The sequence below is a fragment of the Pelodiscus sinensis genome, chromosome 3, assembly GCF_052426305.1.
Source record: "Pelodiscus sinensis isolate ZL-2025 chromosome 3, ASM5242630v1, whole genome shotgun sequence".
Classification (NCBI taxonomy): domain Eukaryota; kingdom Metazoa; phylum Chordata; order Testudines; family Trionychidae; genus Pelodiscus; species Pelodiscus sinensis.
Window position 1 is genome coordinate 122,717,492 of NC_143054.1, and position 60,948 is coordinate 122,778,439.

At 42.8% G+C, this 60,948-nt stretch overlaps 2 protein-coding genes and 1 long non-coding RNA gene across 7 annotated transcripts; all 3 read left to right on the forward strand.

The window, feature by feature from the left end:
* The first annotated feature begins 7,616 nt into the window (after window positions 1-7,616).
* Window positions 7,617-18,218, forward strand: LOC106731946 (sulfotransferase 6B1-like). Its single transcript, XM_089777165.1, has 4 exons — window positions 7,617-7,652; window positions 8,769-8,858; window positions 13,959-14,115; window positions 18,088-18,218. The coding sequence occupies exons 1-4, from the start codon at window positions 7,617-7,619 to the stop codon at window positions 18,216-18,218; spliced, it is 414 nt and encodes a 137-aa protein (XP_089633291.1).
* Window positions 18,219-26,285: 8,067 nt separating this feature from the next.
* Window positions 26,286-36,194, forward strand: LOC102458608 (sulfotransferase 6B1-like). 2 transcript variants are annotated; one of them, XM_089777353.1, is made up of 7 exons: window positions 26,286-26,487; window positions 28,515-28,654; window positions 31,287-31,376; window positions 31,987-32,152; window positions 33,058-33,152; window positions 34,038-34,194; window positions 35,263-36,194. In XM_089777353.1, the coding sequence occupies exons 1-7, from the start codon at window positions 26,286-26,288 to the stop codon at window positions 35,391-35,393; spliced, it is 981 nt and encodes a 326-aa protein (XP_089633479.1). In that variant the 3' UTR covers window positions 35,394-36,194. The 2 variants fall into 2 exon arrangements, with proteins under 2 accessions (XP_089633479.1, XP_006122029.2); XM_006121967.5 differs by having other exon boundaries at window positions 31,987-32,113.
* Window positions 36,195-42,543: 6,349 nt separating this feature from the next.
* On the forward strand, window positions 42,544-51,678 carry LOC112545596 (uncharacterized). Of its 4 annotated transcripts, XR_012902772.2 has the most exons (6): window positions 42,544-42,782; window positions 43,975-44,120; window positions 48,724-48,834; window positions 49,562-49,641; window positions 49,996-50,068; window positions 51,398-51,678. It is a non-coding gene; the product is annotated as an uncharacterized LOC112545596 (long non-coding RNA). The 4 variants fall into 4 exon arrangements; XR_012902770.2 differs by having other exon boundaries at window positions 49,562-50,068; XR_012902771.2 differs by having other exon boundaries at window positions 49,996-51,678.
* Window positions 51,679-60,948: the final 9,270 nt, after the last annotated feature.

Here is a 60,948-nt window from a genome sequence, read left to right on the forward strand (position 1 = left end):
CTAGATTCCTTCTGTCGTGGACAAAGGAGCTGTGAGCAGGGCCCTGGGCAGGCTGAATGTGAGCTCACACTAAAGCTGCTGATTGTGTTTTAGAAGTGGGCATTTAAGCTTGTTCAGAGTTACCATTAGCCTTAAGAAAGCCATATATCTACCTCACCCGCATGATTGTTCTACACCAGTAAATTAAGTTGGCTTAATTATGCTGCAGTAGTATATCTGTGCATTGTACCATTTCAAGTGTAGAGGAGCCCTCAGATTTTATACTAAAGAATATCAGGATTTCATTATAAATCTGTTGCTCCTGGCACTTATCAGATGTAGGTTCAAGTGGGGGAAATGTAAGTTTCCTATCAATATTTTTTCTAATGTAGAAGTTTAATCTTGGCTGTTCTCGTATACTAAGCTTTTAATTACAGCTTGCACTTAGTTTTTTTGGTGATTAATCATCAGAAAGGACATATGGAAAATCCAGTTATCCATCGGAGTTTGTTGTCCATGCAGTGCTTCACATGCTGAATGATGAATGGAAAAATAATTAGAAATGGAGTTTATTCTCAAACAATCAAATGGTGTGAACTAGCAGGCACCTGCATGAAACTTCTAACAATGGATGGAAAGCTAGCAAGAGAAGGAAATTAAAACTCATGTCTTATAACCTATTGCACACTGCAGTCTGGAAAATATGGTTTAAAAATAAATGGTAAATGTTTGACGTGTGATTCAAAAGCAAGTGTTTGGGCTCAAACCAGGAGTAACTGGGTGAAATTAGATCACTTAGATTAGGCCACCTATAACACAGATAACATTTCACCCAGTTACTCCTGTTTTGAGACCAATAACTTGCTTTTGAATCATGCCTTTAAACCCCGTTTCACAAGGCATAAGGGATCGGTTGACAACGGCTTTCCCTGTCAACCGATCCGTGTCTTGACTGACGCGTTGTGTCAACAATCAGCTGAGCCAGCACAATGCGGCGGCCATTTTTATTTTAATGACGCGTAGGATATTTAAATCCCCACTTCATTGACTATGTCGGGTAGTCTAATTTATATGCCTCTGTCGGCAGAGGCATGTAGTCTAGACATACCCATAGCATCGATGGGTTTAGCAGAGCTGTTCACATGAATAAGTAAGTAGTAATGTGATTAGGACCCAGTCTGCAGTGGGAAGGTGTACAAGAAATATATAAACTCTTTTGGAGCCTCAAAATAGATGCAGCTCTAGTGAACAAAACAGTTCTTGTAACTAATTTAGTTAAATGTCCAACAGCTGAACCAGATTTTGTAAAATTCCCCTATGCTGTCAAGGCCTTGAATTCCACTTTTGGATGCTGCCCAAATTAATGACAGTTAATGACATGTCATTTATTCTGAGGTTTTTTATTTAAATGCACTTTTTGAATTTAAATGCAATCCAAGATCTACCTCAAACCCAAATACCCTTACCCCACCTCCTTCATGCCCCTTCTCTGAGGCTCCACCCCTGCTCACTCCATCCTCTCTCCCTCCCCCATTCTCACTCACTGCTACTCACTCTCCCCCCTTTCTGTCTCTATCAGATAGATGCAGCAAGGCGGAGGAGGGGGGGAAGAAGGATACTTCAAAGTGGCAGCGTGGCACGGAGCCCAGAGTCCCTGGCTCTGTGAAGTGTTGCTGCTTTGAAATGCCTCACAATGGCATTTCAAAGGGGCAGCACCACACAACTGACCCCAGGCTCCATGCGGCGCTGCTGGTTGAAATGCCGGGACAGCATCTAAAAGTGTCAGTGCCACATGGAGGTGACCTCGGACTCCAGATTCCCTAGCTGCCCCCAGGCTCCATGCAGCGCTGCTGATTGAAACACCGTGGTGGCGTTTCAAAGGGGCAGTGCCACATGGAGCCTGGGATCAGCTGTGTGGTGCTGCCCCTTTGAAACACGACAGCAGCGTTTGAAAGCGGAACTGCCGCATGGAGCCCAGGCTCCGTGTGACGCTGCCTCTCTGAAACGCTGCAGTGGTGGTGTTTCAAAGGGGCAGAGCCACCCTATCAACAAATCGAATAGTTGATGCAAAAATGCATTGACTCTCAATTAGTGATTTACATGATATTTAAGATCCTTAGTCTACATAGCACAGTTATTCCGCAGTTTGGACGCTCCACTGCTGCTATTTCAAAATAGCTCCTCCCCAGGGCCATTCTAAGTAATTACTATGGCCGTGTCTACATTGGCAAGATTTTGCACAAAAGCGGCCGTCAATTACGTAGCTGAAGTCAAAATAGCTTATATCAGCTTTTGGCACTGTCTACACAGCTGGAAGTCCAAGATTGCACAGGACCATAATGTATCTTATGCAATGGATAATGTCCTCTGGTCCTAAATGAAAGTTTCCATCTCAGGTGGTCTGGGAGGAATTTCCCTATTGTTCTCATTTTGTTCATCTCTCCCTATTTGGTTGCCCAGCTCAAATGCACCTGTTTTCACAAAAACTGGCTCTCTTTGTTAGCATGGATTCCTGCACAGTGTTACAATCTACTGAACATGGTGAAAAGGTCACTTATTATTGCCCATCTCAACTTGAAAAAAAAAAAGTCTTCCTTTGATAAATGAAGGTTACAGGAGTCAGAGTAAGAGTAAGAAGTCCTTAAGCTCAACATCATTTTGACATTATGTCAAAATAACTGCTTGCTGAGGAGACGCAGATTCTGTTATTTTGGAATAATATCAGTTATTCTGAAATATCGCTGCTGTGTAGACATAGCCAAAGTGCTCATCAAAGTGAGTATGGGTTTCACAAACAAATCCTCAACATGTACCATAATAATACTGGTCTCAATTAGAAGGCCGTATCCAGGGCTTAGAGTTGGCTTTGTCAACTAGATTTTCCGTGTCAGCTTTAATAAGTAAATAATGAAAGGAGCTTGAAGGTACATCTGAGAAGGGGCTATGTGCAGATACAGCAGTCTTTGAATGGCTGATTCCAGCACTTACCATTCACATCACAAAACCAAATTAAATTAATGGAGTTGCTCCAAGATAATAGTGCAGAATTTGGTCTGTGGTATGTATATTGGACATCAGAAAAATCCTCTACGAGATGTACAGAAGAAGGCTGAGTGCTCACAGAGGAACCCAAAAGGTAGACTCAAAAGGTAGAACTTGGTTAATGCAGGAAATTCTCTCTAATCAAGTGACAATGTTTAAAAAAAAAGCCATAGCTGGACACAGCCTGGGTTGAGAAAGACAAGACTGATGCTCATCTAACCCACACTAGATGTTCCTTTTCCTTCAAGGATGCCCAGCAAGTCTCTCCCATTCACCAAGTTTTCAAACAATTTCTAAAGTTCTAGAGCTGTTAAAAACACCAGGATTTAATATTAATTTAATATTATTTTCTTTACTCCAAAGGCTGGAGGGGAGGTTAGGTCTGTCTGTGGTTTATAGGTTGATTTCACAGTCTCTCAGCAGATGTCACAGAGCTTGCTTTGACAACCTGGTTGGCAAAAGAAAGTTTTTGCTGTTAGAAGGCTAAGAGCTTTTTACCATGTAAGCAACAAAATCAAACACATAGGCATGTTAAAGAACAAGGTGCTAGATATTAACTTTCTCTTCTGTAAATGGCTTATAAATTCTATTTTGTTTACTGTAAGTTGAACTTGCATTGCTTCTTCTCTGTCAGAGATTTTACAAGCTGACATTCTTGAAGAGAAAGAGATGTTCATTTCATGAGAAAACGTGACAAACCTGTACAACATTTTCAGGAATGATGGTCTTTCCTCTGGAAATACACCATTGAGGGCACAACCAGCTAAGAGCTCAGTCCTGTAAACACTGAAGCTTGGTTTAAACATGTGAATTGTCTTAGGGTACGTCTATACAGCAGCCTTATTTTGGAATAACAGAAGTTATTCCAAAATAACGTATTGCATGTCTACACAGCAAGCCCATTATTTAAAAATAAATTCAAAATAATGGCTTCTTACTCTGACTTCTGTAAACCTCATTGTATGAGGAGCAAGGGAAGTTGGAGGAAGAGTGCTCTATTTCAAAATAAGTGCTGTGTAGACATGCCAAATTTCAAAATATACTATTTCAACTTACGCCACACAATTAGCGTAGCTTACTTAGAGTTTAGCCCTGCTGAGTAGATGTACCCTTACTGACTCTACAGGAGCACTTGGATGTGAAGCATTATAGATATTTGAAAAGTTTTGCAGGGTCAGGAACCATTAATGATTAGAGAGCATTTTCTTCCTGCACTTCTAATCTCTCCCAAACCTTTGCATTATTCTTCTTTCTCCACTACCCAAGTAAGTATCATTACCTAACTTTATTTACTTTACACTGGTCCCACAATTGCCAGATAACTGCTTTTGCTGTTATATATGCCCTGGATTTTTTAATTTCCACTCCAGCTCTTCTGATGAAGTGGGTTTTTTTACCCACAAAAGCTCAGGCTCACTCCCTGGGTTTTTCCTTGCTTCCTGTTCTTTCCACTTATATCCTCCCAAATACATCATTAGCTCAGTGATTAACATTCAGCTGCTCATAAGCCTCCATCAGAAAGTGTTTAATTGCTCATAGATGAGCCTGCATCCCTTATGCCCTTGGTGCAACCCTAACCTCAGATTACTAATAGGAAAGCTAAATTAAGCCATACCTGACACCAGCTCCAGGGCTATCCCATAAAACACTTCTCCTTGAACTTATTACATTCAAATTTATAATTGTATGGGCATGTTTACACAGCAGGTCTAAACTCAAAATAAGTTATACAACCTGAATTACGCTAATTGCGTAGCTTAAATCAAAATAGCTTATTTCAACTTTTGGCGCTGTCTACACAGCAGTTCTTTCCAGATAGAGCCCTCTTCCCCTGACTTCCCTTACACCTCATACAATGCGGGTTACTGGAGTCGGAGTAAGAAGTTCTTCAGCTCGACATTATTTTTACATTATGATGAAATAACTGCTTGTGTATAGATGAAGACTATTTTATTCTGAAATAACACTGCTGTGTAGACACAGCCTATACGATCCTATAGTCAGTTTCTTCTATACCTCAGCCAATTCTAATTAATTTTGAAAATAAGATTCCAGGAGATACATTTTAAATTGGTTTCTAAAATCAGATATTACAGTGACAGCATTCCCTTATCTACTAAGGCTCCGGCACTGCCAACAGTTACACACTTAACTGAATAGTTCCACTGGAATCAATGGACCTACACACATGTTTGAAGGCAACTACATGAGCAAATGTTGCAACTGTACACAAAAAAATAGGGGAATTTAACTGGAAAGATTTGTTTCTTATAAAAAAAATGTTGCTACTAATGAAAAATGCTACAAAAGAGAAAAGAATTACTATAATATTTGTATTTATGATTTTGTTCTTAGTATTTACTTTTTTGTTTGGGATTGAAATTAGGCTTTCTGGATGGTAATTGCCAAGATCATTTTTATTTCTTTAGTTTTTGTTACAGTTTTGAATTTTTTTTTTGTTTTTTAATTCTTTTCATACTTTCCAATTTTCTGGAATTCATTTATGATCAAATTTGTCAGGTATTTTTCATTTGGAGACTATTTACCATTTGACATGAGCTGTTCTCAGCTCCTTAATATTTTTTAAAACATTTGTTTCAGGTACTAATTGGCTTATCCACATCTTGAGGGACTTGGTTACAAGAAGTACAAAGAAAAATGAAGAAATGAGTAACAGCATGAAACAGAATGAAGAAACTGATGAATTTACATATCTTGAATTTGGAGATCCAGGGAAGTTTCAGGTTGGAATGAAATAGCTAGTAGAAATTGTTAAAAATCTGCCATTTGATATATATAACAGTTAAAATATAATGTGTGTGGAGTACTCTGTTGGCAGGAAACAACTGAGGATAATTGTAATAAATGTTCTCTGGCTAGAATGAATTGAACCTGAACATTTTGCTACTAAATGTTAGGTGGCAAAAATGCCTGAGGAATGAGCGAATAAAAAATTCTGAAGAAAGTATAAATCAATTACATAAAGTACTTAAAAAAAGAAACGAAAAAATTACTCTGTGTGTGATGCCAGAGACAAAGGTTTCATACATAGTATACAGTAATTACTCATTTAACACATGCCCGCTTAACACATAAGAACATAAGCACATAAGAATGGCTGTACTGGGTCAGACCAAAGGTCCATCTAGCCCAGTATCCTGTCTACCGACAGTGGCCAGCACCAGGTGCCCCAGAGAGGGTGGACCAAAGACAATGATCAAGCGATTTGTCTCCTGCCATCCCTCTCCAGCCTCTGACAGACAGAGGCCAAGGATACCATTTTATCCCCTGGCTAAAATTTTCGCAATAGCACGATTTTATTTTTAGGGAACATTTTTCGAGTAACACGACAGTCCCCGAAATAACACGAAAATAATCAAGTGGCGGACTACTTTGCGCAGCGGTATAAGTTGGAGAAAACAGTGGTAATTCACATGAGCGGATGAATGCATGTGGTCACAGCGCTCCTCCGCTCACTCATGTGTTTATCTTTGTGTTTTAACAAACCGCAGAGACTTGTGTTGCTAGTTATCTTGTGTTGCTAGATATCTAATGCTGACATTGACGACCCAGCACCAACAAAAAATGGACTTTGCCATCACCACTTGAAACGCAACCCCCACCTTTTCCATTATTTTTAATGGGGAAATTGATCCCGCATAGCACATTTTCGCTTAGCATGAACATTTTCAGAAACGCATCTATAGTGTTAAATGAGGAATTACTGTATATTCTATTTCAGGGGTCAGCAACTTTTTCAAATCAAAGAGCCAAATTACATCAAAATTCAGAACAAGTGGTCAAATGAGGAGCCAGGATAAGAATGCCTAGTTGCATGACTGAAAATATACAACTTAATATTATTGATAATTGACATGATGATTACTAATAGTATAAATGAAATGTACTCACAGACTTCTGCTGCTGCTGGGGGGCAGTAGTCAGGGTTGGGGTGGATGAGGGGCTCAGGGCAGGGAGCTGGGGTATGTGAGAGGTGGCGGAGTCAGGGCAGGGTGCTAAGGTGGGAAGCAAAGTATGTGAGGGAGCCCTGGGACTGGATTACATTACCTGGCATGGGCTGGGCTGGGCTGCTGCACCCGGGCAGCAGTGACTGGACAAGGGGCCAGGCTGGGCTTGCCGCAGCCAAATCGTGTCCTCCCCTCCTACTCATGTTGCAGCGGGGGGGGGGGGGGGGGGCACCATCAGCTCTTCCTGTGGCCAGATAAGGGTGAGACTGTGGGGTCTGTCCCAGGTTTGGGGCTGGAGACAGGAGGCTGTGGCCAGATGGGTGCTGGGCCCCAATTATCTTACCCATTACAAAGATAGCTTCCCCAATTATCACCTCTAATATCATTATCTCATAGACATTTACCTCCCCCCTTCATGCCCCCTCTGTTCTAAAATCTGATTTGTCTATTTTATATGTGTTCACTTTTTTTGATTGTATCCCTTTGGTATATATGGTCATGTCAATTTTCTTCCACAATTTGATCTGAGGAAGTGGGTCTGGCCCACGAAAGCTCATCACCTAATAAATCGTCTTGTTAGTTTTTAAGTGCTGCATAGTCCTGTCTTTTGTTTCAGTATTCAGTAGGATGGTGTTTTCTGTCACCAGTTCTAAAGGCAGTCAGGTAGCTCTGTGTGAGGACTCTTGGGCCTGGTCTACACTAAAGGGGAAAGTCGACTCAAGATATGTAACTCCAGCTACGTTAATTACATAGCTGGAGTCAAAGTATCTTAAATCACATTTTGGAGCGGTCCACACAGCAAGAGATCTTTCTCCTCATGAGGAGCAGGACTACTGGCACCGATGGGAGCATCCCCTCAGTCTGACTTAGTGGGTCTTTACTTGACCTGCCAATTTGAACCCTGGAAGATCTACTGTGACAGCGCTGATCTTCTCAGTAGTGTAGACAAGCCCTTGATGTGCTAAAGCACTGTTGGATTTAAAGACCACATATCATTTCTTCATTCTGATAAAATCTAGTGCACCAAAACAGTAGCAGAATAGAAATCTCTGGAGGCAGTGACAGATCTATAGAAAGGATCTTTAACACCAATAGAAGACTGACTGGATGTGACTGCTTAGAAGCCAAGGGCCTGCTGCTATTCCCACTAGAATCATTACAAAACTCATATTGACTTCCATGGGTTAGATGTTCATTTGACAAAATCCACCTTCATCATCACAGCTGTAACAAGGGTGGGGCAAGTGGGGCACTCGCCCCAGGCGCAGTACATTTAGGGTCGCAAAATTAAAAATTAGAAAGTTAAAATATTAGTTCATTTATATCTTTACTATCATCTATTTGCAATCTCAATTAACATGTGCAATTAATAAAATTAATATAAAAAAATTAAGAATTTTATCATTTTGGGAGGCGGGGGTGGGAGGGGACGGGTGCAGTAGCTTGCCCCAGGTTCAGAAAACCTTCATTTCGGTTCTGTCCATCATCACTATAGATTCACTACGGAAAGTCTGTAGAGAGGGCAAGGACGGAAATATAATACTTTCTCATCAACAGAGGTGTCCCAAAGAATGCAGGTTTGTGCCCTGTTGGTGGGGCCATGGGAAAAGATATGCTGTTTCTATATGTCGTACTCTTGTTGAGTACATGGAAACCTTTAAACTCCTTGCCTGTTATCCTGGCTCTGTTCAGAACTAAAATTCCCTACACAAATATTTTAAAGATAATGTCACTGAATCCATTATTTCCCATTTTCTTTCCTTTTTTCTTTAATTAAAGAGGATAAAGAAATTACCTTCCAGAAGAGTTTTAGCAACACATGTTTTTCCTCATATGCTACCAACATCTATTTTCAAGAATAATGTCAAGGTGAGTGTTCATTTTAAATTGTAGGGTCACCATTACAGGTATTTGTGTGAAACAAAATGTTTAACAAATGTGGCTACTCTTTGCTTGCTAGTTATTTATGAACAGGCTCAACTGAATTTACTTTTTACAATTTTTTTGTTATTTGAAATATTTAGTAAATGCTTTCCACCTCTGAATAATTAAACTATCTGTTAAAATGTAGGAAAATGTTTTTCTCCCCTAGATATTGGTGCTGATTCGAAATCCAGAGGATATATTATGTTTACAATTTATGAAGAACTGAAAGAGGTGAGATTAATGTTATGTAAGGAGTGCTGTATCTCTCTCTTGTGTTTCAAGTAGTGTTTGTTACTAAAAGATTCAGACATTATCAGTCTTATCTGGATTAACTTTAAGGTGCCAAAGAAATGTACCAGTGAACAAAACAACTTTAGAATATCTCAGACTTAGATGGAGAATGTTCAAAGGCACAAGCACTTTGACTGTCAAACTGTTTTTTCTGCCTTTGAAAATCTCCCCTTGGATCTAGTAATACCCCAAGAACTTTTTATAGACTTGGTCTGTATTTTCAAATCTAAATATGCATTTAACAGGCTCAAGTGTTACATTTAAAATATATGCTCTAGTTCAGCCATGAGTTATTCGGCAAGAAATTACTGGGGAAAATTCCATGGCCTGTGCTTATGAAGGGAGTCAGACTATGTGATCACAATGGTCACCTTCTGGGCTTAAAATCGCTGAACAGTGAGTGTACAGAAAATAATTATTATTGGGAGTACAGCAGTTCTGAGGGCTTTTTTTTCCCCACTACAAGAACCCTGTTTCAGTAACTTTGACACTAACTGGCAAAACTCAGAATATGATCTATCTACAATTTAAGACCTTGATCCCACAAATACTCAGATGTGCGAGTTACTTTATAGACGTGGGAAGTCCTGGCTTAGAACACCTTGCTCATAAAGTGACTTGTGCGGTGAGGCTCCCCTTATGGGGAGTTAACTCCCAACTCCCACTCATTGCAGTGGTGTGGAGGCTTCTTCTATAGCCCTTGGGGGGAGGGCAGGATTCACCCAGAAACCACTCCAACACCAGTATAAGTAACAAAACACTTTCATCAAAGAGCCCCAATGCTTGTCAGCATCAGTTCTTCAGTCACTGCTCTGGGTGTTGTGTTAGGCTCTGGCTGGTGGTACAACACGGGGAAAGCTCACAAGTAGCCACACAGCCACACTGCTGCTGAGACCTGTCCTACAGCCTGGAGCTTAAGCTTTGGCTACATCTAGACTACAAAGAAAAGTTGGAAAAAGATATGCAAATTACGAACCGCAATTTGTGTATCTTTTCCCGCTTTTCTTTCGAAAGAGGCTTTTCTGAAAGTTGGCACGTCTACACGGCACCACATTTTGGAAAAACCTGCTCTTTCGAGCTATTCCTTCTTCCTCGTAAAACGAGGCTTACAGGGATGGTGAAGGAATGCATCTGCTTTTTCAGAAATGTTTCTGAAAAAAGCGGATGCATCCCTTAGATGCAGCATTGCTTTTCCAGGATACCTTCAGTATCCACATATTCACTCTGCTGACACCATTATTGGGCCTAACCAAGTGAGTTATAAGATCAAGAACACATATTCCTGCGCCTCCAGAAATATAATCTATGCTATCATGTGCCGAAAGTGTCCGTCTGCTATGTACATTGGACAAACGTCTCAGACACTTCGCCAAAGAATCAATGCCCACAAAACAGACATTAGACAGGATCACAAAGAAAAAACAGTTGCTTGCCATTTCAACCAGAAAGGACACTGTCTCAATGACCTACTCACCTGCATCCTACTTCAGAAGACATTCAAATCTGCACTTGAAAGAGAATCCTCTGAACTGGCATTCATGCTAAAATTCGACACTCTCCGCGGGGGCATGAACAAAGACTCCAGCTATCTTACCCATTACAAAGATAGCTTCCCTAATTATCACCTCTAACACTATTAACTCACAGACATCTACCATTCCCCACCTCTAATATTATTAACTCACAGGCATTCACCTTCCTTTCCCGCCCCCCCTGCATCCCCCTTCTGTTCTGAAATGTGATTTGTCCTTTTCATATGTGTTCACTTTTTAAATTGTATCCTTTGGTATATATGGCTGTGACTATTTTCTTCCACTATTTGATCTGAGGAAGTGGGTCTGGCCCACGAAAGCTCATCATCTAATAAACCATCTTGTTAGTCTTTAAAGTGCTACATAGTCCTGTATTTTGTTCCAGAAAAGCACTGCAGTCTAGATGTAGCCTTTGATTATACTGGCAGTTGAGCGGCATAGCTTTTGTCATCCACAGATGCTTACACCCCTCTCATCCAAAGATAAAAACTTTGCCACCACAAGAACTAGGTTAACATTTTTTTGTGGGTCCCAGTGCTCTCCTGCTGACAAAGCTAATGCTGCTTATAGGGGGGGTGTAGATTTTTTGTCAGCAAAAGTGTTGACTATCTCTACTTACACTGTCTGACTTTTAGCAACAGAGCCTTTTGCTAAAAGCTGTGTAGGGTACACAAAGCCTTGTTCTTCCGCCTGCTGTATACTCAGGAGCCCTTTCTCCCATATGAGTAGAACTGTCATCAGGAATTGAGGGTTGGATTTCCTTCCAAATATCGAGAGCTCTGTGAGGGTGGAGAGGCCAGCTTCTCCTGTTTGCTTATTTGCCCACACATTAGGGCTCTGGGGACGAGGCCCAGGTTCCCTGTAAGCTGTGAACCTGCATGGGCATGCAGAGGTTCAGAGGACCCCAAGCATTCAGGGAGTTCAGCTGATCGGCTGGAATGGGGGGAGGGGCACTCACCCTCTCAGAGGAGCAGAAGCAGCAGCAACTGCTGCTACTGCCACCTGCTATAAATGGAGACGCTAGCTCCAGCCTCTACTCCAGGTCTGGGCAAAAGATGATCTGTGGGATGAATCCCACCCTGCCCCACACCCGTTTGGCATTCAGGAAAGCTGGGTGCAGGGCCACGTGTGTGTTTGTGAACACTGAGAGCCTGGAGGGAGGGGGCGAGAGGCTTCTCATGCTACCCCTGCTCCCAGGAGCGCCCATTGGCCGGTTTCAAACAATTGCAGCTGCCTGTTTGCAGGACAGGCAGCATGTGAAGTGCCCCTCCCCCCCATATGCCCCAGGATCACACCATTCAGTTCAGAACAATAAACATGGTTCCTGCACCTCCTCAGAGCACGCTCAGGGGCTGGAAGGAAGGGACCCTGGCTAAGGAACCTGCTAGGCTGTTGGTTGGGAGCCAGATAAGATCTCCCAGCCAGAGTCTATCTCTGGCACCTCAGCTCCTCCCTCCCCCAGCCCCTACCTCATGTAACCCAATCCTTCTGTACCCCTGTTCCAGCCCCCATACACCTTCCCTGACACTGCATCCCCTCCTATACTCCTCCTCAGGTCACAACCCCCTCTCAGACCTTGGACACCAATCTGCTATCCCTGGTCACAGCCAAAATCCCTACACCCCCTCTGGCACTCCTACCCCAGGTCACAACTCCTTCCAGGCCCTGCACTCTCTTCTTACTCCAGTCCGTTGCCCCAGGTCACGATCCACTACTTCACCCAAACACCCTCCCAGATCCACTATAGCTGTTGGCCCCAGTGACTTCAGGGTAGATAGTTACTTCAGCAACAGGAGGTGTTTCCCCATTGCTGTAAGTTAATTCACCTCCCTGACAGGTAGTCGCTATGTCGACAGAGGAATGCTTCTGTCAATCTAGCACTGTCTACACTGGAGCTTAGGTCAGTTTAACTACATGATTTGGTTGTGAATTTTTTTTTTTACACACCTGAATGTTGTAGCTGGGTTGAATTAGCATTCTAGTGTAAACCAGCCCTAAGGCTTTACATGTTTCTAACAAACAAGGGCTAAAACTGTAAGTGATAAAGACAGTCCTTAGCATCTGTAAGTATCAGAGACATATAGCGTTTGATATTCAAAATACTGTTGTGCATTTATACACACGTATTAAAAGCAGCATGTGCACAGCAAATGAACTGTTAGAAAGTCACGTAAGTACATGTAAGGTACACTGAAATCATCACAGGTTTATCTCTTTTCAAAAATGTTTTGTTTTTTGTTTCCTTGCTTTTTGCCCTCCTTTTCCATGGGTTTAAACACTAACACCTGTATTGTAGCCAGGCTACAGAAAAAGAAATAGGCATCTGTTAAAAAATAAAAGCACAGAAGCTAAGTATTGAACTAGCACGGTGCCCCAACTCTGCTTTTTCTCCTAGAAGTGGTGCACTGTGAGTATGTATTCCACATAGGATAGGTTCTGCCTTCCCACAACAGTGCACTGTGTGAAAAACACACTCACAGTGCACTGTTGTGGGAAGGCAGAACTGATCCTAACACATCTTGGGATTCCCCCAGAGTTCTCGCACAGCCTCCTCAACTGCTGAATGGGCATCAAGAGTAGCTCTGTGAGCTCTCAGTGCTGAGGAATGCCAAAGTAGCGCAGCAGCCTGTCCCACTACCCCTTCAGCAACAGTCTGCCTGCTTCTGTATTCCTAGTGCAGGGCAAAACAGGAGCAGTCCAAATGGAGCCAAAGTATCTGACACTCAGCAGTCAGATACTTGGAGAGCTTTGATAGAGGAGAGGTGCATGCCTGCATGGCAGAAGAGATCACAAAACACTGAGCAGAGCCACAAGGACAGGCATTGTGGGATAGTGGCAGAAGCTAGTTCTGTTGACAAAACAAACAGCAGTGTCTTCACTTGATCTTTGTTGACAATAAAGGATGGGGGGAAGGAGCATGGGGAGAGTGGGTGATGGGGGCAGCAACACTCTGCCCCCAGAATGCCCACATTAAGCATGCTAGGGTGGTCAGGGCCAGGCTGGCGATTTGGGAAGGCAATGTCTTCCCCTGCCTAGCATATTGGCCACCCATATCCAGACTTATGAATTAGTCTGAAATCATCAGATGTAAAGCTTTATATAAAGCATTACTGTGGGTAAACAAAGCTTTCTGTCTCCAGTGTCAATTTGGCACAATAACAATGAAAAAATGTGTTTTTGATTAACAACTTGCACTGTGTAAACTTCTTCCTCTTTTCAGAACCTGATTTTGGGAGTGAAAAAAATAGCTACATTCTTTGGGTTCTCCATAACTGATGAAGAGATTCAAACTGTTGCTGAGAGGAGTAGTTTCCAGACTATGAAAGAGAATGCCCACAAAACCCATGGTGCATTTGGAAATATTCTTTTCCGCAAAGGTGAATTCCCAGTACAACTGACAATTCCTTGATGGCTGATCATTCTTAAATGTCTCTTTGCAGACACTGTATTAAAATGTTACTGGAGTAAATGTAGGTCATTGATGCAGTATTCAAAATACTAATTTAATTTCATCTTAACAACAGTAGAAAGATATTTCAGGTCAGCTCCTCTTAGAACCATAAAATGTTAGGGTTGGAAGAGACCTCAGGAGGTCATTGAGTCCAACCCCCTGCCCAAAGTAGGACCAACCCCATCTAAATCATCCCAGCCAGGGGTTTGTAAAGCTGGGACTTAAAAACCACTGGGGATAGTGATTCTACCACCTTCCTAGGTAACCCATTCCAGTGCTTCACCACCCTCCTAGTAAAATAGTTTTTCCTAATATCCAACTGTCACGTTACCGAATTTGAGGGAAGCAGCCAGATCACTGCTACACCCATAGGTGGGGGTGTTGGCCCCAAAAATGATATAAAAGGGGGCCATGTGAGGTGTTGAATAGAAGCTTACTGTCTGCTAATCCTATGTACGCTTTTCATGTGATTATATAATGTCTGTGTGTTAAGTTATAAGCATGTACTGTGTATGGATACTGAGTATTTCTCTGCATGTGGTTGAGCATTGGGCAGAGCCTGGCCTATGGACATGCTAATTAGCGAGGCTATGTGGGACAGTAGCACTCAAAGGGCCAAGGACACACCTCGGGAATGAGGACTGACACCTAAGGGCTGCTACCAGGGAACACAGGGATAGGCCGCTGGCCAGGTGACCTGCTACAGCCAAGAAGAGACCAGGAAGGAGGTATAAATATGCCATGTGGCTGACTCCATCTTGGTACTCAGCTCAGCACTTCATCCCAGAGGCAGCAGTGCAGGGATCAAAGAGCCGGAAAGAATTGTGGACCCATCCTGACCTAGGATGCGCAACAAGGACTTTTAAGCCAGCAGCTGTAACATCTCTGCTAGAGCCTGCATCAAGAACTGGGAGATTCGATGCATATAATGTATGATACTTTAGCAACCTTACTCTCATGCTTTTAACCTTTAGATGGTAGATTCTAAAGGATTGGCTTGGCGTGATTCGTGGGTAAGATCCAGAGTGTAAATTGACCGGGGATCTGTGGCTGGTTTCTTGGAACCAGACAGAACTTGTTCGGGGTAGGTGGGATTGGGTTCTAAGACCCCCCCCCCCCCACCGGTGTATGAGGCCCGGGGCCATCTGGAGCACGGATATTGCTGGGGTTTCAGAGGGGTTTTGCTTGTGAGGCTTCAGGCAGACTACTGAAGCGTTCTGTGGGACTGGTTTGTGGCCTGTTTGGAAAGGTCACCAGTCTGGGGGCTGTAAAAAGCCTCAAATTTGAGCAATTCACCCTGAGCGGACGCCCTCAGCTGTGCCCAGACTCGGCCCGGTCCGTCACACCAACCTCGACCTCCCCCATTATAACTTGAGACTATTGCTCCTCATCCTGCCATGTGTCACAACTAAGAACAAATAGCCTCTCTCCATACTCTTTGGAACCCCCTTTAGGTAGTTAAAGGCTGCTATCAAATCCCTCCTCACTCTTCTCTTCTGTAGACTAAATAAGCCCAAATCCCTTATCCTCTCCTCATAAGTCATGTGCTCTAGCCCCCAATCATGTTTGTTGGTCTCCTTTGGATCCTCTCCAATGCATAGACATCTTTTCTGTAACAAGGGGCCAAGAATTGGACGCAATACTCCAGATGTGGACTCACCAGTGCCGAATAAAGGGGAATAATCACTTCTCTAGATCTCCTGGCAATGCTCCTCCTAATGCACCCTAATATGCCATAAGCCTTCTTGTCTACAAGGACACACTATTGATTCACATCCAGCTTCTCATCCACTGTAATCCCCAGGTCTTTTTCTGCCAAACTGCTACTTAGCCAGTCGGTCCCCAGCCTGTAACACCACTTAGGATTCTTCTGTCCTTGTTGAATCTCATCAGATTTCTTTTGCCTGAATTCTCCAATTTGTCTAGGTCAATCCAGACCCTGTCCCAGCCCTCCAACAAATCTACCTCTCCCCCTAGCTTACTGTCATCTGCAAACTTGCTGAGGTGCAATCCATCCCCTCATCCAAGTCATTAATAAAGATATTGAACAAAACTGGCCCTAGAACCGACTGTTGGGCAGTCTGCTTGATACCAACTGCCAACTCTGCATAGTGGATTAGTCACACTACCCGTTGAGCCTGACAATATAGCCAGCTTTCTATCCACCTTACAGCCCATTTATCCAATACACATTTCCTTAACTTGCTGGCAAGAATACTGTGGGAAACTGTATCCTTGTTCCTCTCTTCAAAGCAAAACCTCTAAGTTTCCCAAACCTGACAGTCTTCAATTTGGGGGAGGAGCCACTTATTACATTTCCGTGTTCTTCCCAACAGATACTAGAGTCAGCTTTGATGTCACCTGTATTCAGCCATGTTCACAATCTACAGCTTCTAAGGATTTGACCCAGAGTACTTCCAAGATAGTTGATAGTTCTGTTCCTGCTCTGCTTTCTCATATCTTTTCTGTTACTGGAACATCCAGCCCTTCTGAATGGTCAGAATACGCAAGGAATCCCCAAATAACTTTGGATTAGTCTCACAGTGATGCTATTTCCCTTTTATCCTTTCATGCCAGATCATTAAAAGCAGGTAACTGGTTCACAGGTATGTTTCACATACTCTTAATTATCTGATTTCCTTAAGCAGAAGTGCGTGCACTTTCTATGGACTCTAGTCTGCCATTCCTACTCACGCTGCATAGTGCCTTAAAAAGCAGCGGCATTAATTTAAATGAGATTATTCAGGGAGAAAGACACTTCTTATAATGGTGTGACACTGGGGACTTTTATTTACTGCACACTATATTTAAAGAAACAACATGATGGCCACACCGAAAAGAAAATATTTTGTAGCTCATTAGCTTCCACATTTACTTTATTTAAAATGACAGTGGTTAAAGAAAAAGTTATCTGCAAGAAGGTAAATGTTCTTTTGAAGAACCTAGTCCAATGGCAGAACTAAAAGGAGGGCAAGGGGACAATTGGCCTTTAGGTGTATGTGTGGCATAGATGCTAACTCCATGGGTGCTCTGGGGCTGGAGCACCCATGGTAAATAAATAGTGGGTGCAAAGCACCCACCAGCCACCAATATTTGGAGAAGCCATCGATCAGTTGTTTGGTGGCTGGGGGATGACAGAGAGCAGCAAGTGGCAGAGCCTCAGGGGAGGGGCTGGAGCAGGGTGGGAAGAGGTGGAGTGAAGGTACAGGAGGAGATACAGAGTGGGGACAGGAAGAGATGGAGAAAGGGCAGAGCAGAGCTTTGGAGCAGAGTGGGGATGGAGCACCCCCAGGGAAAAAAATCTCAGTGGCTGGCCTGCCCAAGCATATTATGCAATTGACAAATTTTCACACAGGGCTAGAGAGGAAGCCAGCCCCTCACTCATCTGGCAGCAGTGGCTCCAGCACCACAGGGCTGGGCCTGGCTTGCTGCTCCAGGCATCGTAGCATGGCATAGAAGGTGATGTGAGGCTGCAACCACGTCTCACTGCCACTCACTGACATTTGGCCCTGCCGTGGGTGTTTGGGAGAAACTTGAATGCACTGTGGCTGTGGGTGACATATCAGTGGCCTGAGTGGAGAGCCACTCTCAGCTCCATGCTGTCATGTGATTGCCACGGGCTTGCTCTGCTGCGTATCATGAAAGAGCCATCACTCCATTTCACTGCAAAATGTGACTTCACCACGAGTCTGATCCAAGCCTCATTAAAGTCAGTGGAAAGGTTAGTACAGTCATCACAGTGCTTTCAATGAGGCTCTTAGTGGTTAACAATGTACACTCTAGCTAGTATAAACCATGGCTGAAAAGAAATGATTTTGAACAAAAGTTGAAACATTACAATCTTTGCTACCAGGCAGTGATCTAGACACTACAATTATATACATATGTTTGCTTGCAGGCAAGATTGGTGACTGGAAAAACCTTTTTAGTGAAGCTCAGGACCAAGAAATGGACAAAAAAATTGAAGAGCGGTTAGCAGGAACTAAACTGGGAACAAAGATCAAGTATGAGGTGTACTGCAAAGCATGAAAATGGGAGCTAGTTCAACGAAGCACAACATGATCAGCTTACTGGCATTTTTTGTAGCCTGAAGGAAAAGCCCATTTATTCCCTCTAGATTTTTTGTACAAATTTGTAAACAATTACATTCTAACTCTCCTTAGAAACTGATATTCTGTCAACCTTGAATTTTACAGCAAGCATGTTTACTGTACAGCTTACTGTCTTACTTTAACTAATGATATTGTAATGATCACATCTAATATAATGCAACAAAACTGCTGAAGTGTATTATCTGAAATTAAAAAGCAAGTTTTATCATATTGAACTTTTAGGTTTTAATAGTGCCACTAATTTTTGGTTAGTAGAAAGAAAGAAAGCCTGGAACATGGGGACTTGTACAAGACCTGAGGCTTGAACTAAAGGTAGCAAAAATCATGCTATGAGAAAGAGTCAGGAGCTATTACAAAGCAAATGCCTACTTATAATTCAGTTGGCTAGTACCTAAACTTGGCAAGAATATGGCTGGCACTGCTAAAACACAGGCATTCCTAAGTAGTTCTAGGAACTAGGTATTCATGTAAACACATTCTAGAAGAACTGTACAAGAACACAACAATACAAAGTTATGGTTTAAACACACTCTGTGAAGATGATACTGGCTCAAAGGGATGGAGAGAAGTGTTTTGAACAAGCCAGTGTCAGAGGGTAACAGGTAACTTGTTTATATTAGTGCATATAAGAGGAGTCACAGAAGGAATGTTTTTTTTTTCCAGCCTAGGGGGCAGTGGCAAGTCCCATCACTAAGTAAGTTAAGTCCATCGTCACAGACATACTTATGTGCTAGTGCAGTGGTTGCCAACCTTTGTTATACCGTGGACCGGCAAACCCATTCGCAAACTTTTGGTAGACCAGTAACATGTAATTTGCATATTCATTATGGTAATTAATGTCAAAAAGTCACATATTATTATTCATTGCATCTGTACACACACAATACATGTCATAATGGGTCAGAGTTTGCAGCTATCTACAGCGCTAAAAAAAAATTCACAGAAAGAATTCCCCTCTGGCTACTTGGAGGGGCAGCCTCTCTCCCAGGGGTGAGTGGTGCCTGCAGAGGGAGGGGCGCAGGGAGGGAGAATGTGGGGCACCGTATTTAGCAACTGAAATTTTGTCAGGGGCATAGGATCTAGAGCCCCAAGTGCTACCACCAGGCACCTCTGCCCTCCCCTCCTCCTGCCCCATTTTAACACACTTAAAAATGGCAAAGCCACCTGTGCTCATGCTTTACAAAACAGTTCACCCCTGGCCACAGATCAGGGCTGGAATATTTCAGCCTGACGGGTGCCTATTTTGGAAAGTTATGAGAAATTGAAAATATGAAATTAGAATGAAACCACAATAGCTTCCTTAGCTATAGTGAGCTCTACACACTTTCGGTTTAATCAGATGAAATCATATCCACAGCACCTAAAATATATACGCTCAGGTGGAGAATTACATCTTAATTCCCAGCTAAGAAAAGAGAGCACGGAAATAAAAGCAGGAGCCTAATACTCCACCACTTGCAATCTGAGAAAGAGTTTAATTGTAGAGCTTAAACAAACATTACATTCTATGGCTACATGACTGTATTCCAGGTGTTGTTTAGTTCAAGTATTTTATTTGCTTACTGTAAAAAAGGTATTGAGCCTGAACTGTATTTCCTGACCAAAGGTCTCTGAGGGTACATCTACACTACAGAGGAAGATTGAAGCTGCCGCTGTCAATCTTCCAGGGTTCGAATTAGAGGGTCTAGTAAAGACCCACTAATTTGAAATGAGAGGGGCACTCCGGTAGATGCTGGTAACCCTGCATTCACGAGGAGTAAGGGAAGTTAAAGAAAGAGTGTCCTTCCTTCGACTTCCTGCAGTGTAGACAGTACCAAAAGCTGAGTTAAGCTACGTTGACTTCAGCTACACAATTAATGTAGCTCATGTTGCGTATCTTAATTTGACTTTGTCCTGTACTGTAGACATGCCCTGACTGAGGTCATGTTTAAAAAAATAAACTTTTGTCTCAGTAGGGATGGTCACTATCCACTGATTCCTGTGATTATACTTACATTTAATATGAGAGCTCTTTGCCTAAGTAAGATTTTTATATTATTTTAATAACAGCATTTCAGGCAAACCAAATTAACCTAACACCAAAATTTATTTATGGAAAATTTATTGCAAAATTTGCCCAGTGTAACTTCCAGAAGTTCTTGCTTGAAAATTCCATTACTATCTGCTGGACATTTCTAAATTACCTGGTTGTCATTTCCATAGAAAATATCAATGGTTATCTACAGTCATCTAAAAATATGAGACAGTGGGCTTTTGAATTAATTCACTCTTTCTAGACTGCACACTAGCTTATTTTGAAAGGTGTTATCGAATACAGCAGTAGATTCATAGAGCCAAATTCTCTGCTAGTGTCAATTGACAGTATTAATTTAGGCTTCTAGCCGTCATCTCTGTTTGGTCAGGGAGCCATTTCTATTTCCCTCTAGACTGGAAATTTATGCTGCAGTAGTCCTGCGATTCACTGTGATTATTTTTTAGGGACACCTGACCAGACAGCCTTCACTAAGCAAAATACATTTATTTTAGGACAAAAGGATTGCAGAAAAAAAATATCATAAAACAAGGAAAGATCTAACTATACTAATCTTACCAGAGACCTCCCCTCCCCACCATACCATCTTTCTTAAGGATATGTTGGTAGATTCCAGTCCTTTAGTTGCTTCAACAGATTTGTCCTCTTGGTTAAAAGTTTATGTTAATTTGTTAGATCAAACAAGTCCCTCAATCTTCTTAAACTGACATTTTATACCATTTTGGGGCCTTTAAATAAATGGAGATGCCTATCTGCTAGAACTGGAAGGGACCTTGAAAGGTCATTGAGTCCAGTCCCCTGCCTTCACAGCAGGACCAAGTACCATCCCTGACAGATTTTGCTCCAGATCCCTAAATGGCCTCCTCAAAGATTGAACTCACAACTTGGGGTTTTGCAGGCCAATGCTCAAACCACTGAGCTATCCCTCCTCTCCCCCCACTTCCCTGAAACAGGCAAAATCAGTCAAAGCCCTTTTCCCTAGGTTGTAAAGCTTCCAAGGCAGGATATCTGCTTAAAGAGGATAGGGAGTAGGGATGGTAAAATTAGATTAATCAACTAATCGAATAGTTGATGGAATTTCTATCGACTATTTGATTAGTAGATAAGGGCACGTCCACTTTGAAATGTAGCAAGAGCTCGCCTGGCTTTTGCTACATTTCAAAGGAGGAAGTGCCACGTGGCTTCTGCCTTTGAAATGCACAAAAGCCCTAGTAGGGGCTCTTGTGTATTTCAAAGACTGAAATTCTGCATGGAGCCTGGAGCCAGTGGGGGACTCAGAGTCCCCCGCTGGTCCCAGGCTCCATGGCGCTTCTACTTTGAAATGTACAAGAGCTCCACAGGAACTCTTGTGCATTTCAAAGACTGAAACACTGCATGGATCCTGAGGCCAGCAGGGGACTCTGAGTCCCTCGCTGGTCCCAGGCTCCTTGCGGCGCTTCTGCTTTGAAATGTACAAGATCCCCAGTGGGGACTCTTGTACAAAGGTAGAACACTGCTGCTGTGCCCCTGCTCCCTCCCACAGAGTTGGAGTTGGGGGGGACTGGCTTTTAAGCCATCTCCCCCAGCACCTCTTCCTCTTCCTCCCGCACTTGCTGCCTCTTTCTGATAGAGGCAGGAAGGGGGGGAAGCAAGTAGTTGACTAGTGCTTATCGGATAGTCTACTAGTCAGTTAATCACTTACATCCCTAATAGGGAGTTTGCATAAATCACCCCATAGTGATTCCAGGTTCCATGGAAAATCCACTCAGCATCTCAGGAACACACACATATCTAATGCTAGTAGGTGAGGCCTGTCATTAATCAGGCAAAGTCATTTTCCGTAGATTACATTTATAGGAAAGTTCAAGAAATTAAATAGATGTAATAAAAATTTCTATTAATGTGCTAGAAAAAGGGAAGTAAATGAAGTAATCCTACTAAGTAAACCTTCTAAGTTGTAAATAAGTAGGATTTCAACTTTAAACATTCTTCATTTTATTGAATAATTACCATATGTGGTAAATTTGAATGAGAAACTCATAAAGCTTCCATTACTTTTTCATAACTAATCTGAATTATTTTGTGATTTGTAAGAGTAAAAATTTTCTTTGCACTAAAATGACAGTTCAATAAGCAACTTGATTTTAATTTTGTTAGCAATTTTTTTAATGAATTTTAATCATAATAGTCATGACTTTTTTCTAATGGAAAAACAAAAATAATATTTAAACCTTTCACCCAGTATATTCTGGTGTAAAAAGTAGTGCATTCAGCTAATTTAAGCAACAGGATTGTGTATGCAAAATTTGGTATCTGTAGGTAATCCTGAAGTATGATTTTATGTTGCGTAAACAAATCCACAAAGAAACAAACTCTTCAAAATATATAATAGATGTATTGATGGAAAGGTTTATGAATAGTCTACATGCCCATAGCATCTGGCTCATCTCAATACAATAGTCTTTGAAGCTTTCACATTACCAGAATCTGGCTCTACAAAAATGCAGATCGCATTTACAAAGTTGATACAATAGTTTCAATGCTAAGCCAGTGTTCATCTTCTGTCTCAATGGCAGCTTCATTGCAGCCAAATGACCTGCACTGGGAGAGAATTTGGCTGATACTGTTTAGCTATTTTAGGATTGCCACAAACTCTGAAACCTTTATGAGACTTCTAGAACATTATTACTCACTTATTTCCATGGCCCAATGCTGCTCTTAATGCTGTTCATTTTCCTGTTCTCTCATGGGCCCTCAGAATTTTGACTTACTCTGTACAGGATGAATCCTAGCCCCAGTGAAGACAATGACAAAGCTCCCATTGACTTCAGTTCTTCTAGGATTTCACTCACAATTTTCATGATTTTAGCTTATGGAAGTTAGTCCCTCCTGAATTGGGCCCATTATTAATTATATTTTAATAATTAATTATTACTGATGTTATAATAGTGACGAGATTGGGCCTTTATTCTTTTAAGAGCTATACAGACAAACAATAAAAGCCACTCTCTGTTCCAAAGAGTTGCACTTTAGAGATATAGCTACACTTTAAAGGCTGTGGATAGGCTAGTATGCCCAAGAGTGCTTGAATCCAGCTAATAGGAATAACAGTAGAAGCGAAAAGAAGCACAGCGTGCAAGCTTCAGAAAAGGATCATGAGTTGAACACATTCCCAGGGTCCATGCTGGGCTTGAACTACATACACTGAAGCCTGCTCTTCAGTGTTTTTAATTGTTCTTACTTGGGCCAGCTGGATTCAAGCTAGCTCAAGTAGCCTAGCCCATGAACACTTTCCTCTGTGCAGATATTTCACTAGGAGGGTGAAGAAGCACTGGAATGGGTTACCTAGGGAGGTGGTGGAATCTCCATCCCTACAGGTTTTTAAGTCCAGGCTTGACAAAGCCCTGGCTGGGATGCTTTAGTTAGGGTTGGTCCTGCTTTGGGCAGATGGTTGGACTCTATGACCTCCTGAGGTCTCTTCCAGCCCTAGAGTTCTATGATTCTATGATTTTGTATATCCTTAATTTAAGACCAGATGGAACTGATGATTGAAAAAAAAGAAGAGTAGGATTGTGGAGGGTGGGGGGAGACAATACCATGTAGTTGTGTTAGTCTGTATCGGCAGAAACAATGACGAGTCCTGTGGCACCATAAAGACAAACAGATTTATTTGGTTGTAAGCTTTTGTGAGTAAAAACCATTTTGTCAGATGCACCTGATGAAGTGGCTTTTACCCACAACCGAATATCATGACAATAATTTTAACTTATTTTTTTCTTAGACTAGCTGTGTGCACAATTTGTAGGTAGGTATTGAGGATATAGTTGGGAGGCAGGTTGTTTGTTTGTTGTTAACAGAGACAAATACAGAGATCAGAAGCAGTAGTCAGTTCACTGTTAGCCTAGCTATTATCAGTTGTCAGTGTGCTATAGGTATCATGGCTGAAGCCCACTAACTTACCCTGCAAAGATCCATTTTCAGGGAGCAGCCCAGATAAGGCATTGTTCTCCTAGGCCTTTTGGAGGTAGAGTGATGGATTTCATTACACTGGATATTGCCAAGTGCGCTAAACTTTGTAATTCTCCACTTTTTGTAAACACCTTTTTATAAGCTTAAACAAGATTATAGTCCGCTGCCAACCTCCCCTGTTGACATTTGGTACATTCAGAAAGCCCTGTGAATCTGCACATTTATATAATCTATATAACTTATTGTGCTCTCTCCCAATCTCTCAGCAAAGGTTTAATAGTGGAATGCTGTACTGAGCGCTCATATTACTGAGACTTTATCAAGCCTTTTGTCAATACCCCGAATTCTCCTTCAAATCTCTTTTTGTAGCTGGCTTTCTACCACTAATCTCCATTCTGGCATGACCTACTCATATTGTTGTGACTGATCATAGAAATCCATCCATAAGAAAATGTCCAAAGGCTCCCTTCTGCAGACATACCTTCAGGAGTGAAATCCTTTAAGATTTCCCTCATAGATCCCACAGGGTAGAGTTTGAAATGAAACGGGCTGTGATTCCAACACTAAAGCCCACACCTTAATATGTTCTCAGTTCTTTTTTGAAGAATTTAAGGAAGCCCTGTGCAGACAGGAGAAGAGTTTAAGGAGGGAGTCAGAAGTCTTTAAATAAGGGAGTGCGATTGTGGGAATGGGATTTAGTGAATGAGAAGAGTGGGATTTATTGCTCAGGGGAATACAATATGAGAAAGGCTGAGACCATAAATATTCCCAAGGGCAGAGATTTTAGCCTCATCGGAGTCAATGGGAGTTTTGCCTTTGAGTTCATTGAAGCCAGGATTTCATCCCTTGCCACACACACTAAAAGGTTTATATGAATACAAACATGACAATTAATAAATCATTATGCATTAAAGAAAAAATCACCCAACCACCAGACAAGACTTGAGAAAATGTTTGTACAAGAGTCCCCACTGGGGATTTGTACCCTGAAGGCCACCAAATGGAGGTTCTGGTGACTCACCCTAGCAGGAGAATTCTGCAGCCTTATCCAGGCTATATCTAGACTGCAGGCTTCTTTTGGAAGAAGCTTTTCCAGAAGAGGTCTTCTGGAAAAATTTATTCCAAAAGAGAGCACGCACACAGAAAAAGTGCACTGAAAAAGCGATCTGCTTTTTCGAAAGATTGTGTCCAGATTTATTGAACACTATCTTGCATTTAAGTTGTGATTACTACAAACAGAGTGGCCACCAGGGCACCTGTGCTTTTTCCTGGAGGCCTCTTCTTTCGAAAGAACTCCCTCTTCCCCATTCACACATGCCTTTTTCTGAAAGAGCTCTTTCGAAAAAATGCTTCTTCCTCATAGAAAGAGGTTTAGTGCTGTCAGAAAAACTCCTGCGTTCTTTCAACTTTCTGTCGAAAGAACGCAATTTTGCAGTGTGGACATAAGTGTATTTTTTCCAGAAAAAATGGTGTTTTTCTGGAAAAAATCTGCAGCGTAGACATCCCTGCAGAGACCACTTCTCTTTCCCATTCTCAGCAACTCAGCTCTCAAGGCTCAAGAATGATGTGACTGTGAAATGGAAAACCCCATTGTAACAAATATATAAAAGGGCAGGGTCACCATGGGAACCCTGGTATTGGGCACTGTACAATCTAAACAGGAAGCTGGCAGCTCTGTAATTTTCTGCATGGCATGAATGTATTACATACACGTGCGCTATGCACTCATTCTACACCAGTTTTTTACATGTGATGTTTTGAAATTATATAAGAGTTTGGCATAAGAAGCAATTTAATTCCCTTGTTTCCCTCTTTTGGCCTGTCCAACTCCTATTGATGTCAATGACAGGACTGTAAAGGACTCCAATAGGATCTAGATCAGGCTTTTTGTCTGGGGCTGTATTTCCCTGAATAGGGAGGAGTGAAGCATTGTTCACTTGATCCATAAAAGGTAGTCTGTGCCCATCTCTGTCTGCATCAAGCTTTACATCAAGAGAGAGAAGAATGTCGAACCATAGGAAAAAATTCATTGAACTGGTGGATAAGGCAATGGCTGCTGGTGATACAATGAACGAGGAGGATCTGCTTTTTTCTTACAAGGGGATTCTCTATCCCACCACTGTGTGCAGTCCTGAAATATTCAAGGCTCTTGAATCCTTTGAAGCCAGGCAGGAGGATGTGATCCTAACAGGATATCCTAAATCAGGTGAATATATTTTGTTTGCTAAGGAAATATAAGGTGTAATATGAATATATTATAAATAATCAGGCTGTAGTTAAAACAGTGAGAGAATTGTTTCCATTTATAAATAACAACTTTGGTTATGATGATATGGCAATGAGAACAATTCATATGAACAAGAGAAGAAAAATTACTTACCTCATATTCCTTTCCAAAGGAATGCCATTGCTAGTGGCTTTTTCAATATTATGGTAAATGCACAGGTCAGGAAAATCAAAGTGATGTTTTTCACAGTAAACATAACTCACTTTTGTGGTGCCTATAGAGTGAACTTGTTAGATTTGCAACATTTACAAATAAGTATTTTTGCATAAATTTTAACATTTGGTTTCCTCATCTGCAATATTCTTTAGGGTTTTTTCTTGCACCTTCCTATTTACAAAATTGCAGTCTCCTGAAGCTTCTTGAAAAATTGAAATGTTAGGATTGTGAAATCATGCAAAGTGAATAATTCTCCATGAATTCTAGTAATTTTTTCCGTACATTGATTTCATTCACTTCTAGTCGGGTGATAAAACTGAAAATTATTTTCTATGAAAATTTAAAGGCAGGATTTATTGCCAGAAGAAGTCACTGATGTGAAAAGCTTATGAAGATTTAAAAAGGATAGTACATTTACATGGAAGACAAGAATATGTGGTTATCATAAGTATGATAATATTTTTGGAAAGTATTTTCAATTTAATGATTCATGGCTTAAGCCAATCTCTAAGGGTATGTGTACATAGCAACATTATTTCAAAATAACTAGCCTTATTTCAAAATAATGTATTCTGTGTCTACACAGGAGGCAATTATTTCAAAATAATGTCAAATTACTGTCAAGCTGGAGTACTTCTTACTCCGACTCCTATAACCCTCATTGTACAAGGAATAAGGGAAGTTGGATGAAGAGTGCTCTATTTCGAAATAAGTGATGTGTAGATGCTCCGAATTTCAAAATAAGCTATGTAACTGACATAGCTCAATTTGCATAGCTTATTCCGCGTTAAGCCCTGCCTGTAGATGGACACTAAGTATTAGATGAGAATAGCACTCATAGACATCAATTCCATGGGTGCTTCAGGGTTGGAGCACCCATGAAGAAAAATTAGTAAGTACTCAGCACCCATCAGCAGCCCCCCACCATCAGCTCCCCTCTTCCCTCAATGCTTTTTGCCCACCAGTGGGCCCCAGAGATCAGCATCTTCCTCTCCTTCCCCATGCCTCCTCCCCACCATGATCAGCTATTTTGTGGCATTCAGGAGGTTGAGGGGGAGACAGATGAGGATGCAGTGTGCTCAAGTGAGGGGGCAGAACTGGGTGGGAAGGGGCAGGGTTAGGGAGGGATCTTAAGGAAAAGGGTTAAGTGGGGGTGGGGCCTTGGGGAGAGCTGGGGGTTGGGCAGCCTCCCCCCCCCCCCCCCCCAGCACTTTTGAAAGTCTTTTAAGGGAGTTGTGTGACTATGAGAGAATGTACTAAAACTGCTCCCTGTTGACTTTCCAACCCACCATCTGAAGGCTTGTATATACTTAAAAACTAACACCACAGATATTAGCTACTCTGATGGGAGGGGATTCTCCCACTGTAGATAATCCACATCCCCAAGAGGAGGCAGCTAGACTGACAGAAAAATTTGCCAATTGACCTAGCACGGGCTAAATGGGGAGTTACACTGATTTAAGTAAACTGCTTAGGGATATGGATTTTTCACTCCTCTGGTCAATTTAGATAATCCAGCCTAAATTTCTACTGTAGATCAGGTCTCAGAAATTTTATATTTAGACCATATTTTGTGGTGCAGGTCAATATCAGTGAGTATACCCATGTTCATCACAGTAAGAAAAAAGAAACATTTCCTTTATTAGAAAAGATTTTAATTTATTTAGCTATTTCAACCTCATTGATTTTTTCTTATCTATTAGTTAATAAACTGTACAAATCTCTCCAGTTGCTGTATATGTATTCAAACCAAGAAACTATTTTTAAAATTCAATTCTGTGTATTTTAAGGTACCAATTGGGTTGGCCAGATCTTAACTGATTTGGTAAGAACATCTGCAGAGAATAACAAAGATGAAACAAATAGCCTGAAAGATGAGGAACTAGAAGAATTTCCTTACCTTGAAGTTGGAGATATAGAGAAATATCAGGTGAGGAGTGAGGACCTGATTCTCAAAGGTATTTAGGTGTCTAACTCCCATTGAAATTAATAGGTGTTATGCACCAATATACCTTTGAGACTCTGGGCCAGAATATTTTCTGAAATTGCTCAGATGTACTTTTTCACGTATCATTGTTGACATCATGGTATGTGAAATACCTATCCAAATAAAGACCTCTGGACAACTATGGCAAATGCTGTGACTAGGATAAATCCTGCACGTGCCATCCAATTCAGGGGGAAAGGCTGGTAAATGGGCATCCCGAAAGAGCTGAGGAGAACACATATTAATAACAATTACATGAGACATTTACAAAAACTCAATCATATTATTCCAAATGGAGTATAAGAAAGAGTTCCATGCAACATCAATTACAAAGACCATGGAATAGAATGCAGGACCTGGGGTGAGCCCCACAAAGATTCTTAGGTGCAATCCACAAAACTGCATGGCTGCCACCTAATCCTGTAGGTGCCCAAACTCAAACATCCCCTAAGTTTTTGCAGTAACAGTTCACTAGGCATTCAGTCATGTGCACGGCTGCTTCCCTAGGCATCCAAATGTCGTCTTCCCCACTAAGCTCTTGTGCGGTCCACAAACTGGAGAAGATACCTAGCGGGTGTGCTGAGTCCAAGCTGGAAGGTGTTCTCAAGAAGCCACCTTGATCTGCCCAAAATGAGTGGAGAAGGAGAGACCTGCCTCCCTTATATTCCTTAGTCCTGCAGAATGTGGAAGACCAATGGTTCAAGTCCACCCACTACCTGATGAGGAGAAAGGATCTGAACAGAAATTGGCCACCTTTCGGGTGACTGCTCTGATCACTGGACTATGGGCTTTTCTTATGTGGGCCTCCTTTAATCTCTCAGGGTACGTCTACGCTACCCCCCTAGTTCAAACTAGGGAGACTAATGAGGGCGACCGAAATTGCAAATGAAGTGCAGGATTTAAATATCCCGCCCTTCATTAGCATGTTCCCGGGCGGTCGCCATTTTGGAAACTGACTAGCCTGAAATAACTGCCCGTGTCTACACGTGGCAGTGAAATGGGAGTTCGAAGTAAACCCCTAACTCGAATTAGCTGTTACTCCTCGTGGAATGAGTTTTAACAGCTAATTCGAGTTAAGGGGTTTACTTCGAACTCCCGTTTCACTGCCGCGTGTAGACACGGACAGTTATTCCGGACTAGTCAGTTTCCAAAATGGCGACCGCCCGGGAACATGCTAATGAAGCACGGGATATTTAAATCCTGTGCTTCATTTGCAATTTCGGTCGCCCTCATTAGTCTCCCTAGTTTGAACTAGGGGACTAGTGTAGACATACCCTCATAGAAGTTGTTCCACTTTAATTAAATAATTTCACTACTTAAGTATTAAGTAGGTGAGAAAAAGGAAGTCATTCTACAGTCCACTGATTAGCACACTCATATGAACGGAGGGTGATCCTTGTTCAAACCCAAAGGCACCATTTCAGGAGGGCAGTGGGGCCGGAGGGGAGGGGAGCAGCTGCGTGTACTGGGACACTGCTTGATTTTCTTCCCATTCCCCTGATTATCAGGGAACAAGGAGAAAATACATGGATTCTATGAATTATTCCTCTACTCCCTCCCTTCACCAGCCAGGAGTGAGAGACATGCACAGAAGCCATATACTTTCCCTTCACTTCCTGATAGTCAGGGGAATGGGAAGAAAAGCAAGCAGCATCCTGGTACACATGGATGTTGCCTCCCCACCTTTTTAAAAGGACACCCTTGTTCGCTTCGTCAGCCACAGGAGAGAGTTGAACTGGGAGGTCTCATATATCCTCAGTGAGTACCCTCATCACGGGACTAAAGACTGAAAGGGAGGCGTTCCTTCTCCTCCTTGTTTCAATCTTGACACCCTTCTACACCGCAGTTGTTTTAATGTACATCTAGGCAGTTTCTGGTCACACCTACCAGATCAAGCCCAGCATACTGTCAAACTGTCTGGAACATCACAAGAGCATGAGTCCCAACCTCTGGACAAATTAAGACTGAAGGCACAAAATCCCAGTCTGGCTGTAAACTCTATACTTAGAGTGTGTCCAGACTGCACCGTTTTTCTGGAATAACGGCATGGATTTGTCAAAAACAAATTGTGTCAAATCAACCTAATAGTTTTCTTTGATAAGGTAACAAGTCTTGTGAATGGTAGAAGCAGTAGATGTGATATATCTTTGACGTTAGTAGGGCTGTTGATACTATCTTGCACGATCTTTTCATTAAAAAACACTAGGGAAATACAACCTAGAATGAGCAATTATAAGGCAACCATTCCCAAGGAGTTGTTATCTGGTTCATAGTCAATGCATATGATGAAGTAGGTCTTTGCCCATGAAAACTTATGCTCTAATAAATCTATTAGTCTATAAGGTGCCATGGGACTTCTAGTTGTTTATGCAGATTAATTCTAACACAGCTACCCCTCTGATACTTGCATTCAGGGGTGTCTATAGATTAGACACTGGTCCCAGAACAATCACAGAACTCCTAAAACACGAAAACTTTCCAGAGCCCTGGAGTATTTTGGCATAGAGTTACTGAAAATGTAATGTAACATTAATTAAATTGTCTGCTTTCCTTCTTCTTTCAATTTGTATTAAAGCGGATGGAGAAATTACCTTCTAGAAGAGTTATATTTACTCATCTCCTTCCTCACAATCTACCTGAGTCCATCTTCAAGAATAAAGCCAAGGTGAGAGCTCATTCAAATGTCTGGTAGGCATACACCCATCAATAGAATTTTCAGGCCCCTTTAGACTTCCATTGTCATTTTCAAAGTCTACTTACTAGGTATGGAGATTTGGCCATGTTTGGGGCCTGGTCCTCTGTTACAGAATAGCCACTTCACAACACACCACAGTGAAATCCAACAGTAAAGATGGCATCTCCAGAACTATGAGGATCACTCAGTGGAAGAGGGATCCTCCAGTGATAGAAAAGAATTGCTACCGTCGACTGTGGATGGCATTTCATTGGGTGTCACTAGTGAGTGGGACTTCAATGTGGACGGGGATTGAGTGTCATTTATTTATTTTTCCAATAAGACCTCTGAATTTGCCCCTTTAACTTTTAATCAAGTTTTCTTTAAGAAGGTTCACTAACCCAAAGGGATGAAGGAGTCTTGTTTCAGACAGAGCACATGTAAATTGTGTATAATTTGGGGAGATCAGGAGAAACACATATAGGATCACATCATTAATTCTGTATCTAATTCCTAAGAGCCAGGAAATTGATACTGCAGTTTTGCTATGTCTACCTCCAGAAATCTACATGCATATAATATAGATATATTAATTTTCTAGATACTGGTGCTTGTTCGAAATCCCAAAGATGTAGCTACATCTTTTTACCACTTTACCAATGGCCTGTCTCCACTTCCCTCTTATGAGACCTGGGATGAATTCTTCACAGATTTCATGACTGGAAAAAGTACTGTTCCTTTATCTATCTATGCCTATTATTTAGTGTGTAGAAGAAATATGAAAATATGGAATCAGTTAACCAGATTCGTTATGTTTTTTAAATTGTATTTTATCACAAAAATGACAGAGGCTAAGAGAAGGATTTTTTAAAATCCAGACAAATTTCTTTAAGAAGTGGCTTGTGGTGGGAACATGTCCCATTTTTATAAAAATCACTGAGGACAGGGAGGAAACAATGTCATAGGAACAAAGTAGAGTTTATAGAGAAGTCCACACTGATGAGACTGCATCAAGGCTAAAGTTCTGTGAATAGGGTGGGTTAGAACTCCCCTGACCCTTCACTTGTAGGAAAGGATTTTGAGGAAGATACCTCCAGAATGCGTTTGGTGATACATTTATGTTGCCGTCTAAATGAGTGGAAGGGAATTGACAAAAAATCTTCATCACACACACATACACACTGTCAGCAGGGAAACCCTTCCCCACCCCCGGTTTGAAAAGTCCACAGACATGACTTTTAGTTTAGCCTTCCACATATCAGCCTATTGTTGGCAAATGCACAAATAGCAAATGATTTTTTTTAAAGCACAGTAAATAACTGAAAACATTAAAACCCAGGCAAACCAACCTACCTGTATCTCTCCCCCTATTTCATAGTTAAGAGATAACAATTAATTTCTAATACAAAGTATTTGGGGAATTAAAGGAACACTAAGTAAAACTCCTAAAATTCTGGTACCTAGAACTGGACTAAATCTTACTATGTATTTGCTGGGATAATAAATATCATATTCTAACAATCTTCTTCAAGTATCCTGAGATTATGCTGCCTGGCAGAGGGGTCAGTCTGAAATTCTAACCATCAGTCAAGACTTTAATAAATAAACTCAGTCTTCAGCCACTATTCATGTTAATAATTATTAACATATATGATTCCTTGGTGTCCTCCAGTGCCTTGGGGCTCATACTTTGACTATATTTGTGAATGGAGCAAGCATGTTGACAGTGAAAATGTTATGACAATAACCTATGAAGAACTGAAAGAGGTGAGATTAACACTTTTATACTCCAGGCAACATTTGTTACTGAAGAAGTAAATTACACAGATTATTTTTTGAGTGAACTCTAAAGCACCAATCACATGACATAGAGTAGCCAAAATATTAATCTATTGATTTTGGATAACATTTTCTCTGAAATGTCAATGAGATTTTCCCTTGATTTCCCTTTCCCCCCCATTTTCTGATCAGCTCTAGTATGTGGCACTAAAACCTTTTTAAAGCTTAGTTCCCAGATAACTGATATGCATACAACTGTATGGGCGTGATAGACAGCTAAGAGAACTACTCATTTATATTGTGCTCTCAGCTAAGTAGAGACTACCGTTTTCCTCACACTGGGTGCAATTCTCATCTATACAGAGGGCCAGCAGAAGAGCTATATATTACTTCAGTCATACTGAAGCTATCTAAGCAGACTACATGAAAATATGGAGCTAGCTATAGTAAGTAGAAATGGCACAGAAATGAAACAATGCATACAGGCAGTCCCCGGGTTACATGGATCTGACTTACATCGGATCCCTACTTACAAATGGGTGAGGCAACCCCACACTAGCTGCTTCCCCCCAGCAGACCAGGGAGACGCGAAGCTAGCGCCCCCCCTCCCACAGCAGACCAGGGAGACGCGGAGTGGCTTTTCTCAGCAGACACCTCAGCTTGAGAATAAAGGACTGAGGGAAGTGAGGTGTGGGAGAATAAAACTGAGCTCTGGAGAAATGTTTGGCTAGAGTTTCCCCTACAATATGTACCAGTTCCGACTTACATACAAATTCAACTTAAGAACAAACCTACAGTCCCTATCTTATACGTAACCCGGGGACTGCCTGTATTGTTTGAATAACATTCAATGTGCAACCTTCCTCTTTCCAGAACAGGGAGTTGGGAGTGAAAAAGATAGCCGAATTCTTCGGGTTATCCCTGACTGAGGAACAGCTTCAAGTGGTTGCAGATCAGAGCAGTTTCCAAGCTATGAAAGAGAATGCCCACAAAACCCATGGTGCATTGGGCAACGTTCTCTTCCGCAAAGGTGAATTCCTAAGAAGTTCCAAAGATGCAACAACTACCTCCTAGGAGTTTTGGCAAATCATCTCCTACTTCTTTTTGCACACACAACAAGTACATCTACACAGCAACATTATTTTGAAATAAGTAGTGTTATTTCGAAATAACTTGGTCTGCATCTACACAGCAGGCAGTTATTTCGAAATAATGTCAAAATACGGTCAAGCTGGAGGACTGCTTATTCGGCCTCCTGTAACCCTCGTTATACGAGAAGTAAGGGGAGTCGGAGGAAGAGTGCTCTTTTCAAAATAAGGGCTGTGTAAACACTCCCAATTTCAAAATAAGCTATTTTGAAAAAAGAGGTCTAACATGGGGAATACCAGTTAAAATGAGGTAAAATCTGAATAAGGACAAGTTGGAAATTACTTAGACAAGTTAGATGTTTTTACATCACCAGGGCCTGACGAAATGCATCCTAGAATACTCAAAGAGCTGACTAAGGCGACATCTAAGTCATTAGTGATAATCTTAAAAAATCATGGGTGATGGAAGAGATTCCAGAGGACAGGAAAAGGGCAAAAATATAAAGAGGAAAATATGGACAACCTGTCAATTACAGACCAGTCAGCTTAACTTCAGTATCTGGAAATAATCAGTTGCACACATACAAAATGGGAAATAACTGCCTAGGAAGGAGAACTGCAGAAAAGGATTCGGGGGTCATAGTGGACCACAAGTTAAATATGAGGCAACAGTATAACACTGTTGCAAAAAAATTATCATTCTGGGAAGTATTAGCAGTAATGTTGTAAGCAAGACACAAGAGGTAATTCTTCCACTCTATTCACACTGAAAAGGCCTCAGCTGCAGTACTGTGTCCAGTTCTGGGTTCCATATTTCAGGAAACATGTGGTGACATCAGCAGAAACACACTGAAGTAAAACTGAATCAGGAATACACTCCAGTTATCAAAACGTGATAAAAAAAACCCCTCATCTTTTTTTTAAAAGAAAAAATAAAAATGCTAAATTCCTCATTTTTCAAGGGTTCTGTAGCTGTGTTCTATATAAACAATGATAATGTTTCTTTGTAGGTGGTGTTAGTGACTGGAAGAACCTTTTTAATGAAGATCAGAACCGAGAAATGGACAAAATGTTTGAGGAACGCCTAGCAAGAACTAAACTGGGAGGAAAGATGAAGTATGAGGTGTACTGTAAAGCCTGAGGACTATAATGACATTGCTAAAGCAAGAGTTCCCCACAATTCTATCAGATCCGTTGCATTACATGCACTAGAAAAATAGATAAAGTGATCCACATTTCTCTGACTATTTATAAATGATCATAACACCCAGCTCTTTTTACAGTCAAGCACATTCCTACTTTAAACTTCAGACCTTAGACTGCGTCCATTATCCAATGATACTGTAATTAATCATATCCATACTATTACTACATCTCTGGCACTATCACCTGGCAGACCCCCCCATTCCTGCACTACCCTCTTTCCCTTTACTGTTGCCTCATCTCATCCACCTCCATTACTCTTGCTAAAATATTTAACAACTAATGGGGTGTGGTAATATTTTTAAAAAAATGTTTTAAATGAGGCATCTTTTTCACTAAGAGATTTCTACCAAACAGAGGGACAGATTCAACTCTAGTTCAAGTCAATGCAAATCTTTCTATAAGAAGACCCATAATGAGCATTGATCAAGAGTTATTAAAATAAAAGGAACTCAATGTTTTCTGAAGGTTTTTCATTTCTCTGACAATAGTCTTAATGTAGGCTGGGAAATTTGCCTGCAGATTTCTGGTCATATTCCCCGCTGGTGTAAATGGGGAGAATGTATTTGGATTTGGAGGAATTATGCCCATTTACACCCACAAAAAATTTGGTTGTTAGTATCCCAAAACATATCAGCTTGATTCTCCTCCTCTTGTTTATATAGGTGCCAATCAGCAGCATCTCCACTAAAATCAGTGAAGTTACACAAGTACAACATTGGCAGGAGTCAGAGCAGAGTCAGGCCCTACACACATTTTCTTTGTGTTTCGTTCTTAACCCTTGCTTTTGTTGTTGCTATAATACAATTAAAACAATAGTCTACTAATGTCTTATATGATTCTCACTGGTTTCTCACACCTACACAGCACCGAAGTCAAACCTTGGTCACCTTAATCATGTGATTAGGCCACCTCATTGACTTCAATGAATGACTCAAGCAAGCAAGAGGACCTTTGAAAGTTGTCTATTTGTCTTGTAAAACCACTTAGTGTCAGACTGTTACATTTTGTATTAATAATCGATGTCCCATGCAGTTTTAAAATGGCTCCTCTGTTGGTCTCTCAGGGTATGTCAACATTGCATTCCTTCTTCAAAAGAGGAATGCAAATGCAGACAAAAAAATTGCAAATGAAGCACGGATTTGAATTTCCTGTGCTTCATTTGCATAATCACGGCCGGCTGCTTTTCCAAAATACTGTATTTTGAGAAAAAAACAGGGTTATTAAGAAAAGAAACCTTTCCTTCAAAATAACCTTACTCCTTAAAAAATGAGGTTTAGGGGTTATTTCGAAGGAAGGGTTTCTTTTCGAAATAACCCCGTGTGGACAGTGGTTTTTTTCTTGAAATACGGTATTTTATGGTAGACATACCCTCAGGCATAGAACCTGGCTTGAGGTTGTGGGGTAGGCCATCCTGATGCTCAGGGTCACTAGTGGATTAGTAGCTTTTCAAAAAATGTGTCTGAATTTTACCTTATAGCATACTCAGTGGATATGGTAAAAATTGAGTAAATAGGGAAACTGAAATATCCTGCACCCTTGCCTTTCTACGCAGTAGGCAGGGAAATGCAAATTGGCAGAGAAGAGTAAGTACATTGGTGCTCCTGTGGCCCACAGTGTACTCACTATATGGGTTAAGAGAAGACTTCAGCCTCTACTGCTGTAAATAGCATCTTTCCTAAACTCCAAAAGTCAACAGAAAATTGGATAACCAGAACAAAATTCCAGGCATGCTGATTTGATGCTAAGGTAAGACAGTCTTTAAATACTGGAGCCACAAACACCAGGAAGCGTAAAGAGATGATACAGAGGGCCAGAGAGAAATTATAAAAATGGCCAAAGTACAATAAAAAAGTGAGGAACTTACATAAATGCCTATTGTTCCCCTAGGACAAAATAATCTCACATATATATATATATATATATTCAGTGGGAATACATAGGAAACTGCAATGCTGAAAGGGATTTAGGGTTGAAAGTGGACAGCACACTACATTTCAAGTTGTAATACCATATAGCTGCTATGAAATGGTCAGTACAAGTTTAGGGTGCAAAGGGGATATTTTAACTCCATGAAACAAAGTGGTGAAATTTTCCCTGTATATGACTGTACTTGACTGTGCCTGAAATACTGTGTTCAGTTTGGTGAACTTCTTCACTAAAAGGATATTGACAAACTAGGTGAGTTCAGATAAGATCAACAAAGATTATCATCAGGGTGGAGGGATTGATTTATAAAGAAAATTCATAGAGGGCACATCTACACAGCAGGGCAAAATTTGAATTAAGCTATGCAACTTGAGCTTCATCAACTGCATCACTGACGTCAAAATAGCTTAATTCAGCATTTGGCACTGTCTACACAGCAGGAAGTTGAAGGAAGAATAATCTTCCCTTAATTTCCCATACTCCTTGTGAAATGAGGGCTACTGGAGTCAGAGTAAGAAGTTCTCCAGTTCAGCATTATTTTGAAATAATGGCTTGCTGTGTAGACACGCTCTTTGTTATTCGGAATAATGTCAGCTACTCCGAAATAATGCTGCTGTGAAATAATGCTCCCGGTTACACCAGTTTAAGTCTGGATTGATTTTGCCAAAATATATGACATTTCCCTGCATTTTCAAGGGTGTAACCCCCTGGAGAAGGTCACCCAAAATGTATAGACTGGCTAAGCGGCAGTGAAGTAGGGAAAAGAGAGCAGCTGACATCTATTTGACAGAAGGCAGAGGAATACATCGAAGAGGGAGAGTCTCAGAGGGGTAGCTGTGTTAGTCTAACTGTAAAAAAAAGAGTAGTTCTGTAGCAAGTTGGGTACATCTACACAACGGCGCTATTTTGGGATAACGTGTGATATCCCAAAATAGTTTTCTGCGCATCTTAACAGCAATCCCATTATTTCAAAGGACAGTTGAAATAACAGGCTTGTTATTCTGACATCCCATAAACTTTGTTGCATGAGGATTAAGGGACTCATTGGAATAGTGCTCTATTTTGAAATTAGCACTGTTTAGACAGAGCCAAATTTAGAAATAGGCTCTCTCAAAATAAGCTATATAATTTGTGTAGCTCAAATTGCATAGCTTATTTCAAGCTACATGCTACTGTGTAGATGTACCCTCGGAGACTAACAAAAATATATATAGTATCATGAGCTTTCATGGGAAAAACCTGCTTTCTCAGATGAGCAGAGAGGGTTTTGCCCATGAAAGCTCATGATACTATATAGATATCTTTGTTAGTCTTGAAGGTGCTACAGGACTACTTGTTTTTTAAATTATTTAAGACTACAGGCATGTCTCGGGAAAAGGAAGAGTTTAAACTGAATGGGAAAAAATCTTGACAGAGAAGTGTATTAAGTTGTGTAACTTATAGTGAAACCTCATTATCTGGTGACTCTCAACTCTAGATAAGACATAGCACCAGAAGATATATTGCAGGGAAGCCTCCAGAACTGGCTGGATGAGCTAGTAGGATTTCTTCTACATGTGATTCTCTGAGCAGGAAAAAATGCAGCCATTTCACTATGGGTTGTGACCTCCCCAGTTTCTCAGAAGCTAAACAGAGACAGGTCTGGTGAGAATTTGCATGGGAGATTCCAGAAGAAACACCTAATGTAATTACTGAAACTCTGCAGCTTGAGGGTGGAGTTCAGTTCCAACGGATCAAGTACCTCCAACTTACAGAACAGAAGCCAAGGATGCAAATCAATAACATAAAATATATGGTGCTCCACTCTGGGACCAAAATGATGATAATGCATACAAAATACCTGTTTTATAGACATATCAGATAAAGGAAAAGACAGCAAATAATCAACCCTGGTGAATTTTGTTTAGGTTAGTAAAGCTAACGCTATGATGTGTGCCCTTTAGATTTGGGTAGTCATTTTTTAAAATATGGGACTATGAACTCAATTATTCTTGCAGCCAGAAACTCACTGTTAATGAAAAGCTAGCTATTGCTTCAGGTCTTTTGGATAGGGCGCTAACATGGAGTCAATTGACCTGTTTCTACTGCCAGCTTAACCATGAGCCTATTTTGTGAGGTTCCGCTTTACCAGCCATCCTTTGCTTGTCTTGTCTATTTACATTGTAAATTCTTCAGTGCAAGGACTCAACCGTCTCTTCCTTTGTTTATAGAACATCTAGTAAAAAGGGGACTTGATTTAAGTGGAGGCCTACAGGCACTACTGTAATATAAATAATATACTATTTAAGAAATGTAGTTTTTCCTTTATTTTTAAACTAGAAGATTTACCTGGCATTTCTCAAGCCCCTAACTTTTTTGTTCTTCTTAATTTAAATCATGCTCTGGGGTGGGGATGAGGGGCTCAGTAGGCAGGGTGCCCAGGGGAGAGAGGATATCCCTAGCTTTCTCTCACAGCAGCAACTTTGTGAGAAACACCTCTTCATGATTGCTGCAGCTCCAGCAGGCACAGTTGGGAGGAATACATGTCTCCTGGCTGGGGCAGATCCAGGTTCATCTGTCTCCTGTGGTCCCCACCAGATTGAGGTATGGACCAAACTGTGCTCTTTCCCCTTGCTCTCTAAGAGTATGTCTACACTACCACCCTAGTTCGAACTAGGGTGGTAATGTAGGCAACCGGAGTTGCAAATGAAGCCCGGGATTTGAATTTCCCGGGCTTCATTTGCATAAAGCCGGGCGCCGCCATTTTTAAATGTCCGCTAGTGCGGACTCTGTGCCGCGCAGCTACACGCGGCACGGACTAGGTAGTTCGGACTAGGCTTCCCGGGCTTCATTTGCAACTCCGGTTGCCTACATTACCACCCTAGTTCGAACTAGGGTGGTAGTGTAGACATACCCTAATGCAGAGGAAGAGCCAGCAATTTTTCTGCATGAATGGGGGAGGAGGGAACTGCAGCCCCCACCATCCTCCCTAAAAGACACCTGGGGGTAGGAGGCTCGTGACTTGGGCAGTTCTGGACGGGAGCGCTCCCAGAAAGCCCCTTTCACCTATTGATGATTCTGTCTCATTTTTGTAAGGTCTTATGCATCCCTGTACACTTAGGGGAGAGGAGCTTCAGCCCCCTCCTTCCTTCCCACACAACCACATCCATGCCTTGCATTAAGTTATGATAAGAGGAAGCCATATATTGAATTTGGTGGTCTTAGCTCTTACAGGGTCCAGAAGCAGGTATGGGTGCAGGAGAGTATTCTGACCTGGAGGAGGTTGTGTGGGAGTGCAGATTCTGGAAAGGGATTGTGGCCTGAGGCAGGGGTGCAGCATGGGGTTCAGAATTTGTGTGGTGACCTAGGGTTGGAGGGTGTTGTGACCTGTGGCAGGGTATTGGTGTGCAGTGCCTGCTTGGGGGTAGGTGTGCAGAAGCGGAGGTGCAAAAAGTTGCGGGGAAGGAGGAGGGAAAGTGCCAGTGTAGGCTCTGGCTGAGAGAGATTTATTTTAGGCAGCTTCTGGCCAGCAGCTCAGTGGGACCCTCAGGCAGGCTCCCTGCCTGCTGAGCCCCCACATACCACTTAAAATGGCCAGCTGTGGGGAATATGTGCTTCTCGATGCACAGTGAAGGAGGGCCCTCCATGCACTGCCTGTGCTGCAAGCATAAATCAGGCAGCTCCCACTGGCTAGTTTTCGGCCAATGAACGCTGTGAGAGTGTGTTGGGGGCGGGATCAGTATGTGAAGCCCCACTCCACCCGGGGTGTGCAGCACTCAGAGAAGCACATAGGTCCCACAGCTGCCTACTTTGAGCAGTATGTAATGGGAGTGGAAGGCAGAGAGCCTGCCCAAGGTTCTTGGTGGGCCTGGAGGGCAGTGGCTGGCCAGATATGGTGGTTTGGAAGGCTGAATGAGGCCTGCAGGCTGTATTTTGCCCACCCCTATATGGGTATGTCTACACTACCACCCTAGTTTGAACAAGCGTGGTGCTGTAGTCAACTGGAGTTGCAAATGAAGCCCGGGATTTGAATTTTCCAGGCTTCATTTGCATGTTGCCGGGCACCGCCATTTTTAAATGTCCGCTAGTTCGGATTCCGTGCCCCGTGGCTACACGCAGCACGAACTAGGTAGTTCGGACTAGGCTTCCTATTCCGAACTACCGTTACTCCTCGTCCGAAGGAAGCCTAGTCCGAACTACCTAGTTCGTGCCGCGTGTACCGCGGGGCACGGAGTCCGAACTAGAGGACATTTAAAAATGGCGGCACCCGGCAACATGCAAATGAAGCCCAGGAAATTCAAATCCCAGGCTTCATTTGCAACTCCGGTTGACTACAGTACCACCCTAGTTCGAACTAGGGTGGTAGTGTAGACATACCCTAACAAACTATACTTGCACTAACAACTGATATACCATGCCAGGTCTAAGTTATAGATACTGGAGTGAGATTTGGGGGCATGCCGCACGTGAAGGCATGGTTGTAGCACAGGTAGGCATGTCCTTTCTAGTTTTAATTTAGCTACCCCAGCTAACAGTCATAGTATAAAAGTGATGGCACAGGTGTCAGTATGGGCTAGCAACCAGAGTACATATCCAGGATTCGTAGTGGGCGTGTATTTTATGCTGGTTACTAGTATGTTCTGAAGCCCATGACACCGTATTTCCCCAGCTGTTTCCAGCACTAGCCCGCATAAGAGCAAGCATGAATATGCTTACCTGTGCTGCAGCCATGCTTTGACTTGCTGTAGACAGACATGCCAGAGAACAGCAAATTGCACCTCATTTTGTTTTGCAAAATGGCTGATGCAAAAAGCCAATGCGATTTTAGACTGCATGGAGAAAAGGCTTACTTCATGAAGTAAGTAGCACAACTACAATACACTGAGCAAGCTTGTGTGCTTTTCAATGGATGCCTAAAAGTCCGTTTTAAACCCATACTGCAGCTATTTAAATATATGGCCTGATTTTCAAAATTGTTGAATATCTGCAAATTTCTCTTGATTCACATGGGAACTGCTGAACACAAAGTGCAATGTGTTTTCCTCTGAGATGCTTATAGTTACAGACATTTAGAAAGCTCAGTACAGATGGACACATTTCCTTTCAATCTCAAACACTCCAAATTAATCAGTAACAAAAGCCTTCAAGCCTGAGGGAACATATTGCAACATGACCACAATTGTTTTGCTAGAAGGCAGCCTGTGTCCCAGTCTCTCTGAAATGAGAATTGTACAAACATGGATAAGCGCAGGAAGTCAGCAGCTGAATATCTGTACAAGGCACTGGTTGATAGTGAAAAGGCAGCCCCTGAAGACTTGCCAGTGCCCTGCTGCTTTTTGCAATCCTGAAACTTTGAAAGTTCTTGATTCTTTTGAAGCCGGGAGTGACAATATGATCTTGGCAGGACACCCTAAAAATGGTGACTATTGCTAGCTTGTTACAAAAATTAAATACGAGCTGTTATAGGTATGAAAGTTTAGGCAGCCTTTAGTGCATATTCAGTAGTTCTATGTCTAGTGTTTAGCCGTTTAGAATGTGAACTTGTACTTTGCAGGAAACAAATCTCGGGTGGAAAGATTGGATCCTATTTTGCTCTCCGTTGTACTGCTGTAAATTTGCAGACACTCAACTCAAGCCAAATGAATGATTCCACATTTACCCAGCTGAAATATGAGAATAACGTATTTTGACTCACAGAAATGAGATTTTCAAGATTTCACATAACTGTGATCACGAGTGTTTCTGTTTCCCCAAAACTGATTTTTTTCCCTTTTAGATGCCACTGTTATTATATATTGCTTTTGGTCAAGCTAATACTAATAGTTTACCATGAATTGGCAAGTAGGAGCATAGTCATTGATGATGGTGGTGCCTATAAGTGTGTGTCCTACATATATCTATGACTTGAACTCCCCCTGAGAACATGGTTTTTAATTTAGAGATTTATAACTATATATTGTTAGTTGCAAAAGAGTATGTGTTCCACAAACAGGTCTGTTCCTGTTTCTTGACAGATTATTTGTCCCAATGGGTCACTCATAACTTGTGCCCTAAACAATAGAAAAATTCCTGCATCAAAATAAGATATCAGTTTAGTTAGCTACTATACTTGAACATTAATGTTTTCTCTTGAATAGTAATTGATACCATACATAGCCCTGGTATACATAGGGAGTTATTTTGAAATAAATCCATTTAAAAAAAAAAAAAGTGGAGCGTCCACACTTCCAAGCCCTTTATTTTGAAATAAGGGGCTAGTTATTTTGAAATAACTCCTGCTTTCCATTTCAAAATAGTCATAGTGTGGACGCGCCTCTGCTGCTATTTCAAAATAACTACTCCCCAGAGTCATTCAAAGTAATTACTCCCCAGTGCTTCCTGAGGCTCTAAGTCGAGGTAGTGCGTCCACATTAAGGGAGCCCACCTTAGACTAATTTCAAGGCTTCCCTGTAGAGTGGACATACTATTTCAAAACAGTTATTTCGGGAGTTATTATTTCAAAATAAGTTGTTTAGAAATAATTTCCCATGGGTATTTGCAACTAAGCACAACCAACACTTGTGACAATTTTCACTTCAGAAGTCTTTCAACCACTTTCTATCTTGTTTCAGGTACTAACTGGCTTGAACAAGTCATAAATGACCTGGAAATTACAGCTGCAAAATATACAGAGGAGGAAATTAATGAGAGAATTAATATTAGAAATGAATTCTCAGTATTTCCATGTCCAGAATCTGGGGATCCAGAGAAATTTAAGGTCAGCATGGGGTCATATTACAAATGTTAACATGCACTGTTCAACATACATAAGAATTGATAAAATGTAATGGCTGAATTTTACAGATTGTGGCGGACTCTTACCTTCCCCCTAAGGTGTGACCAGGTCAGCACATTCAGGGTGCAGTGTATTTGCTTAGCCACTCCATAACTGGAAATCATGGAGGTTCAGAAAAGGGATGGAAAATGCATGCAGAGGACTTTCCTACCACTGGAGTTCTTTAGATCCTGGTCTGTCACTCGCTTGCTCTTTCCTTTGCATTACTATGGTCCCCATAGAGCTGACTACATGGAGAGGATGGATTTGAGAGTCCCCACCCCAGAAGAATCCATTAGGAATGGAACGGGGCATTGAGGCAAGTTTCTGTTACCCCTTTCCCTTTCATTTTCAAATCGAGTCTCCCATTCTGGTTGCTAATAACTCCTTTTGTAGCTCCCAGTTATCTCCAGGGTTGATTTGCTGCTTCGCAGTTTTTCAGTCCCCTTCCTTTCATTTTATGAGAAACAATCACATTTCAGGCACATAGAATCATAGAACCACAGAGCTGGAAAAGACCTCAGAAGGTCATCAAGTCTACCCTCCTGCTCTAGGCAGGACCAATCCCAACTAAGGACCACATCCCATTGTCCTGGTACAACCCAATCTTTACCTTGCTTTAAGTTATGATAAAAGGCAATATTGTGGTCCTTTTATCAGTTAGGAGTTCTTGAACAGACTCAGAGAGATGGGTGACCAACACATAAACTCTCTCAAATACATAATAGATTTTTCCATCAGGAAAAATCAAAACTATTCAGTGAGACTGAAATTTTCAGAAAACTGCATTTTCTGCCAAAAGACACTTGGTCAGAAAATTCCAAAGCCCTTTAAAATCTAGATATAGATGTAGACACAGGCCAAGATTGTCAGAATTGACTAGTGGTTTTCAGTGCACAGCATGAGATTCCATAAAAGAACCTGCTTCTCAGAGGACTGATGCTCAGCACTTTCTAAAAGTCAGAATGAGTTAAGGAGTTTCAAACCAGCCACCCCCAAAACTGAAACCTCTTGTTGCTTGTGAAAACTTGGGCCAATCATGTATGTGTGTGTGCATATTATTCAATCTAAACAGTGTTGATTTCTCAAATAGTACTTAATATAAAAACAATAATACTGATGCATATATGAACCAACAGCAACAAACCTAGTTTATTATAATCCTATTTTTAGCTCAAGTCTGTCACAGTTAGACATTATTTTCTTCATTTCAAAATTACATGTAGACTTGGTGGCTCTAGACAGCTTTCTAGCAAATGTAACTCGGCTCCAATCCTAGGCATGGTTCTGAAGAGAATTGTGACAACCTGGGAAACAGAGGTTTTGGGTGGCCTGGGATGTTAGAGTTGGTGAGAGACTAATGAACTGACAAAAGAGTACTTGTGGCCTAATGGCATGAAAAATAACATGTTCATTGGCTGGTATAACATAGCATAATTGGTTGGGTTTTCTGTGGAAACTAAAGGTATAGGAACCAGCAGCTCTCTTCCTCCACAATCTCATTGCATTTTGAAAATGGACTTCCCAGGGAAGCTTTTACAGACAAAAAGGATCCTCTTCCTAATTTTTTGAGGGACTACACAGTATGCATATTATAAGCACAATCCTGCAGCTGCTCCTTCTTTGACACTTGCTGTGGACAATGGGAAGTTCCTCACACAAAGTGCTTGAGCTAGCGAGCTAAATCCAACAGTGTTGAGCTTGCAGCTGGGAGGATGACTCGGACAGAGTTGGCGACAGACTTCACTGGACCCTGGCCAATGTGGGGGACCTAGCTCCAGGACCCCTGGAAGGGGTGTGGTCTTGGGCAGGAGGGGCAGGTCTAGAGGCAACCAGCCCTCATTGCTGCCCTGACTGCACTGCGCCTCTCGAAGTCAGACCTGAGCACTCCTTCGACCATGCTGCACGGGGCTAAAGTACCAATTTAAAGAGCCCAGGGCTCCAGCCGCTGCTGCTGCAGTGGTGGTGGTGGTGGCAGCCTTGAGCCTTGGGCCTTCAAACTGCCGGGCCCTAGGGCAGCTGCCTCTTTGTCTCCTTCATTGGTGGCTCTGGACTCATCTGACCGACTCCAAGCCTGCCTGATCCAAAGCTACATTAGTAACCCCAGGCTATTGCTCATGCCACAACATCCTCCCAGCTATTTTAGCATGCTAGATCATGTAGAGCTAGTCTGTGTGTGTCTAGCCACATTGGAAGAGACAAAAAGAGAGAGGTAATATCTTTTGTTGGGCAACTTTCATTGGTCACGCTGTCTCTCTAATTTCCTGGGACTAACACAGCCACAACAACCCGGATCAGGCGACACCTTTCCCAGCTGAAGCGTAGACACATCCGAATAGTTTTTCATGGGGCCATTCAGCTGGATTCTACTCTCACTCACAATCAATCAAAAACATGAAATGTGGAAGCTAAGGGTGTCATGTGAGTGAGGAACAATCAGGCTCAGCGTGTCAATAATAGAGCTGCAAGTTTGTGTGTGCTGTCATGAACAAAATGCAGGGATAAGCTATCACAGCTCTACCCTCCTGAATAGGTAAATGGATTCTGCAAGTTTCCTTTGTTGTCTTATGAAGAGGAATTGCTGCCTTGTTTTGGCTGGTTAGTACGTTTAAAAGTGCCAGGTGCATTTTTTTTTTAACTAGGGAAGGAGATAAACTTTTTTTGTGGCGTTAAAGAACACAGTGAAATGGAAAGGCCTTCTTGCAACCAGTGGGCCCAATTCAGATCTCATACCACTGTAATGCCATACACCTCAATGGAGCAATTCCAGAATTAAACCAATGTAAGACAGTGCAGAATCAGGCCCAGTAGTTTGATAACTTTGGCTACTTTGAGCTATCAGGTTCCTCTTCATGAAAGGACCAGCAAATAACATATTTTGCAACTAAAATCATTGCAATCTACATAGAGTTGCTGTGAATCTCAGACAGAACAGACACACTCCTCTTTGGTACTGCAATAGCAGTAGTAACCGCTATAAGAAGGGATGCTTGCACAAAAACACACACATGGGCTATATCCACCCTGACTGAATTGTGTTCATTAGCACTGGTCCTCCATTTGACAACTCCCTTCTTTTCACATGGTAGTATATTTATGCCTGCCTTTGATGTAGTGAGTCTTTGTGCACAAACGCTTATGCCCAAATAAATCTGTTTAAGTCAAAGTACCACAGGACTTCTCATTGTTTTTGTGGATACAGACTAACATGGCTACCCCCTGATTTTTGCATTAGATGTTACACCGCCCATCATCAACACCTTCTGGAAAACTCTATCTGAAGCCCGTTAGTATATTTACTAATGCAAGTGCAATTTAAGGTGCCACAGTTAGTTTGGGGAGTTTTCCCCTTTGGAGAAATCTAATCTTTATGAACTCTAAAATGTATTTAGCAGAACACCCCCAAATCTCTGTACGAGGAGGACTGAGCACAGCCTATGTACTGTACATTCTAAGGAACAATACCTGTCCTTTTCCTGAGATGGAGAATCTCCTGAACACTATGGAAGTAGAACACTTCCACTGTGCAGGGTGGGAAGGTAAGGATTTGGGTAGCCCATCTCTTGGTGAGATTTGAGCTCCTTGGGTGTGTCTAGACTACATGCCTCCTTCGACGGAGGCATGTAGATTAGCCAGATCGGAAGAGGGAAATGAAGCCACGATTAAAATAATCGCGGCTTCATTTAAATTTAAATGGCTGCCCCGATCTGCCGATCAGCTGTTTGTCGGCAGATCGGGGGAGTCTGGACGCGATGCCCCGACAAAGAAGCCTTTCTTCATCGACACAGGTAAGCCTCGTGAAACCAGGTTTACCTGTGCCGATGAAGAAAGGCTTCTTTGTCGGCGCATCGCGTCCAGACTGCCCCGATCTGCCGACAAACAGCTGATCGGCAGATCGGGGCAGCCATTTAAATTTAAATGAAGCCGCGATTATTTTAATCGCGGCTTCATTTCCCTCTTCCGATCTGGCTAATCTACATGCCTCCGTCGAAGGAGGCATGTAGTCTAGACACACCCTTAGTGTCATAGCAAGTGGAGTACAGGGTTGAGGGTGAATCTGTTAATAACCAAAAGCGTTGCTGGTGGTCTCTGTTCATACACCAGGGGTATGCTGAGGCATTAGGGTATGTCTACACAGCAACAAGACACCTGGAAGGCCTGCAAAGCTGTTTATTGTAGACTTTCAGGCTCAGGCACAGGCTGGAGTGAAGGTGGGAAGGTCCCCTATCTTGGGCTTAGCTGTTCTGTCTTATTTCCACTGATGTGCATGATAAAGCTCCCATTAATTTTGTTCAGGTTGGGCTCCACTCCTAGGTGTGGAAGAGTGTCTTATTGCTCAGATTCTAGAAACAGCTTCATCACAACTCACTTTTGGCAAAAGAGTGGGAGTGCCACAGCCCTGGCCCTTTCCCCGACAAGGAATTGGTCTATGATCCTTGCCCCAACTACCACTGCACAAATGAGGCAGAATATGATTTCCCCTTCAACTCGCACTCAGACAGTAATACAGGATGGATCATGATGACAGCTCTCTCCCCGCGACCAGATGGCGTACAACCCACACATGCGTGAGTAGGAGGAAATAGTCATCCACAGCTGCTTTATTTGCATCCAGAGCTGCTTCTCTGTCCCCATTCCATGCACCAGAAAGAGCAAGGTAATATATTTTCAACCTAGTTTTTTAAATACTTTATAAAAGTAAATAATAATAATTATTTGTAATACTAGTAAAATGTTCAGTGTTTAGGCTCATGCTTCATCATAGCCATTATTGACATCCTTGTGTTCACAATTCATTCTTCACCAGTGTGCCCCAAACAGTCACCAGAGGGCAAACACTCTCAATTAATTTGCAGAGTTGGGAAAAAAAGGACAAGGCCAGGCCAGATTCCATGTGCCTTACCCAGGTGTGAGCCCTGGACCAGGTGTTTTGAATCACACAAACAGAATTCTGGGGATAGTTTGGGTATACATGCTTTCTCAAACCCATTTTGGCAGACTGAAAATACCTTCCCTTCCCCCTCCCAAGGGCTACCCCCACCTTAAAGTCAAACCAGATGATCTCTCTCAAAAGGAACAAATGCTTCTTTTTTTATTTCACAAAAGAATAATTTAGATTAAATGTTAAAAAGGCAAAACACAAAAGTCAGATGATAACTCTGATCCCACAGCAAAGGAATCAATCACATGACCATAGGAAAGATTTCCTGAAAGAGACTGTGGTAAGAAGTCATCAGACTTGATGTCTTTACTGGAAAGAATTAAGAGTATATTTTTCACTACTTTTTTTGGTCAGACATAGCAATTAGAGTGTTACCCTATTTTGTGTGTGTTTAGTGTCTAATGTTTCTTTATTAAAACTTTGATTTTTTTTTTGTTTAAAGAATCATCTGTCAGCAGAAAATGGAACATAGTCACCAAGTATGATAATTTGAAAAATGATTGCTGGGAGTGGATCTTGAAGGTATTGTTTCATTGTCTTCTGGAAAGCAATGAAACTCAGGAAAACAGGACTTTCCATACAAGAACAAATCCAAGGACCATCTTGTCAGTTACCATATTACCAAACAACAGCCAATCCTGGATGCATGCATGGAAAATCCCAGCTACAATGTACCTAATTTTGCATGTATGCATTACAGGCTGGAAGAAAAAAAATCTTGACTACAGCCCATTAGATTGTGCTGCATAACATTCGGTGATAGCAAATGTAATGCTTTATTTTTCTATCTCTTCACTCACACTCAGTCCATCCTTATTTTCAAAATCAAAGCACACAAAACAAGGACTTTACTAACACAGAATATGTTCTTTTCAGATTCAGAGAATTATTCCTGATGGCTAGCAGCTGTCACCCACTAACTGGAAACTGCTGCTTGTTGTATGGTCAGGTACAGTAAACGGGTATCAGACAAGTTTTTCACTCCCTAGTAGGGTTGCCAGGTGTCACTGAATTAGGTTTTGAACCAGACAGTTCGGTATTTGAGCTTTCTGTCCGGGAAATAAATTGAGAAAATATTGGACATATACATGTCTAGTATTTTCTAAGTAAGCAAGTTTTATTATTATCATGAGTATCAGTACATAGTTGTGTACTGCCTGGCTGGTAGATGCGCTCACACTGCATGTCTACCAGCCAGGCAGTACGCAACTACACAGTAGAGAGGAGGGGGGCAGGAGCGGGGCGGGATGGGATCCCCAGGGCTGCATTTGCTTGCGCGCCCCGCCGGGACTGTGCACGGGACGGGCAGCACCCTGGGTTCTGCATGCGCCCGGGCCAGCCCCACTTCCTGCCGGCCAATTCCCCCCAGCCAGCCCCGCTCTCCCTGACCCCCTCCCGGCCAGGCCTGCTTCTTGCCGGCCAGTTCCTTCCCCCGATCTCCCCTGGCCATCCCTGCTCCCTTTGACTCCCTCCTGGCCAGCCCTTCTTCCCATTGGCTGGTTCCTTCCCCCGATCTCCTGCAGCCATTCCCGCCCATCCCGACCCCCCTCCCGGCCAGTGCCGCTCCCACTGGCCAGCTCCCCCCCAGCCACCTCTGCCTCCTGCCAGCCGGTTCCCCGCCCATATACCCCAGCCAGCCCTGCTTCCCATCGGCCAGTCCTCCACTCCCGTTCTGAGATCATGTGTGTCTGGTATTTTTTTGAAACCCATCTGGTAACCCTACTCCTCACACGATTTGCCTTTCCATGGCCCAAAGGAACACTCCTTACCACAAGTATATAGTCCTTAGCACATGATCTTGAGTATCCCTGAGACAACGTCTGACAATCAAAGGGAACACTGCTGAATTATGTGATTGTTTATGTGAACACGTTTATTTAGTTTAATACTACCATGCACTGCAAAGACACTCTCTGAAGGTCTCAGAGAACTTTCCAAACATGACTGCAGTTACACACATGGCTGTTGCTCAAGTTAAGTATTAATATTCCCAATTTACAGATAGAGCAGCAAAAAGTTAAATAACTTGTCCAACACTACAAAGAAAGCTTGTGACAGAACCAGACTGACCTTCCCTCCCCCCGACCAGTAGATATGTGCTTTAACCACCGCACCATATTTTGTTTCCCTAAATATCATTTTGTGGAACTACAGTCTTCATTTTGAACGAAACAGCAATCAACAGTCTGTATTCAGTCTCAAAATAAAGGATTCGCCTTATAGAGTGTGTCTGCCATGAAAAGTACCAATGTGAAAATGGAACCTTTTTTCTCAACAGATCTTCTACCTTTGAGTATGCAGTGGTATTATCCATCCCAAGCTCTCCACAAGCATGAGTCAGGCCCATGGGTGTTCCAGCTCCTGAGCACCCATGGAGTCAGTGCCTATGCACGGAGCACATTTTCCAGCTTTTGTCTGCAACCAGGACGACTAGAAAAATGGTTATTTTTTTTAAATGTAAGCTAAAAAAGTCTCACGTAATCACTTGACAGAGGGAGCTGAGCTTTAAGAAAATATTGTGAAACTCACAATAAAATTGCAAGAGCTGGCAACACAGTGTGTCAAGAGTCACACCTCCTTTTTGTATCAAGAGTAACATTTTACGGTTGTCAGGCCTCTGGATATAACACAGAAGAGAGTGTGAATTGGATCTTTTCCTGGCATCAATAACAGAATATGCAACCCCAGCATTCTCAGATTATGTGCTCAGGCACACCTGTGAAATTACGCAGGTGGAACCCAGAGCGTAATTCTTGGCCAGATGTTCGAAAGAGAGCAGGCTTTGGCCTGCAGAACCATAGGTAGGTGATGTCTCAAACCAGTAAGAACATTGTTTGGTGTTCAGAACACAGGCTGAGCTTTTAGGACACTTAAACATTTTCCCCATCTTAAAAACACTGCAAATTCGATTTGGAGGCCCTGAAACACAGTAAGGCCACAAACCTGCAAACATTCATTCTTCTTATGCATGGGAATAGTCCCATCAAAGTGACTTGCACATTCATGATCTTAGGGCTGTTTAATCCTCAGGATTTATACAGCAACATTTGGTTTTTAAGTCCAAGGCCAGGGAGAGAAGCAGTGGGGAGGAGACATGGATTTTTGTCTGAATCCAGAGCAGGGCAACATGGCTAGAAGGTCCCAGGAAAATCTAGAAACAGGGTGCAGCAGTTATTAGCCACACTCAGTAGTTGTTTGGGAACCATAGAGACAGTTCCCAATCAGTCCAAATCATCTTGCACGCCCTACGCACGTTCCCCATCTGAGAGCAGGACCAATCAGACCTCAGAGAGGGGAAGGTTGTGGACACAGGAATTAAAGAAAACTCTGTGGACTCAGGAGCTGATAGATGCAGAACCAAGAGATTTGTTTGGCGTCAGGCTTGTGTCCCAAGACCATGCTGGATATAGGTGTTCGTTGTGTCTGCTCTGCACACAAGGTTAAGAAATGAGGAAAACAGCTGGATACAGCTGGGCTCCAAATAACCACATTTATTAGCTATATATAAACATACATGATCTAGCTATATATATATAGTATAGGTCTAGTAGGCTGCTCTGTTTCCTATTGCACTAACCACTAGCACTTAAACAGAGCAGCTATGTATATACACTGCTGCTCTGGCAAGTGCCAGAAGTTAATGCAATAGAAGACAAAGAGGACTACTAGAGTCCTCTTCAAGGGATATTGCCTGATTTCTACACAGTGCAGAGTTCCTCTCACTTTACATATTAGGGATGCCCTCAGTTAAAGTAATGAATGATTCCCCACAGTCTTTCATCATGGATCTAGAAAAAGACATGCAGGGGAGCATTTGTCACACCTTGAGGCTACAGAGTTTATGGAAATAACACTTAGCTTTTAGCTAACTACATTCTATTAAGATTATGTCTCGGTTAAAGAGAAAAGAACTAGAGCTCAGGGAGGTAAGGATCTGTAGATCTGTATCTGATTTAGTTGCTCTTTTGGGGATAAAACAGTGCCCTGTACACTAGAGTTACAGCCTTATAGCTGTAGCCCCTCCTGTTCGCCAGCCCAATAAAAGGCTATTCAACATAGGGGAAGCCTTGTGACTTTGTACACAACTCCGGGAAGCTGGGCCTAAGGCTCCTTTGTATGCTCTGTGTTGTGTGTCAGGGTGCATCTACACTGTACCTGTAGCTCGAAATAAGCTATGCAATTTGAGCTATGCAAATTGTGTGTAGTTTATTTCAAGTTAATTTTGAAATAGCTTATTTTGAAATTTGGTGCTGTCTACACAGCGACAAATTTCAAAACAGAGCACTATTTCAAAACATCCCTTACTCCTCGTGGAACGAGGTTTACAGGGATGTCAGAATAGTGAGCCCATTATATTTAAAATTATGGGCTTGCTCAAAAGGTGTGGAATAGCTATTTCGGGTCACCAGAAGTATCCTGAAATAGTTCCGCAGTGTAGATGTAGCCTCAGTGTTTGTGCACCTCAGACCAGACCCTCTCAGACAAACCACCAGGAACAGGCTTTATTCTATAAAGGACTCAGAACAGGATTACAGTTAAGCAGCCTTCTTTCTGCTTGCAGCTCAGTCAGTGCTAAGACCCTGCTGGGAAGGAGGAGGGGACATCCTGGCAGGAACCAGGAAGTTCTCCCAACATACCGCAATTTGTAGTCCACAACTTGTAGTTTTCAGGGCTACTGCTGAAGCACACTGGACCTTGGGCTACATGGACAGCTACAGGAAATGGATATTTGATATGCTGACCCTGGTACCTATACCACTTGGGATATAGGCCACAGATTGTCTGTTACCAGCTGCTAAGAAGCCAAGTCAACTATTAACCAAAGGACTGAAGTGCTGCTAACTGGGAGAATCCTCAGACTTCTCTTTGCTGAACAGACTGTTGTGAGAAAGAAAGACCCGAGATGTTGCCAAACTTCTCAAGGTCTCATGAGGGTCTAGATGGCAGATATATTTTAAGGCCATACAGTAGAAAACTTTTTCTCTAAAAGAAGATTAAAGGGAATATGTTTATATATATGTGCTGGTGTGATAGAGGTGGATATGTTCTGTTGGAACCCGCCATGAAATATATGTGACAGGGGAACAAAGGGATAAAAATCTGGATAAGGAACACCAGGAGATTTAATATCACATACCTTTTATTTAGAAGTTTACTGTAAGGATTCCAAATATTGTTCACAATGGTTTTGTGGGCAAAGGTTTGTTTACTAATCAATGAAGGGTAATGTATTGGAAGTTGTTACAAACACCTACAACCAGGGTTTTGCAAACAGTATCTCTGAAGTTCAAAGCTATGCAATACTTTCCAAAAACTCTTGAAAAGGCAGAGCTGTGCTTCAGCAAAGACTAAACCTGATGTGCAGTAATGGGAAGTGTCATAGAACTGTGAATAATGTAACCCAAGTATCTGTAACACAAATGGCACCTAACAGGGACTACCACTTATTACATTTGCATGAATGTTTGTAGCATGATGCCCTGTGTATTGAGCTGACCATCCCAAAATTGCTATCCATGTACTATTGCTTTCTAATTTTAATAATTTTAATAGCATTTCACTTTTGCATAGCAAAACAGCAAAGATGTATAAAAATAAAGGAAAACATATAGGCTACATCTACATTGGCAAGATTTTGCGCAAATACTTTTAACGCAAGAGTTTTTGCATTAAAGTATTTGCGCAAGAGAGCGTCTACACTGGCATGTGTCTTTGTGCAAGAGATGTGCTTTTGTGCAAAAGCATCCATGCCGGTGTAGACGCTCTGTTGCGCAAGAAAGCTCTGATGGCCATTTTAGCCATCGGGCTTTCTTGTGCAATAAGTTAACTTTGCCTGTCTACACTGGCCTCTTGCACAAGAAGGTTTATCCCTGAGCGGGAGCATCATACTTCTTGTGCAAGAAGCACTGATTTCATACATTAGAATGTCAGCGCTCTTGCACAAGAACTCACGGCCAGTGTAGACAGGCAGCATGTTTTTGCGCAAAAGCGGCTGCTTTTGAACAAAATCATGTCAATGTAGACACAGCCATAAAATCACAGAACACTAGAACTAGTAGGTTCCTTGAGAGGTCATCAAGTTCAGTCCCCTGCCCTCACAGCACGACCAAGCGCCATCTAGATCATCACGGACAGAAGTTTATCTAATCTGCTCTTACATATCTCCAGTGATGGAGATTCTACAACCTCCCTAGGCAATTTATTCCAGTGTTTAACCACCCTGACAATTAGAAAGCTTTTCTTAATGTCCAGCCTAAATCTCCCTTACTGCAATTTAAGCCCATTGCTTCTTGTCCTATCCTCAGAGGCCAAGGAGAACAATTTTTTTCCCTCCTCCTTATAATACTCTTTTAGATTCTTGAAAACTGCTATCATGTCCCCTCTCAATCCTCTCTTTTCTAAATGAAACAAACCCAGTTCTGTCAGTCTTCCTTCATAGATTATGTTTTCTAGACCTTTAATCATTCTTATTGCTCTTCTTTGAACCTTCTCCAATTTCTCCACATTTTTCCTAAAATGTACTGCCCAGACCTGGACACAATACTCCAACTGAGGCCTAGTGAGCACAGAGTAGAGTGGAAGAATGATTTCTCATGTCTTGCTCACTATACTCATGTTAATGCATCCCAGAATGACATTTGCTTTTTATGCAACAGTGTCACACTGATGACTCATATTTCGCTTGTGGCCCATTATGATCCCTGGATCCCTTTCTGCAGTACTCCTTCCTAGACAGTCGCTTCCCATTCTGTATGTATGAAGTGGATTGTTCCTTCCTAAGTGGAGCACTCTGCATTTATCCTTATTGAACTTCATCCTATTTACCTATCTTTCAAAGCACATGCAACCTCTCACAGTTTGGTATCATCCGCAAACTTTATAAACTTGCTCTCTATGCCATTATTTAAATTGTTGCTGAAGATATTGAAAAGAACCAGTCCCAAAACTTACTTGTGCAGAACCCCACTTGTTATGCCCTTCCAGCGTGACTGTGAAGCATTGATGACTACACTCAGGATGCTTATCAAAGCAGTTATGCACCCACCTTATAGTAGCTTCTCTACATTGTATTTCCCTTGTTTATTAATAAGAAGGTCATGCAAGACCGCACCAAATGCTTTACTGAATTGCTCTTTTAAGGTAACAATCACTAGATGGCACTACAGGCTAAGATAAAGATCTGCATATTATTAAGACTGAGATTTACATTAGTTGTGTTCACTTTCATGGGAGAAGTCATTTCCCATTTAAAAACAAATTTGAAATAAAAAAATCAAAATATGTTCTTGGTTATGGTACAGAAACAGAAGAAAGAAAAAATAAGCATCTCATTTTAATGACAATAATTTCCATTTTTCTTTCTGTAGACTATTCATTGTTTCTCAACCACCAACTAGACTGGCCCCGGTCCCTGAAATTTTCATGCCACAGTTTAGGAAAGCAGCAAGCCAGTTCCTGGCATCAGAAAGGCTGAACCCTAGACAACATCTTTTGTTCAAAAAGATCACAATTAACATTGCAGACATATACTAATTCCAGGGTTACCTTTTTGATAGACATTTACAGAATTCTCTCTCCCACCTCAATTTTGCAGCTTCATTGAGACTGCTTGCATCATTAAGGGATGCTTGATTTAACCATGTTATATCATTAAACAGTATTTAAAAAAAAGAAAGAAAGAAACAATATGCAAGCACCATGCAGCACAAGGCCAGAGGAGTATGCAGAACCAGGGTGCTCCAGCATCTAACAAGGGGATAAGAGTGGATGTGTTTTTGTGGGGAAGAGGTACACACCTCTACATCACCCCATGTTTCCCTTCTCATCCCATCTTTCTTACAATGACCCTGGCTAGCCTAGTCCCACCTCTTTCATCTCCTTCTCTTCTCTTTCCACCAATCCAATATAATTTTGTGTGTGCTGTAAGGTGAGCAGGATCATTGGCAAAATGGAAAAAAGTGTGATAACTATGAATCAGGACTTCTCTGTACACAAAGCAAATGAATGGACAGTATTTCATGTCTAGACTTTTTGTTAATTCACCGGGTTGCAATGGAGATGGGCAACAAGAACGAAAAGCAAAATGTGATCACTTTTTGAGATTTTCTTTTAACCAACAATGGCTTCCTGTCACCCCCATAAGGCCTTCCCTGCATTCTTTAAGGAACTCTTGCTGCACTAGTTGAGCATCGATGAAATGTAGTATTTTGTATTTCCTTCTGTATTTATTAAACATGTCCAAGCAGCCTGTGGCTATACAAATTTGAAAACGAAAGAGTTTATTGTTCTGTGTCAGCTCTATGTAGAATCCCATCCAGAAAAAGCTAGACACATTTCCCACTCCTACCTCTGAAGGCAAAGGCATGAGTACACAGAGGAGCCATGCTCCCTTATCCAGAAGGTCAACAGATGTGCACTCTGTCAGATCAAGGGAAGAAGCAAATTTCACAGCAGAAAGTTCTCTCCCTGCCACCAGTGCTTACATTTTTTTAAAAAAGGAAAAGAGGCTGTGGACAAAAGTGGAAAGAAAGAGAGGTGATCTTGAAATAATTTAATATCTTATATTCTTTCTATCGGGGTGGGGGAGCATTAGAGGCCTAATCCTGAAAACCCATACTCACAGGAATAATTCCATTGAAATGGAAGCATTATTTACAGGAGCAAAGAGTACTTACATAAGAAAGCCCTGAAAGACATGGCCATTGAGGCTAGGTCTACACTACAGAGATGTTGCACAAAAGCTTGTGGAGCATCCACACCTCAAGAGCATTTTCGTGCAAGTAAAGCAAAAGAACAGAGGGGTTTTTCTAGTGTAGGTATTCCTCATTCTATGAGGAATAATTCCTTTTTGTGAAAGAGCTTTTTTTGCAAAAAGGTGTGTGTGGATGGGCAAAAAGGTGGGTTTTGTTCAAGAAGAGGGAAGAAGAAAAAGCACAGGTGCCCTGGTGGCCATTCTGTCCATATCAATCACTGCTTACTTCCAAGAGAGCATCCAGACAGTATGGATGCTCTCTTGCACAAACTCACGTCGCTTTTTCGATGCACTTTTACAGTGTGGACGCTCTCTTGTGCAAGAAGTTTTTGTGGAAGATCTCTTCCGCAAAAAGCTTCTTGCGTAAGAAGCCTATTGTCTAGACATAGCCTGATTGTGTTCTTGAAGGAAGAGGATTATGATGACATAGAAGGTCTTTTCTATTTCTAACTCCTAGGATCCTAAGAACCAAGCTGATGGAGAAAAGCAAGAACATTCCATAAATGAAATTATGCTGGTATAAAAGCATCATGGGAGGACAATAGGTTCCAAGAGAGGTTGCATGATGGCCAGAATATTTTTGCCTTTAATCAGTATTAAGTTAGCTCTAGTGACTTGCACCTATGTACTGAACTTAGCCTACTATGGGTGTGTCTAGACTACAGGGTTTTGTCAACAAAAAGTGGCCTTTTGTCGACAAAACTCTACCTGTGGCTGTGTCTAGACTGCAGGCTTCTTTCGAAAGAGCCTCTTTCGAAAGCATCTTTCGAAAGAGGCTGTGACGGCACGTTGGGGGTTCCCCGTCTCCTGCACCCCGAAATGGCACAGACAGACTGCACCAGCCAGTGGAATTGAGGGTGGTTTATTGCTCCTCCAGCACAGCGCAGCACAGATGTAATCTGGTCACAGGAACTGGGCTAGGATGCCTCAGGCCCCCTTGAGATGGGGGAGACTGGGCCCCTAAACTCCAGCTCCTCTCCCTAGGCTGTCTCCTCCATGCCCTCCGACAGCCAGCAACCAACTCCCTAACTTCCAGCCCTGCCCCCCAGCCAAGGCAGCATTCCACCTTCCTTTGTTCCTCTCCATGGGGGGTGTCTGGCCACTGGTTTGCATAGTGACTCATCCTGTTTTGCTGGGTCGTGGTACCCACAGCAGCCCGTGGGGGTTCCCCCAGAGCCAGCAGCATAGAAACCAGCCAGGTACCCCCACTACGTCACAGTTCTCCCCCCTCCGAGAGCGAACTGAGCAGGGTCACTCCGCTCGTGACCTAGGGAAGTTCGGGTCCTCTGCGTGGGAACCCGCCCCGGGGACATGGGTGCTCCCCTTGACTCGGGCCGGCCGTGGCGAGGCCCCACATGAATTGGCTTCCCTCTGTCCACTCGCCGACCCGCTCCAGGGTGACTGGCCCAGGCCTGTCCTCGGGGGTCACACCCACCCTTCCGCTGGCCTTGATCTCTCGCCAGGGTCTCTCGGGCCGGGGCCATGAGCCCAGCGAGCCTTCTCTGGACAGCCAGGGCGGCTTCCACCCCCGATGCTCCATCCAGGGAGGACTTCCCCTCCCATAACTCTCTCAGCAAGCCCAGAGGGTCCTCTATCTGGGGTAGAGACCCCCAAGCCGCTTTCCTCCTGTCTTGGGCCTTCCCGCCCCTCTGGCAGGAGTCACAGGACCGGCAGTACCGCTGCACGGCTGTAAAGATTCCCGGCCAATAGAAGTGCTGGAGCAGCTTCAGCCGGGTGCTCCGGATCCCCCGGTGGCCCCCAACGGGGACATCGTGGGCCAAATACAGCAGCTTGAGGCGATACTTTCGGGGGACGACCAGCTGCCGCTCTACCCTCCATGCCCTCACCTTCCTGGGGGGAAGCCACTCACGGAACAGGAGCCCACGCTCCCGCAGGAATCTCTCCTGGCCACCTCTCCCCCGGGGCTGAGCTGCACGGAGGCCAGCCTGGTCCCTCAGCCTCTGCAAGGAGGGGTCTGCCTGCACCTCAGCCTGGAATTCAGCTGCTGAGGCAGGGATCGGGACCTGTCCCCCACCTCTGCCTAGGTCCGGAGTCCCAGCCTGGCTGGACCCCGTGTCCACTGGGATGGGACCCTGAGGACGCTGCCAGGAGTCCTTCCCTGGACCCACGTTGTCAGCCCCCCGCTGGCTCTGGCTCCGGGTAGTGACTAGAGCCCGCTGGGATTCATGGGGCCACTCCTCTAGGTCGTTCCCCATCAGCACCTCGGTGGGCAAGTGCGGGTGCACCCCCACTTCCTTGAGGCCTTCCTTCGCCCCCCATTTCAGATGCACCCTGGCTACAGGCACCTTAAACGGGGACCCGTCTATGCCCTTCAGGGTCAGCTGCGCGTGGGGTAGTATCCGCTCCTGGGCCACTATGTCAGATCGGGCCAGAGTCACCTCCGCCCCCGTGTCCCAGAAGCCCGTCACCTTCCTACCATCCACCTCCAGGGGTATGAGGCACTCGCTCCGCAGGGGCCGTCCTGCCCCCACCCGGTACACGGAGGAATCCGCCTCCTGAGAATCAGACCTCCCAGGGGAGGTGCACTGAGCATCCTTCCCCTCTCTCTGAGCTGAGGTTTGCCTGCCAGCCCCTGCCTCTGGGGCAGCCTGCCCTTCCTCCCGCCCCAGCCAGTTAACCCTGGACAGTCCCCGGTCCTGGGACCTGGTGCACTGAGCCCTCTTGTGGCCTTTTTGCCCACAGCGATGGCAAGTTAGGCTTTGGGCTGTCTCTGTCCAGGCCCTGGCTGGTTCTCTGGGGCGCAGACGACCTGTTCCTTGGTCTCGCCCCGTAGTTGACTCCCTCCGTCGCTCAGCCGAGATCCGGTCTCTGCGCGGTTCCCTTTCTCTCCGGGACTCCCGTTCACACCCGGACCGGCTCTCCGTGAACTCATCCGCCAGTCTCCCGGCCTCCTGGGGGTTCTCTGGTCTCCGGTCCTTGAGCCACAGCCTCAGTTTGGGTGGGCACGCTTCATAGAACTGCTCCATCATGACCAGCTTGAGCAGCTCCTCTGCGGTCTGGGCTCCAACTCCAGACACCCACTTGCGGCAGTATTGCGCCAGGCGGGAGGCCAGGTC

Bases quoted from the DNA above. Each gene is read 5' to 3' on its own strand.
- LOC102458608 (XM_089777353.1), top strand. From the start codon at position 26,286: ATGTCGAACCATAGGAAAAAATTCATTGAACTGGTGGATAAGGCAATG. The intron at 26,488-28,514 runs GTGAATATATTT...GTGTATTTTAAG, and splicing joins AACAGGATATCCTAAATCAG to GTACCAATTGGGTTGGCCAG. The intron at 33,153-34,037 runs GTGAGATTAACA...TCCTCTTTCCAG, and splicing joins CCTATGAAGAACTGAAAGAG to AACAGGGAGTTGGGAGTGAA.
- LOC106731946 (XM_089777165.1), top strand. From the start codon at position 7,617: ATGGTGTTTTCTGTCACCAGTTCTAAAGGCAGTCAG. The intron at 7,653-8,768 runs GTAGCTCTGTGT...CTTTAATTAAAG, and splicing joins CCAGTTCTAAAGGCAGTCAG to AGGATAAAGAAATTACCTTC. The intron at 8,859-13,958 runs GTGAGTGTTCAT...TCCTCTTTTCAG, and splicing joins TTTTCAAGAATAATGTCAAG to AACCTGATTTTGGGAGTGAA.